At 37.9% G+C, this 66,601-nt stretch overlaps 1 pseudogene; it reads left to right on the plus strand.

Moving 5' to 3' along the window:
* Positions 1–55,669: 55,669 nt before the first annotated feature.
* LOC143630528 (histone-lysine N-methyltransferase, H3 lysine-9 specific SUVH5 pseudogene) lies at positions 55,670–56,824 on the plus strand (annotated as a pseudogene).
* The last annotated feature ends 9,777 nt before the right edge of the window (positions 56,825–66,601 follow it).

Below are 66,601 nucleotides of genomic sequence, written 5' to 3' on the forward strand. Positions count from 1 at the left end.
ACATAATACCTATGCACAAGATACGTTTTGTGTTTCTTTTGTGAATCGTGTGTGTCTCAACAAGCACATTAGTGATACGTTACGTGTGTGAACAACTATCTACGTGTCAAGTGTTAATGGTGTACATTACTAGCAATTATTCCCCGCAAGGGCAATTTGGTCAAAACATAACAATTATCTAGCAATTAGCACGTTTCATGTATTTTCACAAAGTTAGCAGCTAGTTTCATCAAGACAGAATTCTACTTGAAAGATTACTCTATTCAACAGGTCATAGCATCTCAATTAATTAACCAAAAATCGTCACCAAAACATACATAAGTTAGGTTTCCAAAACATATTTTATTGTATTTTTATTCTTCATAGGTTTCTCACAATGATCAAAACATTACAGCAACTCACAACAGTCAAATTCATGCGCAACAGAATGTTATTTGTTATTCTCGTTAAGGGAAAAATCTAATTAATGCAAGACCAATTGGGTTAGGTTCTTAACTCAACAAGTTAACTTCCAGAAGTGGAACAAACCCATTTGGTCTTGTAGTTTATGAGATATGATATTTACAAAACAACCTAACTGCAGGTCTCACAACTCAGATTTGCACTTCAGTTTTGTAAAATCATAAAGATTAACTTTTACTCGTCCAAAAATTACAAACTTAGACTTTATAGAAACTAGACTCATTATAGTACCCGGTAGTGTTGACAACCTCAGCCAATTTCCAAATTAACAATTAGTTACAGTTGTCTAAACATAACTTACAATCTGTCCAGTACCAGTTTTGACCTTTAATCATATTTAAATCGTTTGAGTAACCAAAACACCTCCAAATTAGGCGTGGTTGGACTTTCTGAAAACTAGACTCAGAGTAATACCTTGTAGACTCATAATTAGCTCAGTTTGCTTATATATTCAACAAGTTACACATCGTTCAAGTTTAACAATCACTGCTGTCAAAACACAGCAAGCATAAACAATCATCTAACATGCATCCTAAGCATACGACATAACTCAAAACATGCAATACACATAATTAATCATAGAAAATCAGTAGTAACCCTCTAGGGTTTACAAACAATCAATGATTCAAAGATCTTTCACCGTTTAAAACCACATATGATCATCAATATCAATCACTAACACAATAATCAATCATCCTCTAGCAATAATCAATCATAAAACACTTAATACATGATATTCAATAGTTAGGGTTTCATGTTTATACCTTAAAAACGCAGAAACAACCAAGAGAAACGTGAGGGATGCTTAGAAACGAGTGTAGGATGCTCTGATTATGAAGAATGAGATCAAAACGGGTGTGATATGTGTGTGTGTGTGGCTGACGATCGCAAAGAGAGGGGAGGGGGGGCTGCTGATCGGATGTGAGGGAGAGAAAGAGATTAGGGTTTATTATTATTATTAAATAATAACATGTTACACATAGATCCCTCAACTTTTAAATATTACTTTTCTAGCTTAAATTAACTTGTTTGCATCTTGAGTTAGCGTTTTATACCATGTTATCACATAACACATAAGTCTAACACATAATTATCACATAATTATTGTTTTCATATTTTTCGTTTATTCACCAATGGTTTGCGTCAACTCGTTTGCGTTTCGGTTAAATCCCGAAAGACTACACATGTAGTAATTGTCAAGCATCATTTAAAGCCTTAGTTTAAATGTAATGAGATGTGCGTTATAGATCCAGTGATCTTAAGTTTGAATTGACGGAGTTTGAGTTAACAGAGTTAACCTGAAATTGACGAGTGTCACATGTTTACTTCTAGCTAAACAAATGAGGATCATGTATCTTCAGGTTTATATAGGCTCTTTACTAATAACTAACCATTTTAACGGATCTTACACTGTAAAAGGTGGAAATATGATCAAATATTTAGAAATTGTGAAGGAGTTAGCAAAATCCTTCGAAATGTTTAGTATTATTTAGGTACCAAGAGAGGAAAACGTTGGGGAAAATGCCTTAGCAAACTTAGCATCATCTCTGAAGATCCCAGATGACATAAAGATACCTATTATTCACATACTTTCTCCAGCAATTGGGGAACGGGAAGCAATGGAGATAACAACGGATTGTTAAAAGAACTTAAGGATCCTTAATCCTCTCCAGAACTAGGATCCTGGATCCTTCCAATCAAGAAAATTCCTCCAAGAAGGAGAAATCCCTAAAGGGGAAAATCCCAAAGCTTTCAGAGTTAAGGTATCACAATTTATTATTTTACGGGATACTGTATACAGAAAATCTCTTGCAGGTCCCTACTTGAGATGCATTGAAGAGCCAGAAATACAAGAAGTGCTTAAAGACTTCCACGAAGGTGATTGTGGTAACCATACAAGGGGCAGAGCACTTTTCTCAAGGATACTTAAGAAAAGGTTACTTCTGGCCAACAATGAAGAAGGATGCTATGGAGTATTCAAGGAAGTGTGATGTTTGTCAAAGAAAAGGCAACATTCTACATCAACCAGCAGAACCTATGTATCATATCTCTTCTTTATGGCCTTTCATGAAATGGGGAATGGATATTGTAGGCAAGCTACCCAAGGCACAAGGTGAAAAGGTCTTCATGATTTCTATGACAGATTACTTCTCAAAATGGATTGAAGTTGAAACATTTGTTCAACTTCGTGAAAGGGAAGTTATATTCTTCATTAAAAGAAATATTATAACTATATTTGGCATCCCTTCTGAAATTGTTTGTGATAATGGATCCCAGTTTATTGGTAAAAGAACTGCTAACTTTTGTGAAAGTTGGGGCATCAAGATGATCACGTGTACACCATTTCATCCTCAAGCCAATGGTCAAGCAGAGTCAGGCAACAAAATTATCGCCAACAACTTGAAGAAGAAACTAGGATCCAAGAAAGGCAAGTGGGCTGAGGAACTTCCTTATGTTCTTTGGGCTAATAGAAAAACACCCAAGAATGCAACATGTCAAACATCCTTCTCATTGGTGTTTGGATCAGAAGCTATAATTCTTACAAAAATGGTGGTTCCTAATGTTAAAACAAGCATCCGTGATCCCCAGGCGAACATCGAAAGTCTTATCAAAGATCTAGACAATGTTGATGAGCTTAGAGATTTAGCAAAGGTCAGAATGGTTGCGCATCAACAAAGGATGACTGGGGCATACAACAAGAACATCAGGATTCGAAGATTTCAAGAAGGAGATTTGGTTCTAAGGAACGCTTTCCAAAATACAACTAATCCTACAGATGGAAAGTTAGCACCTAAGTGGGAAGGGTCCGACTTGATTGAATCAGCAACAGGAAAATGGGCATACCACCTACTTAGCATGGAAGGTGACCGACTACCAAGAGCCTGGAATGCCATCCATCTTAAGAAATACTTCATATAATCAAGATTAAGGATCCTAAAGTTGGTAAAATCTTATCTTATCATTTATTCATTCCAAATTTTTATTACTAACCAAAGGAAACAATATTCTTAATATTTATTTTGCCAAGCTTTAAGTTCATGCAGACACTTCAGATTTAAATAAGGAATTCAACGGTTATGAGGTTGGCCACCTATCTCCCACGTTTAAGGTATAATCCCCGTGATTATACATTCTAAGGTTTAAAGGGTTTCACATTTCTTGCGAATTAGAGTTTTGACACTTTCTCCTGTAGCGCACGCTATCCAAATTATGGTTTGGGGAAAACGGACTAGTACACGCTTAATGGCTGACAATTCATTGCTTTCAGCTATTTGGAGGATCCTGCGAATTAATGGTAGACGTACCATACACAAGGTTTCTAATATTTTCATGTTAGCTAGGTCCAAGATTTCTAACATTTTCATGTTAGCTAAGTATTTGGCGTTTTCACGTCACTTACGTTTGGGCTTGATCCCGATTTGGGCAAGACCCCAGTTTAACATCCGTATCTTTAGGCCAGACCCCAGTTTGGGCTTTTCCCCAGTTTATTGGGCTTGTCCCCAGTTTCTTTAAGTTTAACATGCATATCTTTGGGCGCGTCCATTGTTTGTTGGGTGTGTCCCCAGTTTGTTGGGTCTTGTCCCTAGTTTTGTTGGGCTTTCCATCAGTTTCTTGGGTTTAACCCCAGTCCATATGATTATTTGACTTAAAATCCTAAGATATGTGTACCAGGTATCCTAAGTCTATCTACAAGTATCATGGAAACATTTGTAGTAACTTAGGTCTAATCAGACCTTATGGAATGATCTTTACTTATCAAGTTAGATTTATTCAGATTATATCTTTAGAAATTAATATATATCCAAGATCCTTAAACTATTTTCGAAAGGATAGTTTATCTTTAAAACATTTCATAAAGCTAAACCATAACAACTATGCTTTCATAATGAACAAACAACAAATAGTCAAAAGAATAAAGTTATTATTAAAATCACCTAAACTTACCAAAATATTTAACCCGGATTTCACCATATAAAGATGGACCATCCACCCGGGTTAAACATGTGTTACTAACAGTTCATAAAGTGAGGGAAAGATAAACGAAGGGGCATCAAAGGCTTCATCCCCGAAAAAAGAGGATCTATCCACCTTTGCTACCCCCTATAATTGTCTAAGGAACATAGATCCTTCGCCCTAATTATCTATTGTCTTGTTACAAACCACCAAACATTCAAAAACATAAGCAAATAAAAAAGTAGGCCCATGCCTTGTCTCTTTATCCTTCATTGCCCACCTTTGCAGCCTCATCCTCTGTTGCCACATCCTTTCCTGCCTCGGTCATCTCCGCCGTCTCAGTACTCTCAGCAGCTTCATCCTCGCCACCTCCAAGAGCTACCAGAGCCTGCTTCCACTTAGCCAGATCCCATGCTGATTTGTCAAACGAAGGGTCCATAGTTGATGTATATAAAAATATTCATCTTTTAGCATCAAATAATCTCTAAAAACTGCAACTTCTATCAAATATTATAGTTCAAATAGCTACTTATCATGTTAAAATGTATTTTCAAGTGAATCCATGCCTCAAATGAAGAAACGAATGAAAAGACAAAGTAAAATCAAAGAAAACTCAAGAAAACAACAAACATGCCCCCATACTTCATGAAACACGCCCCATGCTTTTCTGTAAAAGTAAAAAACAAAAATATGCGAGAAAAGACAAAATACTGGACAGCTGGACACGGGGCCGTGCCTCAGGGAACATGGGGTCGTGGTCATATTTCAGATAAGACAAAAAAGAAAATATAATAGACACCCAAAACACGGGGCCTTGCCTCATGAAGCACGCCCCATGTGGTGAGGCATCATGTACGATCTGACAGAGCATTAAATGCGAGTGGACAGATGGACACGGGGGGCGTGCCTCATGGAGCACGGGGTCATACCTGATCCTCCAGATGGCCTATAAATAGTGGTGTATGTTGCATTCATCAAGTGTGCTTGAATAGAGTTCTATACGGGTTTCTCTTATAAAAACACCCACTTTACACTTATATTGAAGTCTTGTGTAGATTTTGAAGGCTTGGAGGTTATCATCGCCATCATCCATCATCATTATCATCCATCACCATTGAAGAAGGAAAATTCATCCACATTTGGTTAGATTATTCTAGTTTGATCATGTGTTTGTTATCTTCATCTCTTTTAATGTTCATAACCATGCTCATCATGAGCTAAAACTCCATTTACCATCTAATTTCTATGAAGAAGCTTTGTTTTACTTGATGATTGTATTAAATATGTGATTTAGTTTAGGAAAGTACATAGTTAATTTGCAATTATCCTTTGATGAAAAATGTTTTTATCGCTTCAACTCAACAAATCAAGGTTGATAATTGACAATCATTCATGATTCACTCATGTTATTGGAGACTAGAAATGATAACAAGAATACCTTGATAACTTATTCAAGATGATCCCATGTATGTCCTCTACATTCGGACCTGAGCTTTGTTTCTCCAAATTATGAACCTGAACGACTCTTTCGCCAAAGAATACGCAAAATGGCAACAGAAAGAAATGAAACAATCAAAGGAGAATAAGTAGACGCAAAGAAATCAAGAGAAAATCAAACAGAAGAAATGATGGAAGCACAAAACAATGAACCAAACATGAGCCAATATGACAATCCAACCCTCGAAGGCTATGGCAATGGAGTGGCTCCACCCAAAATCACCGAAAATTACGAAATCAAATCAAGCACCATTCATATGGTGGAAAATTCAGTTCAATTTCACGGTCTCTTTGACGAAGGCCCTCTTTCTCATTTATCTCGATTCTTACGAATATGCGGAACCTTTAAAATTCAAAACTATTCAGAAGATCATATCAAACTCAAAATATTCCTCTCTCTAAGGGGCAAGCCTTAGAATTGATAGAATCTCTTCCTTTTGGTTCCATCACCAAATGGGACCAGATTGTTCAACAGTTCTTCCTTAAATATTTTCCGCCGGATAAAACTGCCAAATATCGAGCCAGCATTACCGGATTCCGAACCGATGATGATGAGTCATTACACGCAGCATGGGAGAGATACAAAAGTCTTCTGAGAAGACGCCCACATCATAGACTGAGCGTATGGTTACAAGTACAAACTTTCTTTGACGCACAATCCAGTCAAAACAAACAGGCTATCGACCAAGTCGCCGGTGAGGACCTGGGATCCAAATCACCTAAAGAAGCATTTGAAATCATGGAGAAGGAAACACAGAAGAGTTTTGCTTATAACCCACCAAGATCTACACCAACACATAAAGGAATGCTCCACGTCGATTCCAACACTCTTGTCACCGCACAGCTTGAAGCACTCTCTAAAAAATTCTAACAACTTCAAGACGAACTATCAAAAACCAAGATCACCTATGACACCTGTGGAGAAACACATAAGACAAGTGACTGCAAACAAGTCCTTATGGCCATAGAAGAAGTTGACTTCATCGCTCGTCAAAACAACGGTTTCAGCAACAACTATAATCCAGGATGGAGAAACCACCCGAATTTCAGTTGGAAAGATGGAGGTACACTCAAACCCTACATGGATTTGAAAAAAGGCCGATGAATCAATCCTTCCAACCTAAACCTCAATTTCAAAAACAAAGTTCCAGCAGCCATCATAATTCGAACTATTCAAAAATTGAAGAAATGTATAGCCAAATCATATTTTCTCTACATAAATAATATTCTCTTCATCATTATTACTTTACACCAACCTTGATGTGTTGGTGTAGATCTTAGTGGGTTATTTTAGGCACACACCATAATAATATTCTCGCTACATAAATAGTATTAATATTATTATTATTGTTATTACTATTATTATCATCATCATTATTACTATTACTATTATTGTTGGGCCTAGTTTTGTGGTTTGAGCTTGTTTATATTTAGTTGGGCTTGGATTTTGGGTGCACATGTAAACCGAGAACACTTATGTGTTCTCGGTGGGCTAGTTGTTGTTTGGGCCGGCCTAGGTGTTTGGTTATCCTATATATAGTTTACATCTTGTATAGGAAAAAGGTGGTTCACTTCCAGTTTGTTTTTTGATTGTTTTGTAAGTGCTTAAGCACCTGACGTATTCAATAATATACGTGTGTTTTGAAGCAACCTTGTGTTATTTACTAGTTCTTCTTTGTGTTCTTGAATCACCTAGTGTTGGTATTCCGCACCAATACTCGTCTGGTTGATATCATATTGTAGTGATCCAGATTCGGGACTTACAATTATTATTATTATTATTATTACTATTGAACTTTGATTTCCTTTGTATTGCTTCATACATGTATTTTAGAGCTGAGGGTCTCTTTGGAAGCCACCTCTTTATCCATGTGGATAGAGGTACGGTGTGCCTACATCCCACCCTCCCCAGACCCTACATATAGCTATGCTATTGGTGGGACTTCACTGGGTATGATTGATTGATTGATTGATTGAGCCAAATCATGACCGAGACAAATGAAGCAGAAAAGAAGGCCGACTTAAGAGCCGTTGATATCAGCGGAGTATTGATAAAGCATGAAGCTGACCTAAAAAGCCAACAAGCATCATTGCAGAATCTAGAAACTCAAAATCGGACAGATTGCCAGACAATTGTCTGAAATACCACCCAACACTCTTTCAAGCAACACAATAACAAACTCGAATGCAACAACCAACGCTGTTATGTGATAAGTGGCACAACCAATGTTGCCTCACCAACTTCAAAACCATTATGGAAAAGGATGTTTCTGATAAAACACAGGAGAGACTGATCCCAATAGGCACTGTACAACCTAAGGAACCATTCTGAATGTATGTTCCACCTATTCCACATCCTAGACAGCTGAAACAGAAGAAATTGGAAGCTCAGTAAGGGAAGTTTTTAGAACTCTTCAAACAACTCCACATCAACATCCCTTTCGTCGAAGACATTAATAAAATGCCAAAATATGCAAAGTATCTTGAAGATATGCTGACCAACAAGAGGAAGCTGGAGGAGCTCTTGCATGTCACCATGTGTGAAGAATGCTCAACTGTCCTCCAAAGTAAGACGCCGCCAAAAATGATAGGGATAGGAGAACCAAAGCCCGCCCGCATGAGCATTCAGTTAGCTGACCGATCGTCAAATATCCTCGAGGCATTGTTGAAAACATGCTTGTCAAAATTGACAATTTTGTTTTCCAAGTGGATTTTGTAATTCTAGACATGGAGGAAGAAAAAAGTGTTCCATATATTTTAGGAAGACCCTTTTTAGCCACTACGAAGGCAATTATTGATGTTTGCACCGGAAAACTCACTCTTAGGGTCGGTCAATGACAAGGCAATCACATTTGTCATAGGAAAATCTATGCAGCATCCGCCACATCACGATGACACATTATATTGTGCTGACATCATCGATTCTATCGTGAGTTGCTATGTGCGAGATTCCTCAATCAGTAACACACTAGAAACACAAGTCTTAACCGAAACTATCACCAAACCCAATTTAGAAAATGAAAATCTCGATACTATTAGCAACAATCAAGAAACATCAGAAGTAGTATGTGAGATCACCGACTGTAATGAAAAATCAAAACCACCAATCGAAGAACCACCATCCTTGGAGTTAAAAGAACTCCCGAACCATCTCGAATACGCCTTTTTAGAAAAAGACTCTTAACTCACAATAATTATTTTATCTCACCTTTCTAAAGAAGAAAAAGACGTACTTCTTAAGATTTTTAAAAATCATAAGAAGGCGATTGGATGGAAGATCACGGATATCAAGGGCATCAGTCCTTATAATTGAACTTAGGATACCTGATGCAAATAACTTATGATATTAACTGGGATTAAACCCAATAAACTGGGGACAAGCCCAAATAAACTCGGACAAGCCCGTGCTAATGGGGATAAGCCTGTGTAACTAGGGACAAGCCCGTGAACTGTGTACAAGCCCAAACTGGGGACTGGCCCAAAGATACGGATGTCAACTGGGGACTCACCCAAACCGGGATTCAGCCCAAATGTGAGTGACGTGAAACGTCAAAACCTTAGCTAACATGAAAATGTTAGAAACCTTTGTCTTGAGATAACATGAAAATGTTATAAACCGGTGGTATGGTACGTCTACCATAAATCGTAGGATCCTCCATATAGCCGAAGACAATGAAATTGTCAGCCACTAAGCGTGTACTGGTCCCGTTGCCCCGGACTATACGTTGGATAGCGTGCGCTTCATGCGAGAGTGTAGAAACTCTAATTTATAAGAAAGGTGAAAACCTTTAAACCTTGGAAGATGTGATCATCGGGGATCACACCTTAATCGTGGGCTATGCAAAGGAAATAGCAATGTACCTTAAGTGTGAGGGAGAGGTGGCCAACCTCTTAGTCATTAAACCTCTTACTAGAATCCTGCATTGTTATTTAAAACTTGGAAAAGACAAACGTTAAGAATACATTATCCTTAAATTAAGAAGAATCTGAAATGAATGAATGATTAGATAGATATTACCAATTTCAGATTCCTTGATCCTTATGAGGATATTTGATCCTCTGATAATACTTGATCCTGACTAGAAAAAGTACTTCTTGAGATGGATGAAATTCCATGCCCTTGGGAGTCTGTCACCTTCCATGGTAAGTAAATGATATGCCCATTTTCCTGCTTTTGACTCGATCATGTAGGGGCCTTCCCACTTAGGTGCTAGTTTTCCAACTACATGGTTAGTTGTATTCTGGAAGGCTTTTTTCAAGACTAAATCTTCTTCTTGGAATCTTCAAATCCTGATACTCTTGTTGTATGTCCCAGCTACCCTTTGTTGATACGCTGCCATCTGATCTTAGCTAGGTCTTTGAGCTCATCAACAGTATCCGGATCTTGGAGAAGGATTTCATTGTTGGCTTGAGGATCACAGATGCTTGTTCTGGCAGTAGGAACTATCATCTCCATAGGGATTACAACTTCTGAGCCAAACACCAATGAGAAAGGTGTTTGACTTGTTACATTCTTGGGTGTTGTCTTGTCAGCCCAAAGAACGTAAGGTAGCTCTTCAGCCCATTTACCCTTCTTGGATTCCAACTTTTTCTTCAAATTGTTGATGATGATCTTGTTACTTGACTCTGCCTGGCCATTAGCTTGAGTATGAACTGGTGTGGAGGTAATCATCTTGATGCCCCAACTGTCACAAAAGTTAGTAGTTCTTTTCCGGATAATTGGGAACCATTGTCACAAATAATTTCTGAAGGAATACCAAATCTAGTAATAATGTTTCTTTTAATGAAGGATATCACCTCTTCTTCGCGGACTTGAACAAAAGCTTCTGCTTCTATCCACTTTGAGAAGTAATCAGTCATGGCAAGCATGAACACATTTCCTCCTGGCGCTTTAGGTAGAATACCCACAATATCCATGCCCCACTTCATGAAAGGCCGTGATGAGGATATAGGATACATATGTTCTGCCGGTTGGTGCAAAATGTTACCATGTCTTTGACAAGCATCACACTTTTTTAAGTACTCCATGGCGTCTCTCTTCATGGTTGGACAGAAGTATCACACTTTTTTTAGTACTCCATGGCATCTCTCTACCTCATGTGTGATTACCACAATCTCCTTCGTGTAAGTCTTTGAGAACCTCTTGAATTTCAGGATCTTTGATACACCTCAAGTATGGACCTACAAGAGATTTCCTACACATAATATCATGTAATAAAATGTATTGTGATACCTTAAGTTTGAAGGATTTGGGATTTTCTGTGGTGGGAATCTCTCCATTTTGAATGAATTTCTTGATCGGGATGATCTAGGATCCTTGATTATTTGAGGATAATGGATCCCAAAGTACAATCTCTTTGTTAGTTGTTATCTCCATAACTTCTTGTTCTCTTAGTGCTGGTGAGAGTATATGGATGATTTGAATTTTGGTAGCTTCCGGGATCTTCAAGGACGAAGCTAGATTTGCCAAGGCATCTGCCCCAACATTTTCTTCCCTTGGTACCTGTATAATACTAAAAGAGTCAAAGAACTTGACAGTTCTTTCACAATATCTAGATATTTGAATAGTTTTTCATTCTTAACAGCATATGAGCCATTAAAGTGGTTAGTTATTAATAGTGAATCTACATACACCTGAAGATACCTGATCCTCATGTGTTTAGTTAGTTGCAAACCTGCGATTAAAGCTTCATACTCTGCTTCATGTTTGTGGGTTGAAACTCACAGGCTATAGACTGTGGTATTATATCCCCCTATGGCAAATTCAGTAGGATACCTAATCATGTACCTCTCACGTTGGAAGCTCCATCAGTGAAGAGGATCCAAGGATCCTTGGTTTCTTCTAATTGTTGAACGTCCAAGTCAGCTTCCTTGTTAGTGCACAGATTTGCATCTAGAGTCTTTGTATTAATCGTTAACGTTTTTGTTTATTTATTAATGTAATAATTAGTTTATTTAATAACTAGTTCGCTAAGTTAAAGGCTAGTTCGCTAGGGGATGTTAGCGAACTAGACTGTTAATGTATTCCCTCCTGATTCGTTAGGGGATGTTAACGAATCAGGGGGTGTTTCGCTATGTTAATGTATGTAACGAAGGAGAGGCTGGCTCGCTAGGGGATGTTAGCGAACCAGATCACCTTCTATATATAGTGAACTCTTTTTCACAATTTAAAAGAAGTTTTGGGAGTTTAATTAACGAATGGTTGTCCAAATTCTCTCTCAAGCTTCACCTAATAATATACAGATAATATATTGATAATATATACACATACGTAACACAGAATCAAAGTTAATTATGAGCTAGATCCTTAATCGTATTAATAGTATAAACACAGATCTGGGATCTGTTAGTAATTACTGTTATTTATACGAGTCAACGGGCTTCAACAAGTGGTATCAGAGCTGTTGGTGCTCATGCACTTGATTTGGTGTTGATATTGTTATCGTTATTATTAATTTTTCTGTTTAAGCGTTTTTGAATCGATTTATGGTTAAATTGTTTGAATTATGAACAATTTGGACTGGATTTGGGTTGATTAAGGTATTGGTAAGGATTTGTGAGGTGGAATTGAGGTTTGAATTGAATCTGTGTGGATTGGTTTTGGATTCGGTTTAAGTCCGAAACAGGGGATAGTTTTTGGTGTAATTGAATTGGTTTAGGGTGTTAATCAGTTACGAGGTTTAGTGTACTGGATTCGGAATTGGTTTACGAGGATATTGGTAGGTCGATTGTGCGATTTGGTTGAATAACGAAGTCGTATTACGGATTTAACAATTCTGGGTTTCTGGGTTGATGTTCATAATTTTCTGGAAATTCACTTTGAATATTTGAATATTTGAAGATGAACGTATTTCGCTATCATCTTCCTGGTGATTCGCTATATGTTTATTCGTGATTATTCGTGATTCGTTATCAAATTTGTTACTTCGTTACCTTGTTCGTTAGCCAGTTCGTGTGAGTTATTGTTTCGTGTTATCTAGTTCGTTATCTAGATTAACCAATTCGTGTGACACGCGTCCAACTTGGGATTTGTGTCCTAACAACCTTTGCCACGTGGCATAAGGTGTCAGAGTTTGTTACAAACGGTTGTAACAACCTGATTCGTTATAGTTGATTCGCTAATCCACTGTAGCTGATTCGCTAAGCATTCCTTAGTGATTCGCTAAGTTTATTTTGGCGATTCGTTACTGATTATCATCTGATTCGCTAAACTAATCCTTTGTGATTCGCTAAACTAATCCTTTGTGATTCGTTTGGTCAATTCGTTAAGTTGACTTGTGATTCGCTAAACCTTCATCTCATTCGTTATCTGTTTAGCCATTTGGTCAATCTTAACCTTGTTAAGAGTTGATTCGTTAAACACCGTTCACAGTTCGCTATAACTGTTCACAGTTCGCTATAACTGTTCACAGATTGTTAAATTTTATTTGTTACACCCTTTAAATTTTTGAAACTTTTCAAAGATGGCCGGTATGTATGCATTAGCGTCTCAAAACTTGTTGATGCAACAGATGTTGCAACTTGATACCGAGATAGGTTCGCATTCTAAATGTCCAAGATTGATGAAGTTCAGTGACTTTGCCAAGTGGGAACCTCGGTTTCGTGCTCATTTGGGATCTGTTCATCCTGACTGCTCATATTGTCTTGATGAAGTTTATGTTGCACCAATGATTGGTAATGATACTATTGGGTATACTCCTAAAGCTGTTTCTCAATACTCACAAGAAGAGAAGAAATCTTTAGAAATCGAGATAAAAGCCTATTCTACTCTGACTATGGCATTACCAGAAAATATCTTTTATCAAGTTGGTAGTATCAAGAGATGTGCGTCTTTATTTCAACATCTGCGTATGAGAAGCATGGGAAACACAGCTGAGAGTAAGAAAGTGATGCTCAAGTTTCAGTTTCGAAACTTTAATCTATTGAAGGGAGAAACAGTTTAAGAGATGACTACAAGATTTAGTCATTTAATTGCTGAAATAGACAAGATGAAAATGGAAATTTCTGAAATGGATAAAATTGACACTATTAAAAGTGTGCTTCCAAGTTCTTACTCAACATTTCTAATGGTTTTGAAAGAGAATGACTATTTTGTGAATGAAGACTTGACGGCACTTGAATTTCTACAAAAGATCAAAGCTAGAGAATACGATCTTAAGTGTCAAAAATCCACCAAAGAAAATCAAGATCCAGCTTTCTATGGTGGAAGTATGCCTCTTAGTTCAACGATCTCTCCAATCACTGCTTTTCTTACTCATGCTGCAAGTGAACAAGAATCAACTATGTTTAATGATCCAAAAGTTTGTTTCTACTATGCTGGTAATTCGGGTGGTTCTGGAAGTTCAACTAATACAAATCCATTTGCTACACCACCTAGTGTTAATATGAAGGAAGCTGAGCAAAACTTTGCTTTTCTGACAGCTTTTATGTCTTCATATGAAAACTTAGTGAGTAGTAAGATTGCCACAAGTGATTTAACAGATGAGGACTATGATCAGATAGATCCAGATGATCTAGAAATCATGGATTTAAAATGGAACATGGCTATGATCGTTCGTAAAGTTAAAAGATTCATGCAGAGAACTGGAAAAGATCTTCCAGCTTTAAACAAGAAGTTGGGTTTTGACAAATTAAAAGTAAAGTGTTATAATTGTCAAGAATTTGGGCATTTCGCGAAGGAATGTGACAAACCAAGGAAAGAATACACAGGTCCTCGTGGTCAAAGTCAAAATGCTTCTACACCACAAGGAAGTGATGCTGAAAAGAAACTATCTTCTCTACAACACAAGCAATGTTAGCAGATTGAACCGACTGGTAACAACGGTTACTATGCAATGATGTTCAAGAAAATTTGGCTATGTTTGGATTACACAATGATTGTCAAGATGCAACTGCTAGTGAGATGTCTTCCGATAATGATTCTGGATCTGATTCTGACGACTCTTGCGACAAGCCTTCCGAATCAATGTTTGCTTGCATGGCCAAGATTAACGAGGTTAGTAATTCTATTTCTGTTACTTCATCTGTTAAAGCATCATGTGTTGACTGTGAATCTAACAAATCTAAGTTAGAAGCTTTGAAAAACCAAAATGATAGTCTTATACAAGAAATTGCTTCTCTGAAATATACTTATCGACAATCTCTTGAATCTCAAATGAGATCTCGAGAAAAGATTGAAGCATTGTCGACAAGTAACCATGATCTCAAAGACGAATTATCTGTGAAAATGACCATTAATGACCAAAAGTTTCAAGAAATATTGAAACATCGTTCTAAGATAACTGAGCTTGAGAATGAGGTTCTTGAGTTGAAGAACAAGTTGGGTAAATTTCGAAATTCTTCGTTTTTGTTGAATGAAATTATCGAAGTTTCTGGAAAACAAAAGGACTCTAAGAAAGGTATAGGTTTTGTAGAAATTCCTCCACCATTTCATAATGATTATAAAATAAATCCTTTTGCTAAAAAGGAAGAAGAGGTAATTTTGAAAGAACCTGTGATTTCAGAAAATGTTAAATCTGTTAAATCTGAAAATGTTAAAACCCAAGTTGCTCCTCAAAAATCTCATGTTCAAAGCAAAAAGGTGTTTGTTGAACACGTTGACGAGGTCATTATCGAGGATGTGTTTGAACCTGAGATTATACACAAGAATAAGAACATTCCTAGTTCTAATCATATTCTGTGCGAGCCTCATGAATTTGAGGAAGCAGTGTATGGTTCACACAAACCTCAAGAGAAAAAGGAAAATTCAATGAAAGTGAACTCTATGAAGGCAAAGAAGTCGGAAAAACCGAAAATTTCTGATGAGGATTTAATGCGTTTCATTAATCCTTCTAGTTCTAAGCCATCTGCTGCTAGAGTTTTTAAGTTAAAGGGAATGGACACAATGTTCACTGAAAAAGACATTCCAATTAGTATCATTAAACCTGAACTAATTGAAAGTGTGTTTTACAATGAAACTTCCAAAGTTCGTGAACTTGAACGTCAATATGCTCAAGCGAAAACATCAGTTTCATCAGATCCAACGACAAGAGCAAAACAAGTTTTAAAACAAGCTAACCAAGTTAAATTTGTTAAGTCAACAGGAACTGACACCTTGAAAAGTTTTTCAAACTGTCTAATTTAGATTTTTACTTAAAGAAGAAATCTGAATTATCTGATGAGTTTGCTAAGAGCATGACTAAAAATGTGAGTCATCAACAAACTTCTGAGTCATTCATTCCAAATACCTCGCAACAACATCGTGTAGACATGCGAAGTTGTTTCTTATGCGGTCAACTTGGTCATGTTGTGAGGGATTGTAGTCAGAAGTATCAGCAGAATCTTCATCCTTTTAACAAGGACCATTCCAAACCGATTCCTGTGGTAAAGGAGATTTTGAAACGACCTGTGTCGTATGCTGATGATACTCATATTATGTTCTCTAATGTGAATCCTCGTAAGGTGGTTCATGTTAATGAGACTCATGGTCAAGTTAAACCCAAGTTTGTTCCAACTGCTCCTTTGTGTAAGAAAGAAAATTCAAATGTGGTTCAGGCAGCGTATCTAAGACGAAAGTCAAAGAAACCTGCAACTTATTCACAAGTTGTTGAACAACAAATGAATGCAAGTAAAGTTAATTTTTCCCAAGAAAACCAAAAGGTGCCCAAGACCGAGGCCTGGGCTGCCTTTTTGAACTAATCACTTTTGTTTGTGTGTAGGGTTCATCCAAGACCATTTGTGATGAAAACTGGATTATGGACAGCGGATGTTCTCGCCATATTACTGGAAATCTCAACCTCTTATCAAATGTGAGAAATATTCAAGGGGGTTATGTGGCATTTGCTGGGAATTCTGGGGTATGATCACACAAGAAGGTGAAGTGTCGAATGGGAAGATTATATTTGAGAAAGTAAATTATTGTGATAAAGTTGTTCATAACTTATTAAGTGTATCGCAGATTTGTGATAAAAAGTACACTACGATATTTACTAACAAAGAATGTCTTATCTTGAAACCGGGTTATGTTATTCCCGAGGACATGGTTGTCATGCTATCACCACGATCAAATGATATTTATGTCTTAAATATGAGTTCTAAGGTATCCACATCGATCGAAACGTGTTTTGTCTCGAAAGCAACCGAGAAAGACTCGATTCTATGGCATCGTAGAATGGGTCACATACATGTCAAAAAGATGAATTATTTAATGGCAAATGACTTAGTTGAGGGTGTCTCGTTAAAGAATTTTAAGTTATCCGATCACTGCGTTGCATGCAAAAAGGGCAAGCAGAAGAAGAAGACACATCCCTCTAAGTTATTGAATTCCATTGATACTCCTCTTGAACGACTTCATATGGATTTGTTTGGTCCTGTGAATCGTGCGAGTATTTTTGGGAATTGGTATTGTCTTGTAGTGACTGATGATTATTCAAGATACTCTTGGGTGCTATTTATGAGTTCGAAGGATCAAACACCGGTTTTGGTACAAAACCTTATTACTAAGATCGAAACACTGTATAAACAAAAGGTGAGGAGAATCCGAAGTGATAATGGTACTGAATTCAAAAACACTATATTGGATTTCTTTTGTATTCAAAAGGGAATTCACCGAGGATATAGTGCACCTTATGTACCTCAACAAAACGGTGTTGCTGAACGAAAAAATAGAACTCTGATTGAAGCTGCACGCACAATGCTCGCTGATTCTAAGCTTCCTGTCCACTTCTGGGATGAGGCAGTGAATACAGCTTGTTATACGCTTAATCGAGTTCTAACTGTGAAACAACTCAAGAAGACAAGCTACTAGCTCTTAAATAATAGAAAACCTTAAATAATAGAAAACCTAATTTAAAGTACCTAGAACCATTTGGGTGTCCGTGTACAATGTGAAGAAGGATTCGGGTAAATTTGAAGAAAAAGCTATCGAAGGGTATTTCTTGGGATATGCATCTCCAAAGAAAAGGGTTTTTAATTTCACATCTGGTTGTGTTGAAGAATGGTACCATGTGGACTGTCAAAAGTACACAACTCCTCCTCAAGGGAAAGGTCCAGACTGGATGTTTGACTACGATAGTTTATTTAATTCATTTACTCCTTCGACTGAACACATCGACGAAGATCTGGTTCGAGCATACTTTGAAGATCATTTGACCATTCCAAGATTTTCAAGTTCTAATGATGTTGAATCTCAACCAGATGCTCCAACTAAAGAACCTCAAGTTGTTTCTCCAGTTGTTATTGATAATGTTTCTACTTCTTCTGATGATGATCAAGCTGAAGATCAAGTTATTGACCTTGACAGTGATAATGTTTCATCTCTCGAATTAGGTGAACATTACACTAACTTATTTGATAATGTTGTTGTTCCTGAGAATCCCACTTTTCGGATTCATGGATATCATCCACAGGAAAACATCATTGGAGAACTTGATGTGGGCGTTCGTACACGTCATCAAGTTGCTTCGTCAAGTGATAATAACATATTGTGTGCTTACACTAACTTACATTCTTCGGGAATTGTAAATCTTGCTAAATTCTCTTGCTTTCTATCTCAAGTTGAGCCAACGACAGCTTGTAAGGCACTTGAAGATCCTTCTTGGGTAGAAGCTATGCAAGAAAAATTACAGCAATTTGCACGTTTGGGTGTTTGGGATCTTATTGATAAACCTGCTAGAGTCAAGAAGGCAATTCCGACTAAGTGGGTATATAAGTGTAAGAAGGATGATCGTGGGGTAATTGTGAGAAACAAGGCACGTTTAATGGTGCAAGGTTTTCATCAGCAAGAGGGTATTGATTACACAGAGGTATATGCTCCAGTTGCAAGATTAGAGTCGATTCGAATTTCCTGGCATATGCAGCTTATAAGAATATCAAGGTCTATCAAATGGATGTTAAAAGTGCTTTTCACAATGGTGAATTACACGAACAAGTGTTTGTTTTACAGCCTCCTGGTTTTGAAGATCCTGATTATCCGGACCGTGTTTACCGATTAAACAAGGCCCTGTATGGTCTACATCAAGCCCCGAGAGCTTGGTATGGCACCCTCTCCGACCATCTGACTGATAATGGCTTCAAACGAGGGACTGTCGACTGCACTTTATTTCATAAAACTGTTGGTGACGATCTTCTCCTAGTCCAGATTTATGTCGACGATATTATTTTTGGGTCTACAAACGAAACATTGTGTAAGGAGTTCGAAAAGTCCATGCAAACAAAGTTTGAGATGAGCTCGATGGGAGTGATGAATTTCTTTTTAGGGTTGCAGGTTCACCAGTCTGCTCACGGAATTTTTATTCATCAGACTAAGTATGTGAACGACGTCTTGAGCCGATTCAAGATTTCCGCCGGAAAAATCCCTTCTACTCCTCTTCCAGTAGGGCACAATTTATCACCGGATGAATTAGAGGACTCCGTTGATCCTACCCTCTATCGTGCCATGATCGATTCTTTAATGTATTTAACGGCTTCTCGCCCTGATATTATGTTTGCTGTTTGTCTTTGTGCTAGGTATCAGGCAAGTCCACGAGTGACTCACCTAGCTGCAGTCAAGACAATTCTTCAGTATTTGAGGGGAAATCCAGACATCGGGTTGTGGTACCCCAAGGATGATACTTTTGATCTTACTGCCTATTCAGACTCGGACTATGGAGGTTGCAAGATCAACTTCAAATCAACGACTGCAGGATGTCAATTTTTAGGAAACCGGCTTGTTTCCTGGCACTGTAATAAGCAGACAACGGTCTCCACTTCAACCGCCGAAGCTGAGTATGTTGCAGCCTCGAGTTGCTGTTCCCAGGTTTTGTGGATACAACCACATCTTCGCGACTACGGTTTGAAGTTTCTTACTACTCCTATCCTGATTGATAATTCTGCTGCAATTTCTATCACAAAGAATCCCGTACAACATTCGAAAACAAAACATATCGAAATTCGATATCACTTTATACGGGATTGCTTTGAGAAGAAGTTAATTGACCTTGAGAAAGTACATACTGACTTTCAGAAAGCCAATCTGTTTACTAAAGCTTTTGACAAAACGCGTTTTAAATTTTTGCTTGATTTAAACGGATTGAAGACCCTCGCTGATATCCTTAAACAAGGATGACTATCTTTATTTTCTGTCATATTTTTCTTTTAAAATTTATTTTAGTTTTAGGGGGAGAAAATCTAGAAAATACAAAAAGAGTGTGTTTTTCGTTTGTATAGATAAAATCTAAAAACATTAAAATTTTCAAAATTCAAAAATATTGTGATTTATGTTCTTTAATGTTTTTCTTTTAAATATTTAGAAAAACCAAAAACATTTTAAAATTTTGAAAAACCAAAAAGAATGTGATTTATGTTTGTACAGAAAAAAAATCCAAAAAGATTGTGAACTTTATTTTGTTTATAAGAAAATTGAAAAAGACAAAAATAATGTGTTTTTAAGTTTGTATAGAGAAAAACCAAGAAGTTTTTTCAGGCGTTTTCAGATTATTTTCTCGCTGAAAATTATGTCGGTTATTTAAGTTTGTGAAGCATGCTTGCATGTCTTGGTCCTATTATTCACTTGTGAATTGATAGTTAGCCATTTATTTATAAACTTAAGTTAACTGGGGCGATTAAATTTATTTTTTCTTTATTTTATGCTCCTCAAAATTTTGAGTTTTTGAAGCAAAAGGAGAACATGATAGTACATTGATTATCTTGACCCCAAATCCAGCAAAAAGTAAGCTTAAAAGATTGTGTGCTTAATTGCATTGGTGCATTGGTAGGTCTTAAAACAACCCAGTAGAGTAAAGTATGTGATATAAACATAAAGGAACGTCAAATTGAAAGGGGTGTTAGTCTCTAGCAAAAGTCTCGGTGACGATGGCAGAAATATAATAACCAGTCATACTCAAGCCTTATATTTGTTGATCACCCAAAAATAAAATAAAGCAAATAACAAGCGTTAAGATTCTGAACACTGTGAGTCTTTATGCGGCTTAATCATCTGGGTATTCATAAGCATGAATATTTCACTCGCTTTCAAGAAGCAAACCCAAAGTCATTAAACTTGATCACCGCTGTACTTCGTACAATTTAAATTACTGACTTGATCAAAATCCGCTGTTAGTCATACAATTGTTCCTCCCTTGCGCGCGTCTTAATACCATTAAGAAACGGACCCCAGGGGATACAATGTATGTAAGCCGACAGATGGACTCGTGCATACTCACTCACAGTAAAGGAAACTTGATGCATTGCTCAAAATTTCAAAATTGGTATCAAAAATTTTGATCAATAATATAATGGTTTAAGTCAAGTTGGGGTGATTTGGCAAAAATCAAATTAAGCTTGAACCAAGATTAGAGGTTGATAGTTTCTGATATTCTGTGCTTTAATTGAACAAATTAATCATATCACAAAAATACTTGAATGTGTGTTATTAGATTTATGTGGATAACAATATCAATGACCGACTTATCGCCAGTCATAATATCGCTGAAATATAAAACTGTGATGGAAGGGCATTTTGGTTAATATGATTCTCTGCTCAAACTCAACAAAAAAAAATAATACAAAAATATGTTCTGTTTTTGAAAAATTAATGAAAACACAAAAAGATTGTCTATTTTTAATTGTTCGTATATTCTTTTGTAAATACATTCTTTATTTTTTCAAAATACCAAAAATATTTTCAATTTTCTTTGTACATATTAATTTAAGTTATGTTTCGGAAAAATGAAACGTTTTAAAGGTATTTGGTTGTCGGGATAAAAAGATTCTCGATAACCTAATTTATTTATTTTATTTAATTATTTAATTCATTTAATTATTTAAATTTAAAATTAAATAAAGATTTTAATTTGTTAAAAGCTAATTCGTTATTTATGGATAACGAACTAGGTGATTCTTTAGCGAACTAACTTTTGGTTCGCTCACCTAATTCGCTTCCGCACTCTGTAACGAATCATCCCTTCGTTATGCATATTTAACGAATCACGCCACGAATCATATCTTGATTCGCTAATTTAATGTAACGAATCAGGAAGTGATTCGTTATATTTCTTTCTGTCAGAAGGAGACTAAGTCGTTACGTACGATTGTTGAGTCTCAGGGGGTGAAATTAAAGGAACAAGAAGAGTTGATTTTACAATTAACTTGTAAAGAAGATGCCCTCAAGAAACTCAAGAATGACGACGATGATCCTGACGAATCTGGTGCAAGAGGTGAGCCTAAACAATCGCATGGTTCATCCTCTGGTGCTGGTGTTAGTGGCGGTGATGATTCGAGCAAACAAATTATTATTTATCAAGATCCAACAGCTGCCAAGCCAATTGAAATGATTGCAGCTAACACAGTGATATTTGTTGATGGATCAGGGGTGGTTAAGAGTGTGGTGAATAGAGATGAGTTAGAGGGTTTGGAAGTTGATGCGTCGATTCAGATAAATACGGATTTTGTTTATGAGGATGAGGATGTAGAGATGGAGGATGTGACTGCTGAGGAGTACCCGGACTTGTATCAACATGCAAACATTGATCAAGGTGCACCGGTATTTCATGAAGAAGTAATTAAAGAAGCTGAGGATTGTCTTGAAGTGAAGTCCAAATGAAAAGGCTTGTATACTGCTAAGCCTTATGATCCGACTGTTGATGAGATTAAAAGCTAGTTCAGGTTTAAAGCTGCTGGTAAGATTATCCAGGCACATCGGATTGTTGACCAAGAATGCAAAGACTCAGCTGCAGCTTGGGTTAAAGCTAATCAAGTGACCACCTTCAAGACCGTTTCAAAGGTACACGGTGACATTGTTTCATGGGCTTATGATTCGGACCTTAAGGTATGTATAATCAAATGGGAGAAGGGTGTCCAGTATTATGAGTTTATAAGAGACGTTTAACTCTACCGCGTTGGGATGTACGAACCCTCGCGAGACGTCCGTTTATAAATCGTGGGGGTCACCAGCATGCTAATATGTTTCATCGGCATTTTCTCTTTGAGGTCAATCACGGCTTCAAGTTCTTTAAGCCCCAGGTCCCAAGACGAAAACGTATTGATGAGATTGATCCGAGGACGGGCTGGAGGAAACTTGTTTTGAAAGTAAAGCCGCCCAAGACTATGAATCAGGTTCCCGTGAAGACATTGCCTCCAGATATTTATCTGTCTTTCAACCGCTGGTATTATGACAACCACACCAGCGAGGCCGTCATTGTTTTGGGAAGAGGTCTGAAGACTAAGTTTATCAAGATAATCGACCCAATGTGGTTGGTTAACTTATCAGAGACCGACAATGACGTGCTCTTCAGGAAGCAGATTTGTTCGAGCGCCAAGAAGATTACGATCTGGCTATGCAATTCCAACGAGTCGTTCGTGTGTGTCATGAACATGGAATTCATAGTTGCAGAGACTGGCAGTCAAAGCGCTTCAAATAAGTTAAAGACAAAGAGCTCAAGACGAGGGGGTGTCTGTTAGTGCACGGTTTTGCGTCTAGAGTCTTTGTATTTATCGTTAACGTTTTTGTTATTTATTAATGTAATAATTAGTTTATTTAATAACTAGTTCGCTAAGTTAAAGGATAGTTCGCTAGGGGATGTTAGCGAACCAGATCACCTTCTATATATAGTGAACTCCTGTTCACAATTTAAAAGAAGTTTTGGGAGTTTAATTAACGAATGGTTGTCCAAATTCTCTCTCAAGCTTCACCTAATATTATACAGATAATATATTGATAATATATACACATACGTAACACTGAATCAAAGTTAATTATGAGCTAGATCCTTAATCGTATTAATAGTATAAACACAGATCTGGGATCTGTTAGTAGTTACTGTTGTTTATACGAGTCAACGGGCTTCAACATTCCTTTTGCATGTCACTACTGAAATCAGCCACAAAGTCTGCTAGCGTTTGTGACTTGATGGCTGTTCTGGGCTAGGCTCATACTGAATATCATATGCACTCGGCTTCACAGACCACTTGGCCATTCATCCTGACAATTTTGGTTTTCTAAGAACATTCTTAACAGGATAATTAGTTCTCAAAATAATAGTATGAGTCTCAAAGTAATGCCTTTATTTAGTAGAAGCCATAATAAGTGCAAGAATTAGTTTTTTCTAAAAGAGAATACCTGGCTTCAGCATCTAGAAGACTTTTACTTACATAATAAACGGGATGTTGTTCACCTTCATGATCCTTCACAAGGACAACACTTACTGCATTTCCTGAGACAGCTAGGTACAAGTATAAGGGTTCTCCGTATATCGGATTCATTAATGCTGGTGCTGAGGATAAGTAATCCTTCAAGGCTTTGAGTGCAGCTTCATGTTTTTTCGTCCACTCGAACTTCTTATTCTTTCTAAGGATATCATAAAAATCCTTACACTTCTCTGAAGATCGAGAGATGAACCTATTCAAGGTTGCAATTCTTCCAGTCAACCTCTGTACATCCTTTGCATTTACGGGGCATCTCAGGTTGATAATGGCTTGTATTTGTTCTAGACTAGCCTCTATACCTCTCTTAGTGACCATATAACTAAAGAACTTTCCCGCCTTAACACCAAAATGGCATTTAGATGGATTGAGTTTCATGTTATATTGATCAAGGATATTGAAGGCTTCTTCCAAGTCTTTAAGATGATCCTCAGCCTTCTTGGATTTGACCACCATGTCGTCTATATAGACTTCCATGGTCTTCCCTAGCTGGTCTTTGAACATCATGTTGACTAAGCGTTGATAAGTTGCACCTACATTTCTTAGTCCAAATGGCATGGAAATATAGCAATATATTCCAGTAGGAGTCATGAATGTTGTGTCTTCTTAATCAGATGGTTCCATCTAAATTTGTTGAAATCCAGATGAAGCATACATAAAAGTTAGCATCTCATGTCCTGTTGTTGCATCCACCATGGAGTCTATATGTGGTAATGGGAAAGGATCCTTGGGGCATGCCTTGTTTAAATCGGTGAAATCGACACACACTCTCTACTTTCCATTCTTTTTTGAAACAACAACCACATTAGCCAACCATCGAGGATACTTAACCTCTCTGATCATACCGGCCTTAAGAAGTTTTTCAACTTCTTATTGTATGATCGCGTTTCTCTCAGGAGCGAATTTCCTTCACTTCTGATGGACGGGTTTAACAGAAGTATCAAGGCCTAACTTATGAGTTATTACCTCTTTTGAAATACCGGTCATGTCTGAGTGCTTGAAGGCAAATGTGGATTTTCTTCGCGTGAGGAAGGATACTATATCCTCTTCAATCTCATTAGGGATAATGGATCCTAGGAAAACTTTCACGTCTGGATCCTCAAGATCCAAGGATACTTCTTTCAGGTCCTGTTCTCGAGCCTCCAACACGTTCCTAGGGTGTTGCTATAATTGCTATGCTATAGTTTGTTTTGTTGTCGGCTTCATGGACGAAGAATAATAATTCTTAGCTTCCACTTGGTCACCATCTATCCTTACTACTCCCAAAGAAGTTGGTAGTTTGATACATTGGTGATAAGTAGAAGCTACAGCCTTCATTCCATGTAACCATGGCCTGCCAAGAATAACGTTGCAACAAGACATATTATCGATAACACAAAATTTTTTGTAAGAGTTTAATCCTTCAATTGTTGGGCCCAGTTTATGTGGTTTGAGCTTAGTTTGTATGTAGTTTAACTTTGTTTGGGCTTGGGTTTTGGGTTTGTATGTGAACCGAGAACATCTATGTGTTCTCGGTGGGCCTTTGTTAGTTTGTGTCGGCTAGGTTGGTGGTGTCTCTATGTATAGACGTTATCATGTATAGGTTGTGGTTGTTCGTTCCTAGTAATTGTCATCAAGTATTGTAAGTGCTTAAGCACCCGACGTATTTATCAATATACGTGTGTTTTGAAGCAACTCCGTGTTATTTTACTTTTGTCAATCCATGTTCTTGAATCACCGAGTATAGGTATTCCGCACCTATACTTGTTGTATTGATATCATAATTGTAGTGATCCAGATTCGGGACTTACAATTGGTATCAGAGCCTTAGACCTTATTCAGGCTCGTTATTGTGATATCAAAGATTCGAGAATAGCTTATACGGTGATCTTTTTGTTTTTCCGGTGAGTGTGTGATCGGAGAAGAAGAATAGGCGATATTATGGCCAAAGATTGACTTATCTTTGGAAACAGTTTGAATCCCACTAAAATAGGGATTAAATTGTTGCCAAAATCCACTGGTCAAACCTTTCCTCGGTGTTCTCGGCTTGAAAACAGAGTTCTCGGCGAAGAAATTGAGATCTCGGTTGTCTTTGATCTCTGTCACACTTTGTTTTTGGCCACTGGTTGTTTTCGGTCAAGAGTAGTTCTCGGCCAAGAGTGGTTCTTGGTCAGTTATTGATCAATTCTTGGGTTCTAGGTCAAAGATTGGTGGTTCTCGGTCAAGGTTGGTCAACGATCAGAGTTTTCGGTCAACACTCGGTCAACCTCAGTATTCTCGGTCAATTGTTTCAACGCAGTCTCGGCCCAGTCTGTTGCTTTGGGCCTGTTATTCTTAGACTTGGACCACCTTACTGGACTTAAATTTAATTGGACCTAAGTACAATATTCAATCAGTTTTAAAATGGTCCAGTTAACCAATGGTAGCAATTCCACCAACTCGTCACTTCATCAAGAACTTGATTTCATCATGGGCACTGCTACTCGTAGACCCCACTTGTTGTCCCATGAGGGGTTTAGTGAATGGAAATTTCGTTTTGAATACTATGCCAAGATGAAAGATTCAAAAGTTTGGAAAAGTATTGTAAGGGGACCTCAAAGGATCACCTATCAAAAGGATGGTTCTGATGAGGTTCTTGTGAAACCGGTTGTTCAATATGATGATGATGACTTTGCTAAAGTTGAATATCAACTTAAAAAATTCATATCTCTTGTGACTGAAATGAGAACTGTATGAATTTATCTGCAAACCTCGGAAATAAACAATAAGTTGGTCAGTTCTCTGCCGAAAAGTTGGGACATGCACGTTGTGGTTATCAAAAAGACAAAGGATCTCAACAGAATGGGCATGACTAAAATGATAGCCACTATTAAACCTGTGATATGGATGATAAACAACGGGCAATAAATCATGCTAGTTCTTACAGTGCTGTTGGATACAACATTGCTTCCAACAGTGCTCTTATGTCTCAAGATAGCTTCTCATTATTCAAGTCTACTCAACAACCACCTCAAGGAAACTTTCAAATGTTCTTATCCACCCTAGGTCAATCATCATCTTCAAATTCGCCTAAACCAGCCCCAGCATTTTTCACCAAGTCTGGCCAGTCCTCAAATGACTCTAGTAAAACTATTCCTAGTCAGAATTTTAGCCAGATTCCCACCATACCAAAGAAACTCAAGAGAATATTGCTTTAATGGCGGATTTATGAATTTTTATCATGCTTTTCTGGCCGGAGACTTGGTTCAACCGGTGGTTACTGTTGAACTAGATCAAATTCATCCCGATGATGTTGAAGAAATGGACATCTCGTGGCAAATTGCCATGGCAGTTTTCCGTGCAAAGAAGTTTACCAAGAGAATGGGTAGAAATAACTGGAACATGCCAAATAATCAAAAGGAGGGGTTCTCGGTCAACGACGGAGATTTCGGTCAACAAAGTCAAGGAAATTAACCAAGAACTGAGTTCTCGGTCAACGTTCTCAGTCAAATTACCGAGAACAAGAGTTTTCTAGTCAATGTAAGGTGTTCTCGGTCAACGAAAGTCAACCGAGGACCCTTGACAGCTGGGGACAGAAAACTCTTGGGTTTCCGCATTGGGAAACGTGCAGTCATCTTCAACCACCGAGATCTCTACAAAAACCTCCATTAAACCTGCAATTAAGTTTATGATATTCAACCGAAAACACTCCATAATTTCCCTAAGATGTTCATCAAAACCCCTAATAACTCATGAATCAACTCTCAATTTTAGCGAACCATCAATCCATGGCATCATCAGGCAACCCTCATTGAACACCTAGATCTCATATTACCTGTGAATCAAACAAGCAAACGCTAGTAGATGATTAGTAACGATAATTCGGTTTTCGGCTAAGGCACTTGAGAGAAAAAGGTTTTTGGTAATGTGAAAATAATGAGAGTGAAAATAAAATAGGCTTTGATACCACTTATATTATACCCAAGTCGGGCCGAGAACACTTGGATGGGCTCAAACCAGTTCAGGGCCCAAGAAAGCGTCCGAGCAACAGGAGGCCCAAAAGATTTCAGAGACCAAATTTGAAATGAATTTTCACAAACGTTTAGAGGAGAGTAGTTTCGAGAAAGAAATATAACTGATATGAGCAAGACAAAAAAAAAATTAAACAAGAACAAAAATAACAAAAATTCTACATTTGAATAAACAAAACTCCCTTGAATTTATTAAGTCGGGATCAAATTTCAGTTCTTAGTAAAAACGCCGCCCTTTTATGAAAAGATCCGAACATGGAATCATATCGCTTAAGAGGCTGTCACAAGGATTCATGTTCAGCGTTATTATGACATAAGAGACAGGTTGATAGCAGGTATAACATACTTAGCATGATTTTCATTGCATCAGTGATATGATTAAGGTTCAGTTCGGCATAAAGCTTAGATTGACATCACTCATGGACCTGTGATGCCTCCTATCTCTTCTCAAAGCGTATTTGGCTTTCCCCAGATCACCCCAAATTGAATCCAACCCCCTAGTGTTTGATCAAAAGATTTTATATAAAAACAGGCTTAGTTTTTAAGGTTGAACATTGGACTTAGTGTCAGTAAACTGACAAGCCTTTCATTCGAGACATGACATGACTTACTTGTGTGCCCCCATCTCTGTAGTTTTAGTTTGACCCTTTAAGCCTTGATTATGAAATAACTTTAATAGCTTTAATAGCAAGAAATAAACGCAATCACAATTTTTTTTTTTTTTGCTTCAATAATAATAGCTTGACAGTACAACATTTTTGGTGATCAAGACACTAACGGGCTCGTGTATGACTGGGTAATTGCATTTCTGCCTATCATTCGGAGAGATGTATCTGGAGACATGCACATGTCTTCAAAATGACTCTCCAAATTAAGTTTAGCAAATTTAGTTTATATCACTTTAACTTTTATGCATCATGGAAAGCTACCATACACATCAATGACTGTTCTAGAGCCCTTTTAGGGCAATTATGGAGTGTTTTCGGTTGAATATCATAAACTTAATTGCAGGTTTAATGGAGGTTTTTGTAGAGATCTCGGTGGTTGAAGATGACTGCACGTTTCCCAATGCGGAAACCCAAGAGTTTTCTGTCACCAGCTGTCAAGGGTCCTCGGTTGACCTTCGTTGACCGAGAGCACCTTACATTGACAGAAAACTCTCGTTCTCGGTAATTTGACCGAGAACTCAGTTCTCGGTTAATTTCCTTGACTTTGTTGACTGAAATCTCAGTCGTTGACCGAGAACCCCTCCTTTTGACCGAGATCTCTCCTGCTAGGCCTAATTCTCACTGACTGGGCCCAAACCTACACAATGTTGTGAATTTGGGCCAATTTAATGTCTTTTGGGCTGTCACATGAGTTTTATTTGGGCCTGTCTCAGTTTAATAACTCAATTTCTTTACTAATTATGGACAAATTGTTAACTACTATCAAGTTAATTTACTTATTATCTAACTTGATGCGTTTGGTGCAGATATGGTTGACCATAACCCGTTAAAGTTTGTTGATACTCATAACATAGCTGGCCACTTGTATGCTCCACCAATGGCTTACAAGGAATTCAAGTCGATGATAATCGGACTCAATACGTGCAGGATCTCTCATGCTCTTCAGGAGAACCCTGTCATTTGCAAGAAGATGGTTACCGATTTTTGGAACAACGCAAAGATTAATCCACAAGGGCCAGATGGAGTTATGTCAATCGATTCCAAAGTACAGAAGAAGCCAGTCGTTGTTACTGAGTCCACCATCAGAGAGGTGCTCTTGTTTGGGGATCAACAAGAGTACTCTGCTGCTGAAGTTACTGAAGTTCTTACAAGAATGGGTTATGAAGGTACCTATCCACCAGCAATCAAGAAGCTGTTTCACCCATACTGGAGATACCTATTGCACACGTTCTTTACATGTATCTCGGGAAGAAAGGGAGGATCAGATGAGATCAGCCACACCCAAATGTCTGCCATTGCTGCTCTGATCATGGATTGGAATTACAATTATTCCAAATTCGTTTTCAATGAAATGATGAGTAACCTAAGGGCAAAGAAGAAGGAGATGTTCCTGATCTACCCAAGGTTCTTGCAGATGATTTTTGATTCTCACTACACCGACCTGGTTAAATCTGTTGAGACCTTGGAAATGAAGTCTATGGGACCCAACTCCTTTGGGTTGATGAAGCAGTCGAGGAAAGGAGCAAAAGTGGTTTATCGGGGATTACATGCTCTAGTAAAATTCGGACGATTTTTTGAGATGGAGGCTGAGCCGGTTTTAGCTCAGATTGAAATCCCTTGAAGAAAGTGAAGGGTGTTCAAGATCCGAGGAAAGGAAAAAAAATGGTGAATGTAATGTGGCCTCCCACAAAGAAAGCTACTTACATTCCCATACCAGACGCCATTCCCGATGGCACGTTGGAGAACATGAGATTCTGGTTCTATTACTCTTTCACTGCCACGGTCATTATCAAGCTACAAAAGGGGAAAGGTCAATACCGGTTTGTTGACCCTAAGGATTTGTTGAAATTTGGAGAAAATGACATCAAGACTCTCAGCATGTTTCAGATTACAGCTGATCCACTTTTTGAAACAGCTGCCAAAGAATACACGAGCATGGTCGCGTCCATCATCAACAACAAATTTTAGGCTAGAGCATTGAAGGATGCAGATATAGACTACATGGAGCACGATTAAAGATAAAGCTACAAACCAAGGGGAAGATTGTTGGGCCCAGTTTATGTGGTTTGAGCTTACTTTGTATGTAGTTTAACTTTGTTTGGGCTTGGTTTTGAGTTTGTATGTGAGCCGAGAACATCTATGTGTTCTCGGTGGGCCTTTGTTAGTTTGGGCCGGCTAGGTTGGTGGTGTCTCTATATATAGACGTTGTCATGTATAGGATGTGGTTGTTCATTCCTATTAATTGTCATCAAGTATTGTAAGTGCTTAAGCACCCAGCGTATTTATCAATATACGTGTGTTTTGAAGCAACTCTGTGTTATTTTACTTTGTCAATCCGTGTTCTTGAATCACCCAGTATAGGTATTCCGCACCTATACTTGTTGTATTGATATCATAGTTGTAGTGATCCAGATTCGGGACTTACATCAATGTATATAGGGAGTTTGATGTCCCCCATTTTTTTCTTTGTTTCGCCACCGAAGCCAACTAGCACGGATGTTTGGGGATGATTTCCGAGTCTGGGATATTCATCTTTTGGAGTACATCGTGTTAATGTTGACTGAACTTCCACCATCGACTAGGATCCTACATACATAATGGCTAGCAATAAATAAAGTTACAATCAAACCATCGTGATGAGGATCCAGGATGCTTGTTTTATCCTCTTCATCAAAGAAGATTCTCTTAACAGTTGTCACGGTAGTGTATATGACAGGTCGCTCCCCATTCTCCAACTTTGTTTCTTTAGCATGCCTTTTGGCCGAGGAGAAGGAAGTTCCACATATATCCGAGCCTCCGGATATGAAATTGATGACTTGTGCATCTGGTGGGGGCGGAGTTGCTTTCTGTGGGACATCTTCAGGATCCTGGATCCTTGAATTTTTTCTTCCCAAGAGCTCCTTGAAATGGTCCTTGCTTAGGAGGCATCCAATTTCCGTACTTAAACCAATACAATCATTGGTCTGATGGCCAAAGTCTTCATGGAATGCACACCACTTGGACTTGTCTTTGAAGGATGTTGTTTTCTCATTTTTTCAAGGCCACCTTGCTTTCTCTCCAAGTTCCTTAATGGCACAAATCAAACCATGAGTATCAACAGAGAAGTAATACTCGGAAATACTTGGATAATCTTCATTATCATCATCTTCCTCTTCAACTGCTCGGACATTTTGATTGTTGAATTTGTAATAAGTATTCGAGTTGTTGTTCCTGAATGAGTATCCTTGTTTCTGGTTAGGTGACTCTTGTTTTTTTGGAGCTCCTAACCGTTCTTGAACCTTCTTATCATCCTTTAGCCTTATAAACTTGAGTGCCTTGTTTCTTACTTCATCTAACATCCTGCATGGAGTCATCACAAGATCGTCATAAAATGGGGAGCCCCATTTTAGTCCCATCTTGAATGCTTCAACAACCGCAACCATATCAATATTAGGGATCTCTGGGGCCTCCCTACCAAACCTTGTAACAAAATCCCTAAGGGATTCATCATAAGGCTGGACTACTCTATACAAATCACTAGTTAACTTTTCAAATTTCCTACTACAAGAAAACTGGCTGTTGAACAAGTTAACTAAATGTGAAAAAGAAGTAACAGAATAGGGAGGAAGACTTAGCAGCCATTTAAGTGCAGATCCCGTTAGTGTGGATTTGAAACCCTTGCATAGACAAGCTTCCTTTAGTCTTTCACGAATTGGATTGATCTCCATCCTTTCCCTACACCGAGCCACGTGCTCTTCTGGATCAGTGGTCCCATTATACACCTTTATGTTGGAGGTTTTATAGCATTTTGGGATCTCTGCATCACATATTGGTTGAGAAAATCTGGACAGCTTGTGGCTCCCTTCTAGTATTTCAGGGATTGGACAAACCACTCCTGGCACGTTGGATACCATATCCTTAAGCTTCTGAAGTTCCTTACTCATAGCCTGGTTGATACTTGTATCCTCTTTGTTGAACGAATGTTGGCATCCCAGAAGAATAGCCTAGATAAAAAGCATCTGCCACGGGTGTTGGTCCACCAGAGGTAATGGTCTGCATGGGGATGATATCTCCTTCATGGACTTCTGAAGACCTTTGATGTTGAATCCCCGAGGATCCCTGATTCTGCCAGAAGGATCCTTGAGGTTGGGAGTTGAAGGTCCTTGATGATACAATCCAGAGGATCCTGGTTGAAGGATGGACGATCCATGTTGTAGGAAAGAGGATCCTTGAGGTTGTTGACCCATGGACCCCTGTTGAAGGATAGATGATATTGGCTGAAGGAACGAGGATCCTTGAGTTTGCTGGCCCTTGGATCCCTGTTGAAGGATAGATGATCCTAACTGTAGGAACGAGTTGAGCCAAGGATCCTGGAGTGGTGAAATCCAGCATCCTAGGCACCAAAGGAGTCTGATCCTCCAATGGCCTCTTGTTCTTCTTGAGATCTTCTATCTAACGTAGGATCTTCTGGCTGGTCTTGTTCTGCTGCTTCATGTACACCTTAACCTGCGAAAACATAGCAGAAACATCATTGTTAGAGTTTACCATCGAAGTGGCAGCAATGGTATTTGAGCTCTGGAAGACTGGAATTTGTGCCTTGTTTCCAGCCACGGTGGTCCTTGGATCTGCTGCTATCAGAGGAGGCATCAACGGTAAGGTTCTTGGTGCATGAGAAACTGAAGAAGGCATGGTGGATGAAGCAGAAGATTGTTGAGAGGCCATTGATAGTAGTATTGGTAATAAGGTTGAGAATTGATAGGAAATAATATGGATTATAGCGCCAATTGCCCCACGGTGGGCGCCAAATTGTTTTGGTCAAAAATCAATCAAGTATAATGTAACCAAATTTGTAAAGTGAGGTTTAGTGCATGAATGATAATGGTGAATAAGTAAACGAAATATGTATGAACACAAGGATTTGTTGCGAGGAAAAGCCCTTGATCTTGGTCGGATCGTCGGCACAAAAACCCCGGGTGATGGCAATTGTCTATCACCTATATATTAATCAAAAAAATGATGTTACAAGGGTAAGAAGCTATGATCAGTATTACAACGAAAGCTATGTGTGTGTGTCCTGTTCTACCTTGCTCTGAGTATTGATAGTGAACGTGTTCTGTTCTTTCCTAACTGATCATAGTCTCAATATATACATAAAAGATAATAACTCAATCTCCTATTTTTTAGCCTCTAATCAAGTCATTCCTTCATTGTAGTCGTTTCATGCATTAACCATGTTCTTTAATGACTTTAATTGTGATATTATGCGTTTGGACTTGGTCACTAGCCGTTGTACCTGCATTTATATTAATATAACAAAGAGAACAATCATTAGTAAGTGTTAAGTACTGAGGATCCTTGATCCTAACAGGATCTAGAACATATGCTAAGGATAACTGATCCACAAAATATGTCAGGATAACGTATCCACAGTGTCAAATTTCCGTGCACTAACAGTAAACTTTCCTATTTATGTGTGTTTTGTCTTAGTAGAAATCACTTTTATAAATTTAAAACATGATCTTGTGCGAAAGCTAAAAATCCAATCCCCTTATACTTTTTAAGCACTCAAACGCATCACATCAGTAGCCTCGGTCACAATCTTGATTCTCGCCTGAAGCACAAACTTAGCAGCCCAAATTTTGGACTCATTGGTAGCACGAGTCACCTCTTCTTGCAACTGGGCCTCAACTAAGGATGCATGATCCTCAACATGCTTCTTCTCCTTGGTAAGCTAGGAGATGGTCTTATCCTTGGCAGCGGCCATAGCCCCTCATCCCTGAGATAGTGTCTTCCAGGTCTTTGACAATCTTGTCATGATAGCTCTTTGCAGGATCCATGGCATATATGAAATAGTGAAATAAGTTCAAGAGGATCTTGGATCCACAGCAAGAGACAGACAGGGTAAAGGATCCTTACAGTGGTGATGAGAAACTTCCCATCTTCAAAGGGATCTTCAGGCTCAGCAGTCTTCTTCCTTATAGAGGCTCCAGATTTGACACAGGTAGTTACTGGACGTGGCTCATGAACAGGAGTGGTCTTGGAAGTTTCCTACTTCATAATTAGACAATCTATATCCTTTAGGGAGAACTGAGAAGCTGATTAGCTGGACTTTTGAGCACCTACAGAACAAATTATAAAGATAAGTTTCATATTATTTTTCTTTATTATAAAATATTAATAAATCTTACTTGAAATTTCGCTTAATGACTCTGAAAAAGATTCTTGAATAGCTTCAGTGGCCTTGTATTGGAACGTTCTAATCTTAGGATCCAATGCAAGGAACTTTTTCACCCTTTCTTCTACTCCAGGGAGATCAGCAAGCAAAGCGAAGTTATCCACTAGAAAAGAAAGAAAGCAAAATTCATTAAAAGAAGGATAAGTTATCCTCACCGACTTGTCAGAGGATCTAGGATCCAACCCTTCCCAATCCATCTTAGGGGTAGATCAACCCCACCAAGAATGGAGTCCCTTTTAACAAAAAAGAACTGATTTTTTTCCAAAATGAGCCGTTGTTGGTGGCCTTATTGATAGGGGCTGGCTGATGAGGCTTTGATTTCAAAATGAAGCTGGAGGATCCGTGAGTAACTAAGGTATAAAGGTACGCCAACTCCGACAGACCAAACTCAATGTCTTCTTCCTCGATAATTCTTTCCACAGTATGCAACACCCTCTAGAGCATCGGCATCGCTTGGATATAACTTATACTAGTTAAAGTAAAGAAGTTCTGGCTGAATGCCGGAAAAGGGTATGAATAGCCGATTAAGAAGGGATGCGCCGGGAAACACACCCAGATTTTGGAATAAAAATTGTTTTGGACAAAAATCAGCTAAGGAACAAGTATCCAAATCTGTTATGTGAGGTAAGGTGCTAATTCAATAATGACAAATGTATAAGCGTGATATCAGTGAACACAATGGTTTGATCATGAGAGAAAAAGCCCTTAATCACGATAGTCTTACTTCGGTCAACTTATCGAGGCAATCGTTGGTAAAATAGCTCCGGTCAAAGATTAATATGATAATCTTTGGTCGAAGTACTTTAGTCAATAATCAACAAGGTAACCTTTGGTCGATGAGTATATGGTTATCGTGGTCTCCGGCACAAAAAACACCCGGACGGTGAAAACTATCACCGTCGAGTTTATTAATGAACAAAAGGTGATTACAAATATTTTTGGAGTATATGATCGAGATTACAATGAAAGCTAGTGTATAGAGAGAATAATTACTTCTGCTCTAGTGTGTGTGTGTAATTACATGTGTCTATTCCTATCGATCATACTCAAATATATAAGGAAAAATTAACTAACAAACTTAACGACTTCATCCTATAAATCCGCTAGTCTTCCATTCTTCACCAACGTGCTCTTTGACCACGTGCTGATAGCCACTCACTAGAGGATAAAGCGGTAGACCAGATCTAGATACCGTTGTTGTTATTTAAACGTCAATCTTCTAGAGAGTTCGTCTATAATCAGCTATGTTGAATTAGGATCCTAGATCCATGTTCCAGCTACAGGATGTCCCATGAGGATAATTGATGCAAGTTCGTCTTGAAGTCGATATACATGTCTAACACATCACCATACTAAACGCAATTATTAGTAAACAAACAATACCGAGGATCGTCGATCCTTTATATCCTGATATATATTTCAAGGATAAACTATCCTTAAGACAGTCAAGGATAAAGGATCCTCAGTATAAAAATCGCAGCCTAACAATTGCCCCAAAATGGCGGGTGACAGTGGAGCACAGCTGTCATTTTGAAATTCAAAATCCTGCAAAAACTGAATGATGGGACGGTTTTGCCAGAAAATTTACCATTTAGCCCCCAAGGTTAATTATAACCGTCTATATATGCCGCCCTATATCTTGGATTATATACACCTTCATCCGACGCATCAGGTATTCTTCTAACCTCTGTATCTTATTTTCTTTAATCATGTCCGCCGCTTCTTCTTCTTCTCCGGCCCCTTCTAAACCTTCTGAACATTCATCCGGCGGTTCCGAACTAGTCAAAATGGAACCTCAAGGTCTCCTATCCAACCCATCTTCCAAAATTTGTAAGCTCACGGATCCCGGGGTCGACAGTTTTCATACATTATTTCCTCCTGAAACCCTGTTCCGACCCTACGAATCCAGCATTAGATGCGATATTTACTCCAAGGTTTGGGTCTGCTTTCCGGCAACTCCCTTTCTTATCGGCTATAAATACCCCTTTCCGCCTTTTACCCAAAGTTTTTTTGATTCTACCGGCATATCTTACATACAAGCCATGCCGATGATCTGGAGGGTTCTTAGCACTATCGAAAGAATCAACAAGGAGGAAAAAAATCAATTTTGGCCTTCCGGAGTTGTCATATCTGTAAACCCTTACTACTTTCGGTTCTGCCAGTTTTATCTTCAAATCCAAGCCCCGACAGCCCCATCCGATCTCCAAAGCCACGCTAAATGATTCCGTGTGGAGGAATCAATTTTTCTTCGTTAAACGCGACTCGCTACCAGGGGGACTGATCTTCCTTCAACGTGGGTTACGAAGGGTAGGATCATGGATCCTTAAGGAATAGCAGGATCCTTTATTCTTCAGTTTTAAGACTTATTCTTTTTTGTCGTCTGCAGTTGAAAACTTCGCTTCATTGAGCAAGCTACCTAGAACAGAAGAAAAGGCAAAACGGTTCCTAGCACTGGATACCGAAGTTAGGACCTTTCAAGCTCGGTTTGTTGAAGGTTTTTGTAACATCTCCTCAAGTTCAAACATGTCAAGTAAGTTAATCATTTTAAAGTAAATAAAATAAAATAGAATACTTATCTGTTGATTTCTCCTCTACATGCACCAAGAAATCTGGAAAGTCCGCTCTTAAGTTCTCCATTGACAACATCATTGTATGGTTACTTCTCCTGTTGTCAAGAAGGAGGCTTCAAAGGCTGGCATAAGCTCCGAGCCCAAGACCGCCACTACCAGGGCTAAATCCGCAGATTCCAAGAGGAAAAAATCCTTTGATCCCGAGACTCACTGTGACATTGTCTGCTCTGTAAGTGTACCGTATTTTCCCCTTTAGTGATTTAGGATCCAGTATTGTCCCAATTTTGATACGAAATTTATTGGTAGGCTGTGATTGATATGAGGGACCATTACGAAAAGACTATCCTCCAGATGAGCGAGAAAATGTCCGGGTTAGGGAAAGCTGCGGTTGCTAAGGATAAAGCTATGATCCAACTCAAGAATCAATTTGAGGATCAGATATCCTCAGCCGAATCCCAACGTCAAGAGGCAGTGGAGTAGGCGACTAATGAAGCCAAGGTGTGGGCTGCCAGGTCGGTATTCCAGGCGCGGATCAAGATGGCGCAGGAAGCCGGTGATCCTGCTTTTGACAAGTCGGCCTGGGAAGTGGAGAAATGGAAGACTGCTCTTGATGACCTTGGTGGTGAGGATGATGAAGAGATGGTTGAGAACACCGAGGCTGGGACCAGTGGCGTTAAGGAGGCGGTTGAAGCTGGCAAGGGGGAAGGTGATGCTGCGGTTGAAGATGCAGCTTAAGTGGGCGATGAAGGATATTAAAGACAAGGCCCGAGCCCACTTTTTTATTTGGTGTTGATGTTTTTATGAACAATTTCTATGGTCTGTAATAAAAAATAGTTATTTAGGGTAAAGGATCCATGATCCTTAACACAATCTGTGGGGGTGACAAAGGTGGAGGGATCCTCAATTTGTGGGGATGAAGCCTTTGTTGCCCCTGTTTTTAATTTCCCTGCACTTTATGAACTATTAGTAACTTTCACTTAACCCGGATGGATGGTCCATCTTTTCGTATGGTGAAGTCCGGGTTAAGGATTTTGGATAAGTCCTTGGGGCTTATTTTAATTAATATATAAATCTTTTGACTATTTACTTGTCATTTATTTTCAAAAACTTGTTAAATATAAGTTTGGCGTTGTTAATAGTTTGACAAATAATTTTGAGTAAAAGATTTCTGGGATAAAAGATCTTTAAAAATCGTTTAGAATAGAATATCTTTAAATCGTAAATCTTAGGATAAAACATTCTTAATAGTTGATAACATTTATAAAAGAGAATTTCCTTGCAGGGCAAGTTTTAGGATAACGTATCCTTAAAATGGCTAAAGATTTTAGTAAGCAAATTACTTTAAGAGAATAGCTTCTCAAACTGAAATTCCCAAAATAATTGCAACAAATAATACACATAAGTTAACTAATAGAGAACATACCAGAAGGTCTAGATAGACCTAAGTTACTAGGAGTATCGAACTCTTAATGATCCTTACAAGAGTAGCATTAGGATCCGGGATCCTTAGTTTCTTGATCTTCAGAAAAAACTTAGAAAATCCGCTGCAAAGAATTCATATTATCAATTGGGATCGAACCCATTAAACTGGGGACAAGCGCAATAAATAAACTGGGGACAAGCCCGTGCAACTAGGGACAAGCCCGTGTAATATGGGGACAAGCCCGTGCAACTGGGGACAAGCCCATAAAATAAACTGGGGACAAGCCCATAAAATAACCTGGGGACAAGCCCAACAAACTGGGGACAAGCCCAAACTGGGGACTGGCCCAAAGATTCGGATGTAAACTGGGGACTCGCCCAAACCAGGATTTAGCCCAAACGTGAGATAACGTGAAAACGTTATAAACCGGAGGTATGGTACGTCTACCATAATTCGTAGGATCCTCCATATAGCCGGAGACAACGAAATTGTCAGCCATTAAGCGTGTACTGGTCCCGCTGCCCCGAACTATACGTCGGATAGCATGCGAAACTGGCGATCGTGAGAAAGGTGAAAACCTTTAAACAGTAGGGGATATGACCATCGGGGGTCATATCCAATCGTGGGCTAGGCCAAGGGAAATAAGATAGTACCTCAAACGTAAAGGAGAGGTGGCCAACCTCTTGAACATCAACTGAATTATTGTAATCCTGCATGGTTATTCAAAACTTGGAAAAGATATAGTGTTAAGAATACATTATCCTTAAATTAACAGTAATAATTCAAAAAGAATAACTGATCAGAAAGATGTTACCGATTTAAGGATCCTAGTTCCTTTTTTGGATAATATATACTCTCAGGATAGTGGATCCTGATCAGAAAAACTATTTCTTGAGGTGGATGGCATTCCATGCTATCGATAACCTGTTGCCTTCCATTGTGAGCAAATTATATGCCCCCTTTCCTGCCTCTGACTCAATTTGATAAGGTCCTTCCCATTTGGGCGCTAGCTTCCCATCAGCCGGATTTGTTGTGTTTTGAAAGGCTTTCCTTAAAACTAGATCTCCTTCTTGAAATCTTCTGATTCTGATATTTATGTTATATGTCCTAGCTAACCTTTGTTGATAAGATGCCATTCTGATTTTTGCTAGATCCCTGAGTTCTTCTATAGTATCCAAGTCTTCAAGAAGGACTTCTTTATTGACTCCAGGATCACGGATGTTGGTTCTCGCAGTAGGAACCACCATTTCTGTTGGAATACTGCTTCTGATCTAAACACCAAAGAGAAGGATGTCTGGCCTGTTGCATTTTTTAGTGTAGTTCTGTCTGCCCAAAAAACATAAGGAAGTTCTTCAGCCCATTTTCCCTTCTTGGATCCTAGCTTTTTCTTTAGATTGTTGATGATGATCTTGTTGCTAGACTCTGCTTGGCCATTGGCTTGTGGATGAACCGGAGTTGAAGTAATCATTTTGATGCCCCAACTGTCACAAAAGTTAGTGGTTCTCTTCCCGATAAACTGGGAACCATTGTCACAAATAATTTCAGCGGGAATACCAAATCTAGTTATAATATTTCATTTAATAAAAGATATTACTTCCCTTTCTCGGACTTGTACAAATGCTTCTGCCTCAATCCATTTGGAGAAGTAGTCAGTCATAGCAAGCATGAAGACTTTTCCACCTGGTGCTTTTGGCAGTTTGCCTACAATATCCATACCCTATTTCATGAAAGTCCATGAGGAGGATATAGGATATAGAGGCTCCGCTGGTTGATGAAGGATGTTCGCGTGTCTTTGACAAGCATCACACTTTTTTGAATACTCTACTGCATCCTTCTTCATTGTTGGCCAGAAGTATCCAGTTCTAAGTATACTGGAAAATAATGCTCTTCCACTTGTGTGATTGCCGCAATCTCCTTCGTGAAAATCCTTGAGTACTTCTTGGATCTCAGGATCTTCGATGCATCTCAGATATGGACCTACAAGAGATTTTCTATACTCCATATTATCTAATAAAATATATTGGGATACCTTGAGTTTGAAGGACTTGGGATTTTCTGTGGCTGGAATTTCTCCAGTCTGAATATAGTTCTTGATAGGATGGATCCATGATCCTTTGTTATTTGAGGATGAAGGATCCCAGAGTACGATTTCCTTATCATTTGTTACGTCTCCAACTTCCTGTTCTCCTATTGTTGGCGAGAGAATGTGGATTATTGGGATTTTCAAATCTTCATGAATCTTCAAAGATGAGGCTAAGTTTTCTAAGGCATCTGCCCCAGCGTTGCCTTCCCTCAGTACCTGTGTAATACTAAATACTTCGAAAAATTTCGACAATTCATTCACAACATCTAAATATTTCATTAGTTTCTCACCTTTAACAGCATACGAGACGTTAAAGTGGTTAGTTATCAATAAAGAATCTACATAAACTTGAAGATACCTGATCCTCATGCTTTTTTCTAATTGCAAACCTGCGATTAAAGCCTCGTACTCTGCTTCATTGTTTGTTGCTTGGAACTCACAAGCTATGGATTGGGGTAATATGTCCCCCTATGGCGATTTCAGTAGGATCCCCAATCTTGTTCCTTCACGTTGGACGCTCCATATGTGAAGAGTATCCAAGGATCCTTGGTCTTTTCCAGTTGTTGGACTTCCAAGTCAGCTTCTCTTTGTAGATCACTAGTGAAATCACCCACAAAGTCCGCTAGTGCTTGAGACTTGATTGTTGTTCTCGGCCCGTATTGGATATCATATGCACTTAACTTTACAGCCCACTTAGCCATTCTACCTGATAACTCTGGTTTTCTAAGAACACTCTTTACAGGATAGTTAGTTCTCAAAATAATAGGGTGAGTTTCAAAATAATGTCTTGGTTTAGTTGAAGCCATAATAAGTGCAAGAATTAATTTCTCTAAATGGGAGTACTTGGATTCTGCATCTAAAAGACTCTTACTTACATAATACACAGGGTGTTGTTCACTATCGTGGTCCTTTACCAAGACGGCACTTATTGCATTGCCTGACACTGCGAGATATAGAAACAAGGGTTCTCCATCTATAGGCTTCATCAAGGCTGGTGCTGAGGATAAGTAATCCTTCAAAGCCTTGAGTGCAGCCTCATGTCTTTTAGTCCACTCAAATTTCTTGTTCTTTCTTAGGATATCATAGAAGTCTTTACATTTCTCAGAGGATCTTGAAATGCATCTATTCAAAGCCGCTATTCTTCCGGTGAGTCTCTGGACATCTTTGACATTTGTAGGAGACTTGAGATTGATGATGGCTTCGATCTGTTCCGGGCTTGCTTCAATTCCCCTCTTTGTGACCATGTATCCCAGAAACTTTCCAGCCTTAACGCCAAAGTGGCATTTGGATGGATTTAGTTTCATGTTATAGTGATCAAGGATATTGAATGCTTTCTCAAGGTCTCTGAGGTGATCCTCTGCTTTCTTCGACTTTACCACCATATCATCTATGTATACCTCCATAGTCTCTCCCAATTGGTCCTTGAACATCATGTTGACTAGTCTTTGGTACGTCGCCCCTGCATTTCTTAGTCCAAACGGCATGGCAGTATAACAATATATGCCAGTTGGAGTCATGAATGTTGTATCCTCTTGATCAGATGGTTCCATTTGAATTTATTGAAATCCAGAGGAAGCATCCATAAAGGTGAGCATTTCATGTCCAGCCGTCGCGTCCACCATGGCATCTATATGTGGTAATGGGAAAGGATCCTTGGGGCATGCCTTGTTTAAGTCCATAAAATCGACACACACCCTCCACTTTCCATTCTTTTTTGAAACAACGACCACATTAGCTAGCCATCGAGGATATTGAACCTCTCTGATCATACCGGCCTTAAGAAGTTTTTCAACTTCTTCTTGTATGATCTTGTTTCTCTCAGGAGCAAATTTCCTTCGCTTCTGATGGACGGGTTTCATAGTTAAATAAAGGCCGAGTTTATGAGTGATTACCTCTTTTGAAATACCTGTCATGTCTGAGTGTTTGAAGGCAAAAGTATATCTTCTTCCCCCTAAGAAGGATATTATATCCTCCTCGATCTTATTGGGGATATTGGATCATAGGAACACCTTTATTTCTGGATTTTCGGGGTCCAATGATACTTCTTTAAGGTCTTTCTCCCGAGCTTCCAGCACGTCCCTATGATGTTGCTGTAGTTGCTATGCTATAGTTGGTTTGGCTATTGGCTTCATTGATCCGCTTGGTCACCCACTATCTTCACAACTCCCCAAGGAGTAGGTAACTTGATGCGTTGGTGATAAGTTGAAGCTACAGCTTTCATCCCATGGAGCCAAGGCCTACCTAAAATAACATTACAACAGAAAAGGTTATCTATTACACAAAATTTTTGATATGAGTTTAACCCTTCAATATAAATTGGGAGGTTGATGTCCCCCAATGTTTTCTTGGTTTCACCACTGAAACCGACTAGCACCGATGTTCTAGGAATGATTTCTGAATCGGGGATGTTCATCTTCTTGAGTACATCATGTTGGATAATGTTGACTGAGCTGCCATCGTCCACTAGGATCCTGCGTACATAATGGTTAGAGATAAATAAAGTAATAATCAAACCGTCATGATGAGGATCCTGAATGTTCAACTTGTCTTCTTCGTCGAAGAAGATTCTCTTATCTGTTGTTAATGTGGTTGACACTATCGGATGATCCCCGTTATCCATCTTGATCTCCTTGGCGAATCTTTTTGCTGCAGAGAAAGAAGTTCCACAGATGTCTGAACCTCCGGAGATGAAATTGATTGTTTACACACACAGCTTGTCCTGTTGAGGATCCGGGATCCTTGAATTGAAAAAGATTCTCTGATCAGTTACTCGAGTGGTGGGAATGAGTGGTCTTCTCTCATTATCCAACTCGAATTCTTCTATGGGACTTTCTTCTATGGTACAAGAATCTCTAAACAGTTCGTAGTCTCTGGAGACAAAGTTAATCACATGAGCATCTGGTGGTGGTGGTGTTGCTTTTTGTGGAAGGTCTTCAGGATCTTGGATCTTGGATTTCTTCCTTCCCAAGATTTCTTTAAAGTGACCCTTGCTTAGGAGGTATCCAATCTCCTTCCTTAAGTCGATGCACTCGTCTGTCGCGTGGCCAAAATCTTCGTGGAAGGCACACCACTTAGACTTGTCCTTGAAGCCCACAACCTTCTCATTCTTTCGAGGCCACCTTGCTTTTTCTCCCAGATCCTTCATGGCACAGATCAGGCCATGAGTATCCACAGAGAAACAATAGTCGGAGATGCAAGGATAGTCTTCATCATCATCTCCTTCTTCAACTGCCCGTACGTTTTGATTGTTGAACTTGGCGTATGGCTTTGAGTTGCTGTTCCTATTCCAGGATCCTTTATTCTTTTCAGGAGTTTCTTGTTTTGTTTGTCCCACTAGACGATCCTGAATCTTCTTATCTTCCTCTAACCGGATGTATCTTAATGCCCTGTTTCTGACTTCATCTAATGTCCTGCATGGAGTCATCACTAAATCATCATAAAAGGGGGAGCTCTTTTGAATTCCCATCTTTAATGCTTCAACAACAGTAGTCATATCAAGGTTTGGGATTTCTAGAGCTTCCTTGCCAAACCTGGTAACGAAATACCTAAGGGATTCATCACTAGGTTGAACAACACGATATAAATCACTGGTTAACCTCTCAAATTTTCGACTACAGGAAAATTGAGTGTTAAATAAATTAACTAAATGAGAGAAAGATGTAACCGTGAAAGGAGGGAGACTTAGCAGCCATTTTAGTGAAGCTCCTGTTAGTGTGGCTCCAAATCCTTTACAAAGGCAAGCCTCCTTGAGTCTTTCAGGAACGGGATTAATTTCCATCCTCTCCCTATACTGTGCAACATGATCCTCCGGATCGGTATTTCCGCCATACGTCTTCATGTTGGGAGTTTGGAACCGCTTCGGGATTTCAGCATCACATATGGGCGGAGCGAATCTGGATAATTTGTGACTTCCCTCCGGTATCTTAGGAATTGGACGTATTACTCCTGAGACACTGGATATCATATCATTTAGCTTCTGTAACTCTTTGGCCATGGCCTGGTTGATACCTGAATCCTGCATGGAAACATGGTTAGTATCTAAAGATATAGGATCGTACCAGTTACCTCTCTGTTGGGTTGAGTTTGGTATTCCAGAAGAGTATCTGGGATAAGAGGAGTCAGCAATCGGAGTGGGTCCTCCAGAAGCTATGGTTTGCATGGGGATTATGTCCCCATCATGGACTTCGGAAGATCGTTGATGTTGGGATCCAAAGGATCCCTGATCCTGAAAGAGGGATCCTTGATAAGGAATCCCGGAGGACCCTGGAGGAAGCACCCCTGATCCCCTTTGGAACATCGAGGAACTCTGCATTGGTTTACCTATTGACCCATGGTTGAAGCTAGATGGTCCTTGCAGGAAATCCGAGTATCCTTGAACCTGAGGACCCATGGATCCTTGTTGAAGGATGAATGATCCTGGCTGAAAGACTGAGGATCCTTGAGTTTGCTGGCCCATGGACCCTGGTTGCAGGATAGAGGATCCTGGCTGAAACATTGAGGATCCTTGAACCGGTTGACCCATGGACCTTTGTTGAAGGATATATGATCCTGACTGAAAGAGTGAAGATCCTTGTGAAAGCTGAGCCATGGATCCTGAACTGGTGAAATCCTGCATCCTGGGCACCAGGGGAGTGAGATCTTCTGCTGGCCTCTTATTCTTCCTGAGATCTTCTATCTCACAAAGGATCCTCTGGTTAGTCTTGTGTTGCTGCTCCATATATGCTTTTACCTGCGAAAACATAAAGGAAACGTCATTGTTAGAGTTTACCGCCGAAGTAGCAGCGGTTGTTCTCGAGCTCTGGAAGACTGGTATTTGCGTCTTGCTCCCAGAAGTAGCAGCCTTTGGTGCCCCCGTGATTGGCGAAGGCATCGGCGGCAAGGTCCTTGAGGAGAGAGAAACCGAAGATGGCATAGTTGATGATGCAGAGGTGGATTGAGTGGCTATTGAAAGTGATATGGGTATGAAAAGTGAAGGTTGGTGAGAATAATATGAGTTATAGCACCAATTGCCCCACGGTGGGCGCCAAATTATTTTGGACAAAAATCAGCTAAGGATCAAGTATCCAAATCTGTTATGTGAGGTAAGGTGCTAATTCGATAATAACAAATGTATAAGCGTGATATCAGTGAACACAATGGTTTGATCACGAAGGAAAAATCCCTTAATCACGATAGTCTTACTTCGGTCAAAACTTATCGAGGCAATCGTTGGTAAAATAGTTCCGGTCGAAGATTAATAGGATAATCTTTGGTCGAAGTACTTTAGTCAATGATCAACAAGGTAACCTTTGGTCGATGAGTATATGGTTATCGTGGTCTCCGGCACAAAAAACCCCCGGACGGTGAAAACTATCACCGTCGAGTATATTAATGAACAAAAGGTGATTACAAATATTTGTGGAGTATATGATCGAGATTACAATGAAAGCTAGTGTATATAGAGAATAATTGCTTCTGCTCTAGTGTGTGTGTAAGTACATGTGTCTATTCCTATCGATCATACTCAAATATATAAGGAAAATTAATTAACAAACTTAACGACTTCATCCTATAAATCCGCTAGTCTTCCATTCTTCACCAATGTGCTCTTTGACCACGTACTGATAGCCACTCACTAGCGAATAAAGCGGTAGACCAGGTCTAGATACCGTTGTTGTTATTTAAACGTCAATCTTCTAGAGAGTTTGTCCATGTTCCAGCTACAGGATGTCCCATGAGGATAATTGATGCAAGTTCGTCTTGAAGTCGATATACCTGTCTAACACATCACCATACTAAACGCAATTATTAGTAAACAAACAATACTGAGGATCGTCGATCCTTTATATCCTGATATATATTTCAAGGATAAACTATCCATAAGACAGTCAAGGATAAAGGATCCTCAGTATAAAAATCGTGGCCTAACAATTATATAAGTATTGAGAACGAAGATCATTTGATTCCGATTGCTCAAAAGAAGAAGATACAGAAACAGTAGACATAATCAAAAAATTTTATGAAAGAAGGAAAGTAGAAACGATACCTTATTTTCGCTGAAGAATGATTATAAAAGGATCAAGATGGTCGCATTTATAGGCGGGAGATAATATATCAATATGTTATATAGATGTATGATCATTATATCTAACATCTCACATTTAATCTACTTTTTTAGGCGATTTGAATTCAAAATGCCATTTGTAATCTACTCACAACCGCCATTTTGGGGGCAATTGCTAGGGCAAAGATATTTTGTGCTGAGGATATGTTATCCTTACGTGACTTCAGGATCAATTATCCTTATATGTGTTCCAGATTATATTAGGATCAAGGATCCTCATTACTAATTATTTACTAATGTTTGTTCTCTTTGTATGGTGTTATGTTAATATGTATAACGGCTAAGTAACCTTGTCTACCCACTAATTCGCAATCTAGGGGAACTAGCACGTGGCCAAAGATGATGCAACGTTTCTACAGAGTAGTGGCAGATTTATAGGGCTAGTAGTTGATATCTTTTTGTATTTATACATTAAACTATGATCAGTTAAGAAGATAATACAACACACACAGCTGATAGCTTACGATTTACTCATAAACCCTAGCAGTTAACATACACTAAGAATCTTTGTATCCACTGATTATAGCTTCCAAACTTGTAATTTATTTTCTTGATTAATATAGTGGTGATAGACATTTGTCATCACCCGGTGTTTTTGTGCCGGCAATCATAATCAGATCAAGGTCTTTTACTCGTAACAAATCACGGTGTTCATCCTTATTTTAGCTACATATTCATCATTATTGTATAAGCACTCTACCTCACAGATTCATATTTGGTTACATTGTCCTTAAACCGATTTTTGACCAAAACAAACATCATATATAAAATTTACATAAAAACACATTTTTGTATTAGATTTTCGAGAAAGAGATGGATAAAACTATGTGGAACCATGGAGGTTTAATAAGTATGTGAGAATAAAATTGTTAGCCTTTATCATCTTAGATTAATAAAAATTACTAATGAAATCTTATAACATTCATCTCATATACTCAAAAGTGTGTGTGTGTGTGTGTATTGATTTAATAAAAAAAGGTTGTTCTGATTTCATTAAAGATATAAATATTTTGATAATATTGACCAGAGCCGGCCCTAAGGAGCTGGGTGGTCGACGGCCAACGGCCTGACACTTCGCTAGGCCCGAATTTTTGTTTTCAAATATATGTATTTTAATGAGAAATGATATATATGTTTAATGTTTAAACCCAATTACATAACTATCTTGGTCTAGTGACAAAGGTGTATGATTCCTAACAAAAAAAATTTTAGGTTTTAGTCTCATTTGAGACATGTTTAAGCCTATTTTTATACAAAAGTTTTTTACACAATCCAATACAGTCTCATTTGAGACGTGTTTAAGCATATTTTTATACAAAATTTTTTTACACAACCCAAATCATAACCAAAGAAGCAAATTTAAAAATTATACTGTTTAAACCCAATAAAATACTTCTTACTTAAGACCCAAAATATTTTTCATTTTTGGCCCAAAACTGTTTTCCAATTCTCAAAGTCGACCATGTTCTTGACATAAATACGTGCATACTTTTAATACGTATAATTTAGGTAATTAGTTATTTGATTAAATGATAAATTGATATGTTTTGATTACACTAACATAAATATGTTTTTGATAAAAATAGAAGAATAATATGAGCGAGAAATTTAGGTAATGAATGAATCTCCAATTCTCGAAGCCGGCCATGTTATTGACATAAAAACCTGCATATTTTTAATATGTATAGTTTAGGTAATTAGTTATTTGATAAAATGATGGATTGATATGTTTTGATTACACTGACATAAATATGTTTTTAATAAAAATAGATGAATAATTTGAGCGAGAAATTTAGACAATGAATGAATCTCCAAGTGACATGTGTAATCAGTTAGTTTTTTTTCTAAAAAAAATAGGTAGATTTCTATCCCACTTGGAGGGTCTGTTTTTGTATTAAATAAGAGAACTTCTTTAATAAGGCTAAGGTGTATACACCATTCTCCTCATTCGTCGCGTCTGCGCCACGTCAGTCCCCCTCCCCCCCTCATTCACATCACCCTTCAGTGCCTTTCAACCAAAGAAATAAACCATCTCCTCATTCTCCATCATTATCCATTTTTTTTAATTAAATTAGATTTTTTTTTAAAGAAAATGAAGCCAATAAAAAGGTTGGCCCCATCACCATTGGTTGAATGACCCGAATGACCATGGTCATTTCCCTCACGTCACACGTGACCAAAATATGAGGGGTGGGGGTTGTTCCAGGGAGACCTATCGTGTGAGGGGTGTTGGTACCATGCCAACCAGTAAAGGTTACCCACTGGTGTATACCGTATAGCCTAAGGAAATGTTTATCATGGTTTTTATAAAACACTAGTTTGAGCCCCGTGTGTTACACGGGAAAATGATGAAAATTTTAAATTTTAAACGTTAACTAAAATACAATCGACAACACAATTATCATATTTTGTTAATAAAATTACAATTTATCTTAAAATTATAGGAATTACTAAAGAAACATTACGCAAATATTTACTAATAAAAAAAATTCCTTGTACACTATGTTTGCAGTTGTGTTGGTCAATATACCTAGTTTATCAATAATCAAAATTTTTAGTCAATGCCTACCAGAAAATCTTGACAAAGAGATATAAATGTCCGTGTGAAAAACACGGGTTCTTTCAAGTACAGGCTAACCATAAATAATAAAACAAGATTATGTATTAAATCTTAATCTTAAATATATATAAACGAAATCTTCTTAAATTCTCTCAAATTACCAGATTGCTTTATTTGTAAATGAAGGTTTCTCATGCATTAAAACCGAATTCATGGGTATGGGTCTCACCAAACCCAGATAGCATTTTAAACGGATATAACATCTCATTATATTAAAAATTAATCTCATCAAATATTTTATATGGAAATCCTATAAAATAAGGATATACCAAAAATTAGTATCCGATTTTTTTAAAGATACTATTTATAATTAATAAACAATTTTATAGTAAAAAAAAATCGGGTCATGAGTCTCACCAAACCCATATAGCTTTTAAACCGGGTATAACATTTCATTTATTTGTGAAACTATTTCATCATCAAATCCTAAGTATATTAATAACTTCTTTACAATAAATAAAATTAAAATCCATAAAAATATATTAATATTAGAAATGAATAATATAAAACAACCACGTATTACAGGGAATAAAAGCTAGTTATATATATATATGATAGCTAAGAAAAAAATTTGATGATTCTAGCTTTTCAAAATAAACCAAAAGAATAAAGTTAAATGGTTAGTATGTTGATAAAAAACTTTATGAGATTGTAGTCAATGTATATAATGAAAATTTTTAAAGAAGAAAGTATTTTAATTGACTTTTATTTTATATACCTGAAAATACTAAATAATAATAATAAAGCAATGTTCCGACCACTTCAAACACATTTGACATGTTCTTTTTCTATAGCTAAATTGTTTCATTTTATTACTTAAGGATAAACATGATATTAAAATATAAAAAGAAGAAATAAATAAACATTAACACACTTGCTTTATATATACATAAGAATAAAACTACTTTGGGTTGGCTAATGGCCCACATATGATCCAAATAACAAAATAGGTTTAAAAAATATAAGAATGGTTGAGAGAGTGACAAGTGATACAAAGTTGTATTCTTTTATTAGAATAGTAGATTTGGTATTGATTTATTAAGTTATTTTGATCCTTGAATTGTAAGACGATTATATATTAATGCAATGAATTTAGTTAGTCCCCTAATTTAGAGGATTTGTTGCCCATTAAAAAAATATTTTTATCCGAAAATTATCTTTATATCTATCTTTCATGAAAAATTACCGTTCTTTAAATTTTACTTTAATCTCTCACATTGTCTTCATCTCTCTGTCTATATAACTTTTTTTTATTAACTTGCGTTTTTTTTCATGCTTAAGGTACAAACAAAAATTATTGATATACAGAGAAAAAAAAGGCCAAGTTTAAAAAAAAAAGAAGAGTTAATGGCCATTTTCGTCCCTGTGGTTTGCTACTTTCGCCACTTCAGTCCAAAATTTTTAATTTTGTCAATTTAGTCCTCATAGTTTTAAATTTTAGCCAATTACGTCCCATCCGTCTAACGGCATCCAGCTATGCCGTTAGTTTAAGGGTATTTTTGTCTTTCTCCTTTTAATTTTGAGTTAATGGTCATTTTAGTCCCTGTGGTTTGATATCTTTGCCAATTCAGTCCAAAGTTTGAAAATTTGTCAATTTAATGTTCAGTTTAATTCAGTTTTTTTTATTTTTTATGTTTTTTGTTTATAACCCTAAAGAGCATAATTCAAGCCCAAAACCATCGAGCAACCTCAAATACTGGTATGCATTTACTCTGTTGACAACAGTAATCATACCCCCCCCCCTTATATTTAGTTTCTAGACATTTCCTAAAATCTTCTCCATTGTGGAATTCAATGGTAAAGTGGTCAAGGTAATTCCCTGAAATCGAATTATACACAAAAAACTAAAAATTGTTTTGTTGATTAATGTATAATAGTTGATTACGACCCAGATTTTCGTTATGATATGTTAATCTCTAAACCCTAAATATTATGCATTCATCAAAGAAACGATTTTTAGTTTTTTCCGTACAATTCGGTTTCACGGAATTGCTTTGACCACTTTACCATTGAATTCCACCATGGGGGAGAGTTTAGGAACCGTCTAGAAACTAAATACGAGAGGAGGGGGTATGATTACTGCTGTCGACAGAGTAAATGCAGACTTGTTTTGGGCTTGGATAATGCTCTCTAGGGTTATAGAAAAAAACTGACTTAAATTGACAAAATTTCAAACTTTGGACTGAATTGGCAAAAGTATCAAACCACAGGGACGAAAATGACCAATAACTCAAAATAAAAAGAAGAAAGACAAAAATACCCTTAAACTAACGGCATAGCTGGATGCCGTTAGACGGATAGGATGTAATTGGCTAATATTTAAAACTATGAGGACTAAATTGACAAAAATACAAATTTTGGACTGAAGTGGCGAAAGTAGCAAACCACAGGGACGAAAATGGCCATTAACTCAAAAAAGAAAAAGGCCAAGTTAAAAATCATAATGCTTGATATTCCACTTTTTGTATGTTAAGGAAGATAGTTACCTGATTAAATGAGTTGTATTGGAGGCGAGTATAGCAGTTTCTGGTTGTATGTTAAGTGAAAAAAATGATAAAGGTGGTTGTTGGATAGAGATGGGAAGATATTTCAGATGGGAAGTAAAAAGGGTTGTGGTTGAGAAGGTGAGTGCAGGGCACACGTGTGTGGATAGAATTGAAGGGTTGATAAATAGTATTGAGTTAATGAAAATCTGGTTCATAATATATATATATATATATAATTGTGAATAGTGAATCTTTATATATCTCACTGTTACAAAATCTCTATATTTTAGGGATAAGTATAAATTTCAATGTTTGAATAAAGAATGATAAAAGAAGAAAACGTTAAAATTATATTATGTGACGTATAGTTAGCAAATAAGTGTTTTTGTTTTAATAATGTAGTTGTGTGGTAGTCAATAAATAACCAAGAGCGCAGATGACAATTACATGTCGCCCCGCCCAAAATCGCCCCTTTTGTAGCCGGGGGCGGTATTATCGCCCCCAACAACCCTTTGTCGCCCACCATTACAGACCACCAAAGTGTAAATTTCAATGTTCAGATAAAGAATGATAAAAGAAGAAAACTCTAAAAATTTGGATTGTACCTCAAATCAAATATTATCAGTTAACCAAACGAAATATAGCATATGTTCATGCATTGGCCGTTCAAAAAAAATGTAGTGTTTGTTAGGGATGGATGATATAAGTATTTATATCAGACAAAAAAATACCGATGTCAAATCTAAACAAACTAGATATCGGGTAATGTATCAAATTTGTTGATACGGTACAAACGTACATATACATCGGTACAACACATGATTTGGTACCGGTATGGATATGATGTAGGATTTTTTTGGGTGTTTATGTATTTGTTTAATAAGAAATTTCTTGAATTAATAAAGTAAGGAAGATAGGAAAAAATTAAAAAGTAATCTTGGGTCTTTCGTTGAAACTCCTGGTAATGTTTTATTAAATTAAAGTGATTCGCTTTAAATGATATAAATTTGTTTCTAACTCAAAATAGAAAATTGAAGCTTACAAGACACGAATTTAAAAGATGGACAGTCAAAAGTAAAGTTTCACACCGATGCTTTACCACCTAAATATATACATACGCGTTAATGACAGAAGAAAAGAATACACCATTTTTCGCTATGTGATTATTTGGATTCAAAAAGAAAAAATGTATATGTATTTCTCTCTTTTTTAAAATAGTATTTCTAAATTTCTTTTTTATCAAAACCGTATTAGTTAACTTATTTTGTATTTTTCTTTTCTTTTGTTTGGTACCCATCATGGCACCCGCGCGCATGTTTAATAGCACATATTTAAACATTACATATATTATTAAAAAGAAAGAAAAAAGAAAATAAATAAATAAACAAACACATGTTGATACATTTTTTATTACAGTACAAAAACATATAAATCATAATAAAGGTGTATTAAGAATAATGGAAAAGAGAAAGCGAGACTATAGTATATTTTCTTGAACGTCTAAATTTTATAAGCAAAGAGGCTAGTAAGTCAATAGTGATCAATCCGAATACACCGAGTTTACACCTAAGTATTATACAAACACCAGTGACAACCAAATTTTTTAAAATGCAAAAAACACCCCATCGTCCAACCCAATCTAACCACCTAACCTTACCCTTATTTTTCACCCATAGAAACAAGAGGCGTCTTATTTATATAGGTAATCAATTTATTTATCACATATGCTTAACGAGTATATATTTTTTCAAAAATCAACATCTTGTGTATGAATTTTACATAATATAAAAAGGTATGGGATCTTCGTACACAAACATGAAAGTTGTTGGTTTTTGTTTCTGATGTCTAGTATAGCTTTATACGGGTTGTATAGGCTTATACGAGCTGTATAGACACTTTTTTATACGTTCCATACGAGTCATATAACTTTTATTATGTTGTATCAGACTCTATACGAGCTGCATAAGACTCGTATAAGTATATTGTTTTTCTTCCCCTCCGTAAAAATAGAAATTTGAAAAGCCGTCAAGACGTGATTTCCATATTGAAGTAGACTAGAATACAAATTAAAGACCACACTCCTCCATCATTTCCTCACTGTTTGACTGTTAATCAATCATCAAATCAAACGCCATTTTCAAGTAAGCATTTTTCTTTATTCGTTGCTTGCTAAATGTTAATCTCTATTTCTTCCTAGGGTCGATTTTCTTCATACACATACATGTTTCATTTCGAGAATCTCCTGTTTTATTATTTTCCACTTTTAGCTAGGTCTCCTCATACACAAATTTCATCAATAATAATGTATGTGATATTGTACTTAGATTTCGTTAAATATTTGTAATCTTCATCCATAATATCCTACAGTCAATTACTGAAGCATTATTCATCTACACTAAGCTGGCGGACGTAAAACTCACCTTAAATCGCCTTTAATTTTTTGTACAAATCCGTTTTTTCTTGCTCGGTTACTGCGTAAATCGTTTCTAGTAGTCACACTAACACTTCACCAATCATCATTAACACACGCGGACGTATAAATAATTTTCAATCGCGTTTAATTTTCTCTACGAATCCACCCTTTTATTTCTTGCTTTATTATGGGTATTAAGAGTGATTAATTATTATGAGGCGGTTACTGCGTAAATCATGTTCAAGAGTCATAATAATAGTTCGTCAATCATCGTTAACCGCTCGGTTTGACTTACAAGAGCTTGGGCTTGGTTCAAATGGTTTATTATTTGTTAATTTATATACGTTTTTAAATATATTTTGAGAAAAATCATTGAACGAGCCTAATTGAGTTTGTGAAGTTCTTTAAACCAGAAAAGCTGGGCTCGAGCTCGGTTGTGCCGTGTGAAATTATTAATACATAAAAGTCTGAAAGTGGTAAACTTTTTTTAAAAAAATACACAAGGCTTAACACACATACATATTCAAACCTGTAGGTGCTTGATTGAAGCTTTGAATCAAGAATGATGATTCCTAGAAACCGACCGTTGGTGCAAGCGATTCGTGATTTCCCTCCCGGGTGTGGAATCAATTTAGCTGAAAGAGAGCCAATGGAGACTGTTGAAAAGGTTAACTCGAATTCTGTTGAATCTAACAAATTCAGCAGCTTAAAACCGAAAGAAGTTGGGGGACACAAGCCGTGTGGTAAGGTTAAGTTTTGGGATCAAAATTGCATCAAGACCGGTTTTGACCGAAAACCTAAAGTCATCACCAATTACGGACCGCAAACGAAGATTTTAAAGAGGTTCGACAGTGTTGACACAAAAGAATTTGGGGGAAACAAATCGTATGATGTCTCAAAACCATCAGGTAACATGGAGTTTGACCAAAAACCTAAAGTCATCACCACTCATGAACCGCCGATGAAGAATTTAAAGAGGCTCAACGACGTTGGCACGAAAGAGTTTGGGGGAAACAAACCGTCTGGTAAGAATGAGTTTGACCAAAAACCTAAAGGCATTACCACTTATGAACCACCAACGAAGATTTTAAAGAGGTTCGACAATGTTGAAAGGAACGAATTTAGAGGAAACAAACTGTATGCTGTCTCGAAACTATCTGGTAACACGGAGTTTACCGCTCATGGATAGGAGAAGAATGTTTTAAACAAATCTTATTTGGGCGCAAAAACAGCCAGTAAGGTTAAATTCTATGATCCCACTAGTGAAGTACAAAAGTCAGAAGTACAAAAGCCAGAAGACAAAACCGTTTTTGTACCTCGAAACGGACTCACAAAACGTGAAAAGATCCAACAGGCGATGGCGGTTTTTGATGAAGTGTATGAACCCTTTTGCCAAGAGAACAAACTGAAGCCAAAGAATGAAAGAATTCAGTCTGCAAGAATACCGACTGAAGTTGCTAGAGTCGTTAAACAAAAGCTGAAATGGGTGGACCCTGAAAAGATAGTGGGCCCCGTATGCGGTGTTCAAATAGGAGATAAGTTCAAATACAGGTCACAGCTTATGATGACCGGTCTTCACAGTCAACCACAGTCGAGTATCGATTATACCAAAATTAATGGAGAGAATGTGGCTATAAGTATTGTGGATGCTCATTGTTACTCTAACGAAAGTGGGTCTAGTGACACGCTTGTTTATTTTGGTCAAGGTGGGATCAGTATGTTCGGGTCTAATAAATCGGCACCCGAGGATCAGAAGCTTGTTAGGGGTAATTTGGCTATGAAGAACAGTATGGATAGGAAAACCAAGGTTCGGGTTATCAAGAAAGTTCAAGGGTATGGAAGGGATGTTTTTGTGTATGATGGTTTGTATATTGTGGACCGTTACACGGAGGAGGAAAGTGCAGAAGGAAAGAATCTGTTCAAGTTTCATTTGAAGAGAGTGCCAGGTCAGCCTTCACTTCACAACATGCTGAAATGGTAGGTATGTCTATATGTCTGGTTTTAAATCTAGAGTGGTTATTGCATCAGGATCATATTAGGGGTAGTTTTGATTCCTAACGTTGAACCTCTTTATTTCTGCATGTAATTATCTATAACGTACGGTGATATCAGTAACCTCTATCGACCCCTTGACCTTTTCATGATGAAATATGTGAATCTATATTCAATATGGTGTCGTTTATCATATTAGTTTAAGGTATAGCAATTGTAGCGACGATGATTCATCTGATTGTTTAAAAGAAATTGTAGTGATGATGATTCCTCAATAGGAAATGGTGAAGATATCATATGTAGAAATGAATCATTCAAAATTAATAGCTGAACAATCAGAAGAGTTAATCAAGGCATCTAAATTGAAAGAACATAACTAAAAACTAGTAAGGTGGTCGGTTGATATAGGTATTGTTTCAAATTTGAGTGGGGTAAAACAAGTAGTAACTTCAAGGTACAAAAGAATATTTAAATTTACTAGCATGTCAAAAATAAGTTCGGTTAATTCTACATATGTAGAGTATATGTCTAATCGTCATGTCGGTCTGTCTGTCTGTCTGAAACCAGATTTATGTTCTTAATGTTCCTTAAAGGCAGGTAATCGCAACCACCTCAATGAATCACACATAAACCTTTGTCATCCATGAAGCTAGTTTAGAATATGTGTAGCTTAGGGAATGGAATACATCTTCATATTTATTGTGCTATTTCTTCAAGATAGGAGGAACCGTAGTTTTGCACAATATAATACAACTAAACGGATGATTACATAAAATATTAAAATGTGCAAAACCAAACATATATTCCCAAAGTTCTTCCACAGATGATTTGCAAAAGAGTGAAAATATTATTGTTCAAAAGATTCATTATAGCGAGAATTTGGCAGATTTATTTACAAGTCCATTCCGATTAAGAAATTGGTTCTTGTGATTGGGGTGTGTCAACCTAAGACCAAGCGTAGTGGAATATTTTGGCTGGCGTTTTGGCCCAAAATATCGGGGAACACCGGCCCCTCCGTGTTTTGTGGTGTTTTTGGCTCCAAAAACTCTTCCAACGTTGTGGAGAAAATGTTGGATGAATACAATGGTGGTGTCAAAGTGAGAAATCATCCAACACAATGAGAGTGTGCGTGTGTGTGTGGGGCGGGCGGGGGGGGGGGGGGGGGGGTAGCGGACATTGTCCACTAAACGCTGTCTAACAAGCTAATTGGTAATATATATCTTAAATATATATTTTTCGGATATAGATATAGATATACAGATAAAAAGGATCCTACATATTTTAAGATAAATATTTACAAGATTGCATCCCATTAGAATTCAACTACAATATCAATTAAATGTCAAATATATTTAGAACTACAACCAAAACCACCAAAATATACACGATTTATAAAACTGAAAACACCCAAAAAAGAATTACAAAAGCTATAACTTAATACTTCTATGCTCCATCCAAAAGGTCGAATCCTCCTTTACGTGTTCCAACATATATGCTTCCGAATGTCTTCTCCTATCTAATATTTCAACGTTCCTACAACTCCAAATTGTCCACAACGTGAACAAAAACACCAATTGAACCGCCTTCTTTTTTTTCTTTAGCATTGACTTGGTTAGCACCAATCTCCAACATTTGTCTAAGGCTCGCATTTATAGGAATTCAAATATATATTAAGCCACGAAGATACCAAGTAAGCTTTGCCATCGAACATGATCCTATATGTTGATTCTTGTAAAACTACACAACTGGAACATAATGTCACCTAACCGAACTCCTTTTAAATCCATGACAACTAGCAAAATTCATGTCAATATTTATACAGTTTATTAACAATAGCTAATCACTATTATTTATCATAAGCATTTTAATATGCATGCATGACCATTTCATCATTTAAAAGTAAATAAGCACCTTGATTGCTAGTCATGTACACCAATAGTAATGTTAAAAATTCTCGTGTCAAACACATAAATACCCGACACATAACGGTTGGTGATACTATATTTAAAGTATTAAACTAATACTTATATATTCTATGGGGAAAATACACATTATATTTAATTATATATATAACAACCATAAACATGTGTCCAAAGCATAAGCGTACTGTATACTTAGCAAACACACTCGTGTAAGCGAACACGTATTACGATTAAGTAATAAGAGTAAAACAAAAAAATTAACCTTGTAGTCTCCTAATAATTTTGCTAGACATATAGAAGCATAGTAAACACAAGGTTTAACTTTAATTATTAATTATGCTAAGTTATAACCAAAAAAGTGTACCACACAAATTAACTATAATGTAATTATCTAATAATAATAATAAGAGAAAATTGCTGAATGAGTCCATGTGGTCTTTCTATGGAGTCACGATTAGTCCCTGCAAAAAATTATGAACTTCTTATATCCTCATAGTTTACAAACTGAACGTTAAGTTAACATTAAAATTAAGAGTAGTTATGTAATATTGTATCTAAAACTATTTACCCTAAACAATATTAGGGTCGCTCATTCAATATTTACCCTCAAACTTATAGCCGTTCACATATATCCGGTGACTATCCAAAAATCCCCATTAAATTAATCCGGCGACATTACAGTCGGCGCCGGCGCTGGCATTCAAGCCGTTCATTACAACCCTATTTCATGTCCGCATTCAATTTAAGTCGTGTTCCGATCGTAGATGTGACGGAAATACGATAGCCATCGGTTCCAGATAAGATTCAATCTGTGTAAACAAATACCCTAAATTACCTGAAATCGAGATAACAACTACAAACTTGAAATCTGTGTAAACGAATCAACCAAATACAAACCTAGCCATTGTTAGGGTTAGGGTTTAGAGAGAAGAAGAATTAGGGAAGAAAAGGGCTGTGAATTAGGGATTCATCAGTAGAACAAGAAAGGGGTGAACAACAGATGATAGTGGCTGTGAACAAGAAAGAAGCAAAATCCATTTCACTTAACCTTACCCCTTTGGCCCCTCTCTTTCTTGGTTACGACATGACATGGCATACACACACAAAGGTCAAAGCCTACAAACCTTCCTAAGCTATCGAATGATGGTGAAAGGAATTAATGTCATGCATGCCAGACATTCCAAGACCAAAAGATCCACCCGAATAAGCCCTTACACCATTATGGCCATATGGGTTGAAATCAAACAAGGAAACAAACTAGTGGTGCCACACGTAAGCCTAGAATGTTGGATGATCAACACATAGCATAAACCGGAATAATTAATATGTTGAACCGATCCTAAAATGGCTCGTATTTGTCATAGGACACACGTAGGTCGGATACTGTCAGGATAAGTTTCATGACCCCTTTTACAGTGTTTATATTTTTAGGGGGGGGGAAAGATAATCTTTTAATGCGTAATAAATTATCTTTATATAATCGTGAATTAACTAAGACCCATGAATCTTCATATTAATGCATTTTATAATCATTAACAATGGGTTTAGTCAAGAAATATGTGAGTGTTACTATTGGGATTGCCCCATGCTCATGGTTAGTCGCATTAACCAAGTGATAATTATGGGTGCATATAATATAATCTTATACCGTTGGGTACATAGTTAGGCAAGTAATAGCATATTCGGGTTTGATTATAGGCTCATGTGATATGTATTAATTCGTACTCCTTTCAAGTTTAAAAGGACCATGCATTACATATTTTATCTTTACATGATGTGTTAAGTTCTTTTAAACGTAATTAAACGTTTTAACTTTTGAAAACAATATATTTATATTGTGTCATTTAAACATGCAAACTCACCAACATTATGCTGACGTTTTAAAGTATGTTTTTCAAGTCGTTAAAACAAGTACGAAGAATTGTAGATACCAAACATTGCATGTCGGATCACTTATTTTGGAGGATTTTATATTTATAAGTTAAACTAATTTTAGTCATAGAATTTGGAAATCCTATAATTATGTTGTGTTTTGATATACCCTATAAAGTTTATTACAATTAAACTATTTTGTGATTCATGAATGTGGTGTTTGCTTTAATCAATGGCTGTGATTATCCATGTTTGTCGCAATCACATGTTTACGTCGTGGTAGGCTTTGTCGCAGGGTTTCTTTAAAAGCAATTCGATCACCGTACGTGGGTTTCTTTTCCATGACCAAGCCCATTGAATTATCGATATAGTTCTACTATAACACCCACCGTGGCTTTTTTATTCTTGGCAATAGCTATGTAGTTGATATCGCCGATATATCACCGATATCTCAGTGATATATCGGTTATCGGTCCTTGGCGACATATAAATCAGAATATCGGTTCCAATAATATCAATGATATTAACCGATATTTGACTAATATTTGACCGATATATCACTGATACTCCTGATATTAGTGTTTTACGTCTTAATTATCAACTTTTAGTGTTCAATGTTAGTGTTTTAAGTCTTAATCAATTCTTACTTTGCTACGATTGTTAGTGTTTTGCAATTTACAAAAGGTTAATTTGTTCATGGTAGGAGACTATATTGAATTATTAGTGTTAAATTGCTATATATATGAATTTTACATGATATTAAAATTAACGATATCTCACTGTGATAACCAATATCTCAAATATCGGTCCCTGACGGATATCTGATATTTTTTCGCATCTTAGGGCAATAGCGAACAATTGAACAAACTTATTACGTATCACATAAGAGCCCATTTTGAGCCACTAATCTCCGTCAAAAATCTACCTTTGTCCCAGGCCCAACTACAACCTTAAGCTTCTCTTGTATAGAGGTGCACAAAAAACCCGTATTGAGAACCGGATCCGAAAAAATACCCGGAACCGGTTTTTCTTATACCCGGGTATTCTATACCCGAAACCGGAACCGACCCTACCCGTAGGGTATGGATAGGGTATGCATTTTGAGGTCAATACCCGTATCCGGAACCGTACCCTACCCTGACCCTGTCATACCCTATACCCTGATACCAATTTTCAAATATCCGAAATAATACATGAGTTTTTATAGTATATTTTTATGTTTACTTCACAACTTTTATGTTTAAGTTTTTGTAAAATGTATATTCCTAAGTAAATAATTTGTAATTAAGTGGATTTATAGTTTTTGTAGTATAGTTTAAGTATTTTTATACATTAATAAGCAAATTTAAATTTTAAATAAATTAAAAATGTATAAAAAAATTATAAATTCAAAACCGGGTATTAATACCCAGTCGTACCCGGACACATACCCGGTTTCAATACCCCAACCCGATCATACCCTACCTGGGTATATAGGGTTGAGTTTTTCTCCTCAATACCCTATCCGAACCCTACCCGATTTCTCTCAATACCCGATTTTCCAATACGCGATCATACCCGAAACCGATCCATACCCAAACCTGTAACACCCCGACCAAAGGCGGATTATACATCGGGGCGTCACATATTGCTTCATTACTCGCGACACTATTGGTGTCAATATTTATTAATACACATTTTATCGCGCACGCACAGCGGGGAAAATAAAGAACATAAATCAAACATAAATCAATATATTATAAATTATAACATTCAAACAACATTAACTTGTCTTGATACATTTTAATTCTAGGTCCAAAAGTAAAAACGTCCTACGTGTCCACAAGCTCCAAAACAGCTACTGCAAACCTGAACATGTGTTAAAATAAACGTCAAACACTTGCGTGTTGGTGAGAGATCAAGTTTAATACAATACATAGATAACAATAAAATCTGCGCGCAACATGTGTATGTCTGGTTTTCAACAAGGGTGTAATCTGATCGGGACCAACTCTAAGAGACAAGACTGCCAGTGCTCACAATTGAGCTCACAAACAAGACTAACTGTGCATGTGTAAACAAAAGAGAAAATCATAAACGAATGTTCTCCCGTGTTCATCTAATGGTACCATGAAAACTGCGGAATAGACCGTCCATACGGTTAATGATCCACACATACAAATAAACAGCCAAGTCTACGTCCTCAACACATGGGATACTGCGCGACTAAAGTTCATAAACAGTTTAAGACTCAAGTTTTGTATGAACACATGAACATCCCAAAGCATTTAAAATAAAAAGGGATTAGATACGAGATAACTCACTTGATAAACGATGTGGTGTAAGATAAAGCAAGAACCAACTTTAAACAAGCACAAGTTAACCTATAAATAAGATTATTGTTTTAATGATCTGTTTTAAGTCTTGATTATAAGTTAGCATAATTAATAAGTAAATTATTATATATAATATATATATATTACCGGAAAAGCAGGGAAGAACAGGGAGGAAGACGGAGGCAGGAGAGGAAGACGGCAGAGAGAGCAAGGAGCAAGAGAACAGGAGAGATTAAGTGTTTGTGTGTGATGTGTTATGAAAATATTATTATTATTTATAGGAAAACCCTAGGAGACACAAACCCTAGAAAAAGGGAAAAAGATCTCAAAAAGTAAAAGAAAAGATATCAACGGTAAAAAGTTCTGAAAAGTAAAGATATCAAAAGATATGGCAGCTGCAGGGGGCAAGATAAAGCTGACAGGGAACAGTAAAAAGCATGGGCGGATCAGATAAAGGTACTGGTCAAGCATGGCAAAAGCAGATCTCAAAAGATTATGTCAGTCACTTTATCTGTCAACCAATGGGGTTGGTGCGCATGCTGCGCCGAAAGTAACTATTCAGACATTAGATGGGTTAGGTCAACAGCACAGAAGATAAGACAACACAAAAGCATACAGGCTGGAATAAACAGAAGATACAAGGGTTAAGCGCGAGAAGGCTGAGTGCGCGAGCGCGAAGGCTGGCACAACAATCCTTAGCGTGCTGCGGGAAGAATCACAATTCCTTAGCGCGTTGCGTGAAGAACAAGAATTCTAAGCGCATCGCGGGAAGAACATACATTCTTAGCGCATTGCGGGAAGAACATACATTCTTAGCGCGCTGCGAGAAGAGTTATCTTCACGCATCGCAGGAACAAGATGTCTTCACGCAGGCTTCCATGTAAGGAGTCTGGCGCGTGGAGCTGCAGACATCCTTAGGCGGGAAGAACCAAAGGACAAGCAAAGAGGAGGGAAACAAGGCTTAAGGGCGGGACGGCGACAAGAGGGAAAAGAAGGCGGAAAGAGAGAAGGAGAGGGACGGGACGGCGGAAAGGAAAAGAGAGAAAGAGGCGGGAAGGAAAATATATATTATTATTAAAAGTAAAATATAAGTATAAATATTAAATAATAAAAGAGAGATCGGGTCAGAGAAACGGGTACCTGGGTCGGGTCGGATCAGGGCAGATGTCACAGTCTCCCCTACTTTAAGAAATTTCGTCCCGAAATTTATCTCGAAGTAGGTTGCGCAGAGAACAGGTGCGGGTACTTGATCTTCATTTGATCTTCCCTTTCCCATGTAAACTCGGCTCCGCGCTTGGACTCCCAACGAACTTTCACGATAGGGATACGACTGCGCTTGGTTTGCTTAACCTCGCGATCCATAATCTCAACAGGCTTCTCAACGAAATGCATAGATTCATCAACTTGGACTTCATCGAGTGAAATGTGAAGGTTCTCGTCAGCTAAACACTTCTTGAGATTGGATACATGGAACGTTGGATGCACATTACTGAGCGCGGGCGGCAGGTCAAGTCTGTAGGCAACTTTTCCCACACGCGCGAGAATCTTGAATGGACCAACATAACGAGGAGCAAGCTTACCCTTCTTCCCAAAGCGGACAACACCTTTCCAAGGCGACACTTTGAGGAGAACAAGATCACCAACTTGAAATTCGAGAGGCTTTCGCCTACGATCTGCGTAACTCTTCTGTCGGCTTCTGGCAGTCAGCAAATGATCACGGATCTTGGCGATTTTATCGGTTGTCTCTTGAACAAGTTCGGGTCCTGTGATTTGAGTTTCACCCACTTCGCTCCAACAGATCGGGGAGCGGCATTTACGACCGTAAAGTGCTTCAAATGGGGCCATACCGATACTGGAATGATAGCTGTTGTTATAAGAAAACTCGATCAAAGGCAGGTGTGAATCCCAATTACCTCCAAAATCAAGAACACAAGATCGGAGCATATCCTCAAGAGTTTGAATAGTTCGCTCAGACTGTCCGTCAGTCTGAGGATGATATGCCGTACTCATGTCCAAGCGAGTTCCTAGAGCAGATTGGAGAGATTTCCAAAAGCGAGATATAAAACGGCCATCGCGATCGGATATGATGCTCAAAGGAGTACCATGGCGGCAGACAATTTCCTTGACATAAAGCTGCGCGAGTTGCTCAACACGGTAGTTTTCACGAATGGGCAGGAAGTGAGCAGACTTAGTCAATCGATCCACTATTACCCAAATGCTATCATGTTTGCTTGCTGTCAAAGGTAACTTGGTAATAAAGTCCATCGCTACACATTCCCATTTCCACGTAGGAATTTCTGGTTGTTCGAGCAAACCAGATGGGCGTTGGTGTTCAGCTTTTACTTTCGAACAAGTCAGACATTTAGCTACGAACACAGCAATATCCTTCTTCATACCGGGCCACCAATAAGTAATGCGCAAATCCTTGTACATCTTATCAGTGCCAGGATGAATAGAATACCGAGATTTGTGTGCTTCACTCAGGATATCAGCGCGAAGATTCTCATCACAAGGGATCCAGATGCGATTAAGATAGCAGAGAATTCCACTCAGATTAGGGACAAAGTGTGCTTCCGCGCCACACGCTAACTCGGCGCGAAGGTTACCGTTACTGATGGATGCGGCTTCGCGTCACGAATACGCGATTCAAGGTTGCTTTGAATCGGCGCGAAGTGAAGCTGGGTGCGCGGCAAGATACAGTTAAGTTGGCAGGGTTTTCGGCTGAGCGCATCGGCTACCACATTAGCCTTACCAGGATGATACCGGATCTCACAATCGTAATCGCTGATGAGTTCGTTCCATCGGCGTTGCCTCATGTTAAGTTCCTTTTGATCAAAGATATGCTGAAGGCTTTTATGGTCAGTGTAGAGGATGCATTTAGTACCATAAAGGTAGTGTCTCCAGATCTTCAAGGCAAAAACAACTGCACCAAGCTCGAGGTCGTGAGTTGTATAATTCTTTTCATGAACCTTAAGTTGCCTTGATGCGTAAGCGATAACCTTGCCTCGTTGCATAAGAACACAACCGAGACCTTGGTTGGATGCATCGCAATACACGACAAAATCATCATTACCCTCGGGTAGCGCAAGAACAGGAGCTTCACACAACAAACGCTTGAGCGTTAGAAAGGCTTCTTCTTGCTTCGAGCCCCAAATATACGGTTTACCTTTGTGCGTCAGAGCTGTTAAAGGCAAAGCGATCTTCGAGAAGTTCGAAATAAAGCGCCGGTAATAACCAGCTAAGCCTAGAAAGGAACGGATCTCAGAAGGAGAGGATGGCGTAATCCAGTTCTTGATTGCTTCAATCTTGGATGGGTCGACATGAATACCCATCTTGTTTACAACATGACCAAGAAACTGTACTTCATCAGACCAGAATTCACACTTGGAAAGCTTAGCATAGAGCTGCTCGGTTCGGAGCTTTTGCAATACCAATCGGAGATGTTGCTCATGCTCGGCCTTGGTCTTAGAATACACCAGAACATCATCGATAAACACGATCACGAATTTATCCAAGAAAGGCCTACACACCCGATTCATAAGATCCATGAAAACGGCGGGTGCGTTGGTTAGACCGAAGGACATGACCAAGAATTCAAAATGGCCATAACGAGTTCGAAAAGCAGTCTTCGGGACATCTTCATCGCGGATGCGCAACTGGTGATAACCAGAGCGGAGATCAATCTTCGAGAAACAAGAGACACCTTGGAGTTGATCAAAGAGGTCGTCAATACGCGGTAAGGGGTACCGGTTTTTAATGGTGAGTTTGTTCAACTCGCGGTAATCAATACACATGCGAAACGATCCATCTTTCTTTTTAACGAACAACACCGGAGCACCCCAGGGCGAAGAGCTAGGGCGGA

The sequence above is a fragment of the Bidens hawaiensis genome, unplaced genomic scaffold, assembly GCF_021521415.1.
Source record: "Bidens hawaiensis isolate Kalapana, Puna unplaced genomic scaffold, B.hawaiensis_p1.1 tig00005681_1, whole genome shotgun sequence".
NCBI lineage: Eukaryota > Viridiplantae > Streptophyta > Magnoliopsida > Asterales > Asteraceae > Bidens > Bidens hawaiensis.